The following is a 72,089-nucleotide window of genomic DNA, read 5'->3' as shown; positions in this document are numbered from 1 at the left end:
ACCTTGTTACAAAAGTGTTAATTTCCAAGTTCATTTTGAAATATTCTGATATATGCACTGCTGTTCTACCGTTTGGGCTTTTGAAAGAAATTAATACTTTTATTGAGCAAAGACGCATTAAATTGATCAAAAGTGATAGTAAAGAGATTAAGTTCTTTTGAACTCTGAAAAATGAAACTCTGAAAAATAAGATTACATTTTCAACATTGATAATAATCAGAAATGCTTTTATTGAGCAGCGAATCAGTATACAAAAATATTTCATGTGACCCTCAAGACTGGAGTAATGATGCTGAAAATTCAGCTGCGTATCACAGAAATAAATTACACTTTAACAGATATTCACATAGAAAATAGTTATTCTAAATGGTAGTGTTGTCAAAAATATCGATATTTCGATAAATATTGATACTAAAATATCTGAACGGTACCAATACTACTTTCTCTAAGCATTGATACACCGATACTAGCCGAGCTGTCACGTACACTTCTCTCCAAAGGCGCGTTGATAAACACCACACGTGACCGGAGTGCATGTCTCGTCTCATTCGCGCTGGTTAAACAGCAAAAGTGAATAGAAAGATGGGGAGTGCGGCCCCCCCGTGATCAGCTTTGGTTGATAAAGAACAAAGCAGTTCTCAATGGATGAGCAGTGCACCTGTGTTTGATATACCGTGAACTCTAGTGTGAAGGAGCACAAGTCTTACATACATGCAGAATTGACGCGCTACATGTACGCGCTAAACGATATTCTTTGTTGTATTTTCCTGTTTGTTGTATTTCCCTTGTTTTCCTGTAAAAATAACGGAGTTCCTTAGTAGTGGGCGGAACTAATCTCAAACGGAATCTCATTGGCTGGGGCTCACGTACTGAGCAAATCAGTTTGACCGAACCCAGACAACCAGATTAATATTCATGAATCCATTAGTGTTCTTATTAGTAGAATTCGTATTATTATTATTTGGTTTGATACCTTGAAAAATATCATTATTCGATACCATTTTCGATACCACAGAGAAAAAAAAACTGCCACAATTAAAATTTTTATTTAATTTTTTTTATTTAAAGATAAATATAACAAGTCTATATATATATATATATATATATATATATATATATATATATATATATATATATATATATATATATATATATATATATATAAAATCAAATAAATGCACCCTTGATGAGCAAAATAATATTTTTTTTTTTTGTATTTGTGACCCTGCAGCACAAAAGCAGTCTTAAGTCCCGGGGTATATTTGTACCAATAGCCAAAAATACATTGTATGGGTCAAAATTATAAATTTTAATTTTATGCCAAAAATCATTAGGATATTAAGTAAAGATCATGTTCCATGAAGATATTTTGTACATTTCCTACTGTGAATATATTGAAACTTCATTTTTTATTAGTAATATGCATAGCTAAGAATTCATTTGGACAACTTTAAAGATTTTCTCAATATTTAGTTTTTTTTTTTTTACACCCTCAGATTCCAGATTTTCAAATATTGTGCTCCTCACAAACCATACATCAATGGAAATATTAATCATTCAGCTTTCAGATGATGCATAAAATCTTTGATCTATAACAAATTAAGGAGTCAAAAATCCAAAGCAAGTTACATTGTCTTTGCTTTTGTTAGGTCTTTGTTGATGGCAGAACTTGAGAAGGAAGAAAAGGAAAAAGACTGGTATTATGCTCAGTTACAAAACCTCACCAAAAGGATTGACAGTCTGCCGCTGACTGAGAATGTAAGTATGTACTGTATGCATGTGGCTTTCACTGCATGATCTCTGTATCTTCACACTTCTTCTGCTGCTGTAGTTTTCTCTGCAGACTGATATGACGCGCAGGCAGCTGGAATACGAAGCCCGGCAGATCAGAGCCGCGATGGAGGAGCAGCTGGGCTCGTGTCAGGACATGGAGAAGCGAGCGCAGGTGGGCTGAGATGCTGAAACCTAGAGATTTATGATTTGAAACTGGAACTTCTAAATTCAGAGTGAAACCAAGAGTTTGGTAATGAAGTTTCCATCATGTGTCCTCAGGGCCGCGTGGCTCGGGTACAGCAGATAGAAAAAGACATGCTGAGGATTCAGACACGATTACAGGCCCAAGCAGCCGACGCAGAGGTACTGGATTATTCTGCTGACTATAATACAGTCATGTTTAGATTGAGGGATTGATTTTATATATAACACTCACTCACTCTTAGTTCATCCAAGATTAGGATGAGTTTGTTTCTTCATCAGATTTGGAGAAATGTAGCATTGCATCAATGGACGCTCTGCAGTGAATGGGTGCCGTCAGAATGAGAGTCTGATAAAAACATCACAATAATCCACAGCACTCCAGTCCATCAGTGAACATCTGGAGAAGACAAAAGATGAAACACATCCAGCATTAAGATGATTTTAACTCAAACACATAGAGTCTATAATCCATAATAACACTTCCTCCGGTGAAAAAGTGCATCTGCTGTTGTCTCTCACATCAAAATTAAGCCACAGATTTGTTTAGAGCTGCTTGATCTGTGCAGATTTATCTCCTGATTCACACCACATGAGCTTTTCACTGGAGGAAGCGCTATTATGGATTAAAGTCTGAAGTTAAAAACTTCTTAATGCTGGATTTGTTTCATCTTTTGTCTTCTCCAGATGTTCACTGATGGACTGGAGTGCTGTGGATTATTGTGATGTTTTTATCAGACTCTCATTCTAACGGCACCCATTCACTGCAGAGCATCCATTGATGCAATGCTACATTTCTCCAAATCTGATGAAGAAACAAACTCATCCTGATCTTGAATGGTCTGAGAGTGAGTGAATTATCAGCAAATTTCCATTTTTGGGTGAACGATTCCTTTAATATTTTGCTTCACCAAAAGCTCAGTGTTATGATCTCTATTTAGCCTCGTTCAGACTGTCAGTCCAAACCTGATTTTTGTGCATATCTGATTGGAATCTGATCTAAATGATTGTGTGTCCACACTGTTTATTATTACAACTGTTCAGTTCTGATTTGTGTATCCCGTAGTCCCGTTTTACGTGGCGTGAGAACATGAAAAACTACGCTAAATCCAATCTGAGCGGTCAGACTGAAAAAGATTTCCAGAAAATGGTTTTTGTGTCCACATGAACAAGTGAAAGTCATTTTGTGAAGTCTAGATAATCATATGTTGTCATTATGGAAATTTGTGGTCAGATTGTGCTAGTGCTTGTTCCTCTTCACACATTTAATTCCTTTGCTTTAGAAAGGATGTGATTTCCATCTCCGTATCTATGTATGCTTGCTGCGCTAATTCCAGTCTTTACAGCTTGCATAGAAATGCATAGAAATGGTGCACAGAAAATACATCTGTGCATAAACAGTGAAGTTATAAAAGTTTAATTGAATGAGCATGCTGCATTAATGGATCGTGTTCTGTGAGGCTGAGCGTAGAAAAACAGTAGTGTGACATAGCTTTAGGATGCAGAGAGCTTATTTAGTTATGCTTGCATTTATTACATTTTCATGCATGCATTAGTAGTTTCTTTCATCCGAAGCATGCATGCAAGGTACGTTTTATTGGTTTATTTAAAATTGAAGTCATAAATGAATAAAACAAAACAAAAAGAATAAAATAAAACTATTTAAATAAGTACATAAAAAAATTTAAATATTATAATATATATATTTTCACTTTAAGTTGATGAATCCTATTGGACACTTTTGCACTTCCTCCACAATCCCGCCGGTTGAATGAGAAGCCAATGTAGGTCAGGAAGAGCCTGATGCTGGTGCAGCTTCTGTCCTGAAGCTGAAGACTCATCCTCGCTCTGTATCTCTATGCACTGAATCATCCGCACTTCTCAGAGCTGATTACACAGGTTATCCGTCTCCTGTAGCCTCAGTTATACAGAGTGACTTGCATTGCAGGTGTGATTTGCTCGGTTTACCGTGCTGTTCCTCATATTCCTCCTCGTTGAATCTTCAGGTCAAGCATGATCCTGTGACACAAACCGAAGGAGCTCACGCTGCAGGAGATGCTGGTGCTGGTAATGCGGCCTGCTCACAGGTGAGTACTAGATCTATTTGCAATAGTCTCCCACTAAATCAGACTCATTTTGTTGATGGTCTCATGAACAGAAGTGTCGTCTGGTGTGTCGTCCCTTTTTTTCTGCCGGTGGGTGCCAAGTATTCAGTCCTTTTTTTAAAAGCTCTTTCAATCTGTGCCAAAAGCTTCTGCATGCTTTGAATAATAATGATTTGAATGCAGATGCTAATGGTTTTATTGTTTATCATAGAGCCCTAATTAGAATTCAGAAGGGTTTTTTGGTTTCAGTTGCATTAAGGCCGAATGGTATTTTTCAGATGGATGGTGTGTGCAGAATGTCACTGGATTGGGTGCAACTTTATTTAACTTTAAAAGGGGTTTGATAATGTTTGCTGAAGACTTGCATTTTTTTTTTATTAAAATATTAAATGCATTTAAATGCATTGATTCAATTAGCTGAAGACAACTCCGTTTAACTTTTTTTATTATTATAAAGTATATTGTTTGAAACTACTTTGTATGTTTCTGTCTGCCAGGGCTCAAGTTCTCGGGTCGATCATGACGCCGCCAGTGAGATGAGCAGTGCAGGAAATTACTCCGTTCCACGCCGACTGACCAGCCATTTGGGCACTAAGGTTAACTAATGCTAGATTCTCAATGCTTGAGTCTCAAAATGACTTGCTGTGATGATTGAAGACAAAATGACAGCATGCATCGCTTTAATGAAGTCTGCATATGCTCAGGTGGAAATGGTGTACTCGCTGTTGTCCATGCTGGGCACCCATGATAAAGACGACATGTCTCGCACGCTCCTGGCCATGTCCAGCTCTCAGGACAGCTGCATCGCTATGCGTCAATCCGGCTGTCTGCCGCTGCTTATCCAGCTTCTACACGGCAATGACAAGGACTCTGTGTTGCTTGGAAATTCCCGCGGCAGCAAAGAGGCCCGGGCGAGGGCCAGCGCCGCCCTGCATAACATTATCCACTCGCAGCCCGATGACAAACGCGGCCGGCAAGAGATCCGTGTGCTCCACCTGCTGGAGCAGATCAGGGCTTACTGCGAGACCTGCTGGGAGTGGCAGGAAAGCCATGAGCGCGGCGTGGACCAGGACAAGAACCCAAGTGAGACCCAATATATCTCGCAATGATATATGCAGGCTGTCAGGAATAGTGCAGGGGGTGTGGTATGGTATCCGTGCAGTGCCAGTATTTTTAGTTGTTGTAAATTTGTGAAATAAATAGAAGTTGTTTCATGCATCCTTGTGTTGATTTCACAATTCACTGACAGGGCTTTAAATTGACAATAGTACATTTCTGAAAAATTTAAATGAAATGTTTTCGTTAATTTTGAGTGAATATATAGTAAAATCTGTTCTTTTAATTTCAGCAAAATTTTTGCACATTTAGCTGTTAATAAAGAACATATAGTATTTATTAATATTTTGAATTATCTTTTTTATATATTTAAAATGCATATATTTTTACTTTATATAGTTTTCATTTAAATTTTTGTTAACTTTTTAAAAAAACATTTTACTATTTATTTTTGCTTTCATTTATTTTTAATATTATGAATTTGGTTTTATTTTTATATTTACAGTTTTAGCTTTTGTCATTCTATTTCTATTTTTTACTAGTTAATATTTATTTAATAATTGTATTTTATAATAATGTATTTTAGTTTCAGTCATTGTAGTACTTCATCTTATTTCAGTTAGATTTTTTTTTAAGATGATTTAATTTTTCATTTTTTTTTATTTTTTCATATAATATGTTTTATTTCAGTTAACAACATAAAATATTTAGTCTATATTCATTTTTAGTTCACACTATTATGTATATATTTAGCTTTGAATTTGGCTTTGAATCTGATGCATCTGTATTAGCCATTTAAAACAAACATAACTTAATATAATAACTTAACATAAATAAATAAATAAAAATTAAATTTATGCATTTAGCAGACACTTTTATCCAAAGCGACTTACAGTACATTCAGGCTATCAATTTTTACCTATCATGTGTTTCCGGGGAATCGAACCCCCAACCTTGCGCTTGATATCGCAATGCTCTATCAATTGAGCTACAGGAACACATAACACTGTAATATATTGGCCTATATGTAGTTAATAACAACCCTGTTATGTATATATCACCATAAACTCAGGCACTGATTTTGAAGCATCTGCATTAGCCATTTAAAATAAACTTACAAGTCAACCACAGTAATAAACTGGCCTATATACTGTATCCCTAATATATTGCTGTAGTAAATGCAGTGCCTTTTTATATTATTCCATATAGTACTATATATAACTTTTTTATTAATTTATAAATGCCATTCATTTGAAATGCCCTGGTGGGAAGGAGCTTAAATGCATGATTTAATGGTTGATACATAATTTAAGTATGTGGAGCTGTACAACCTCATTAATGTACTTTTGCTTTCACTGCAGTGCCTTCACCAGTCGAGCATCAGATTTGCCCAGCGGTGTGTGTTCTCATGAAACTTTCCTTTGATGAAGAGCACAGGCACGCCATGAATGAGCTTGGTAGGCTTTCCAAAATTATAAACGAAACTTGTCCTCCTGTTTGTTCTTGTTAGACATTGAAAACCCTAAATTTTATATCTTATTGGCTGATTATATCAATGCATTGTTCATGCAGGTGGCCTTCAGGCGATTGGGGAGCTGCTGCAGGTAGACTGTGAGATTTACGGTCTTACCAGTGATCACTACAGTGTTACACTAAGACGATATGCTGGGATGTCTCTAACTAATTTAACCTTTGGAGATGTAGCCAACAAGGTGTGTTATGTCTCAGCAATATATGGATATATTTCCAATCATTGTTTATTTTTGCATTTAACTGTTACTTTCTTGTTTTGCCAACAGGCTACGCTTTGCTCAATGAAAGGTTGCATGAGGGCCATGGTAGCTCAACTGAAGTCAGAGAGTGAGGACCTACAGCAGGTATAACTGCTTGGAAACTCATGTTATAATTTGCATAGTCATGTATGGCACTGGAAGGAAAGACATTAATCCCAAATGATTGTACTTTAGGTTATTGCCAGTGTTTTGAGGAACCTCTCATGGCGAGCTGATGTGAACAGTAAGAAGATCTTGCGAGAAGTTGGTAGTGTTAGAGCCTTGATGGAGTGTGCCTTAGAGATTCAGAAGGTGAGATTTCGTTATTTCTGTCATCAGAATGCAAACAAGCATTTCAGTCATTAAGGAAACTGTCTGTCTTATTATTTTACAGGAATCCACATTAAAAAGCGTCTTGAGTGCCCTTTGGAACTTATCAGCACATTGCACTGAAAACAAAGCTGATATCTGTGCTGTTCCTGCAGCTTTGGCATTTTTAGTGAGCACTCTAACATACAGAAGCCAAACCAACACCCTTGCCATTATAGAAAGTGGTGGTGGCATCTTGAGAAACGTATCAAGCCTAATTGCCACAAATGAGGAACACAGGTAGAGTATGCTGTATGAAAGCTGAACACACTCACAGATTTTTATTATGTCCACATGTCAGCAAACCTTTTCCTCTTTTGGTTTATTTCAGGCAAATATTAAGGGAAAACAGCTGCCTTCAGACTCTTCTTCAGCACCTTAAATCCCACAGTTTGACGATAGTGAGCAATGCCTGTGGGACGCTGTGGAATCTCTCTGCTCGGAACGCGAAAGATCAAGAGGCATTATGGGATATGGGTGCAGTTAGCATGCTGAAAAACCTCATTCACTCCAAGCACAAGATGATAGCTATGGGAAGTGCTGCTGCTTTGAGAAACCTCATGGCCAATCGGCCTGCCAAGTATAAGGATGCCAACATCATGTCTCCTGGATCCAGTTTACCGTCCCTGCATGTAAGAAAACAGAAAGCACTAATTGAAGAACTAGATGCACAGCACCTCTCTGAAACCTTCGATAACATTGACAACTTGAGCCCGAAAGCCTCCCATAGGGCCAAGCCAAGACATAAGCATAACGTCTACAGCGATTATGATGGTATCTGTCGATCCGATGGCTATAACCCTAATGGAGTCGGTGTTCGTTCACCTTATATGAACACCCCAGTGCTCTCAAGCCCATCATCTCGAGACAACAGAGGAAATGGAGATAGTGTCCGAGTCGAGAGAGACAGAAGTCTAGATCGAGAGCGAAGAGGTTTCCATTCCGATGCTGAGGCTGCCAAGCGAATGGTGCAAATTTCCACGACTGCAGCTCAATTTGCGGTAGTTATGGAGGAAGTGCAGAGCATGCACCTAAGTTTGGATGATAGAACCACAGAAGACCCTCACGTTGGGCAAGACGACATTATCCGATGCCAAACTGCTGTTCATGGTCACCAAAATATATACAGCTACAACAAATCTGACCCTTCAAGAGGACCGTGCCCAATGCCCAAACTGGAGTACAGAGCTTCTAATGACAGTCTGAATAGTGTCAACAGCACTGATGGCTATGGAAAGAGAGGTCAAATGAAGCCCTCAGTGGATACCTATTCAGAAGATGATGAAGGGAAATGCTGTGTCTACAGAAAATATCCTGCAGACCTTGCCCATAAGATACACAATGCAAATCACATGGAAGATGACAATGGAGATCTGGACACACCTATTAACTACAGTTTGAAGTATTCTGATGAACAGCTCAACTCTGGTCGACAAAGCCCAAGCCAGAATGAAAGGTGGGCAAGGCCTAAACTCCTTGAAGATGAAATGAAACGGCCAGATCAGAAACCACCGAGATCGCAAAGCCCAGGATACCATATGTACAGTGAAGCTGGCAGTGAAGGAGAAGATAAACTAAAAAAGTACCAGCCCAGGTTTGTTCAACAGGACCTGCCTGCATTTAAGTCAAGGGGCTCAAATGAACAAATTAACAGTGGGTCAAGTCATGGACTTAACAAAAAGATCTCTCAAACTATTTGCACTGTGGATGACTATGCCGATGACAAACCAACAAACTTCAGTCAGCGTTATTCAAAGGAAGAGCAGCTTGATGAGCAAACTCCAAACTACAGCATGAAATACAATGAGGATCATCATGTAGAACAACCTATTGATTACAGTTTGAAGTACTCGGATGCTTCCTCCAAGAAGGCCATGTTTAGTCATTCAAAGCAATCTTCTACCCAAGGTTCTGGCAAAGATTATTTGAGCCAAGAAACTTCCTCCTCTGTGGCATCTTTAAAGAACCAGGGTAGACAAAAGCAGCTCCACCTTTCTTCTGCTCAAAGCAGAGCAGGACCAACAAGAGCAGTTCAGAAGAACCCAGCATGCAAGGCTCCCACGATAAATCAAGAAACATTACAGACGTATTGTGTGGAGGACACACCCATTTGTTTCTCACGTGGTAGCTCTTTATCATCATTGTCCTCTGAGGAAGATGAAATGGAGAGCTGCAAGCGTAATGTCAACTCAGCCAAAAACTACGCAAATCTACCTATGTCAGAAAAAGAATCCTCTAGTAACATTGCATCTGACCAACGCACAACTGACAGCCAATTGTCAGGCCATTATGTTCGCATAAAGCCTCCACGACATCACATGGGACATGGAGACGCTTCCAGGCATCACAAAACAGTGGAATTTTCATCAGGTGCTAAATCCCCATCTAAAAGTGGTGCCCAAACACCAAAAAGTCCTCCTGAACATTATGTACAAGAGACTCCGCTCATGTTCAGCAGATGCACATCTGTCAGCTCCCTTGACAGTTTTGGGAGTCATTCAATTGCAAGTTCTGTGCAGAGTGAGCCATGCAGTGGGATGGTAAGTGGGATTATCAGTCCAAGTGATCTGCCTGATAGCCCAGGACAAACAATGCCACCAAGTCGCAGCAAGACACCACCACCTCCACCACCCAGATCCACGTCAGTAAAACAAAAAGTTACTGTGCCGCCCCATTCTGAAAAACGTGATTTTGCTCCAAGACATGCAGTTGTAAGTGCTGCTGTACAGAAAGTTCAAGTTTTACCAGATAATGATACCCTTTTACATTTTGCAACAGAAAGCACTCCAGATGGCTTTTCTTGTGCTTCAAGTCTTAGTGCACTAAGTTTAGATGAACCCTTTATTCATAAAGATATTGAGCTGAGGATAATGCCCCCAGTTCATGAGGATGACCATACTAATGAAGCAGAGTTTGAGAAAGAAGACATCCAAGAGCCCAAGGTTCAAGAGAAACCACCATCATCAACTGAACCTGGAAAAGACATCTTGGATGACTCGGATGATGACGACGACATAGAAATTCTAGAGGCCTGTATAAACTCAGCAATGCCAACAAATTCATCAAGAAAAACCAAAAAGCAATCGCCCTCAACCACCTCTAGAATACCCCCACCCTTGGCTCGCAAACCAAGTCAGCTCCCTGTTTATAAATTGTTGCCACCACAAAACAGAGGACAACAGCTGAAACATGTTACCCTAACACACTGTGAAGACATGCCCCGGGTGTACTGTGTGGAGGGAACACCCATTAACTTTTCCACAGCAACATCTCTCAGTGACCTCACAATTGATTCACCCCCAAATGAGATGGTGGGCAATGAAAGTTCAGCTTCCCATGCAGAAGCATCTGGTCAAAGACAAGACACTCTGCCAGAGGGGGAAAGTGCAGAGGCTAAAGATATAGGTTTATCACCTCCCATGCAGTCTCCCTTGGCTGATAACGAAGGGGACGATATTCTTGCAGAGTGTATCAATTCGGCAATGCCCAAAGGCAAAATTCACAAGCCATTTAGAGTGCAGAAGATGCCTGAACAGGCTCAGCATCCATCCACCGCTACTAGCAACCTAGTTCAGCAAGACTTAGAAAAGAAAAAGCCAACTTCTCCTGTAAAACCTATGCCACAAAGCAGTGAGTACAGAGCAAGGATGATCAAACAGCTAGAGGGTCCTAATAGCTTGTCAGAAGCAGCATCATATCCAGATAAAAACAAAGAAATGGAAAAGCAAGAGCCCAAAGAAGTCACAAGAGAGTTTGCGGATAAGCCTTCTAATCCTGGGGTGAGAACACGTCCTGGGTTTGCCTTTGATTCTCCGCATCATTACACACCAATTGAGGGCACTCCTTATTGCTTCTCTCGCAATGATTCACTGAGTTCACTTGACTTTGAGGATGACGATCTTGACTTGTCTAAAGAGAAAGCTGAGCTGCGAAAAGATAAAGAGCAAAGAAAAGTTACCCCTTTGAAGTGCAGTGCAGAACGGCCAGTAAACCCTAATGGAGTATCAGCATTTCAGACAGCTCCAACAAAACCACCTCTAAAACCAAGTTTTCCACAAGCACCCAAAGAACATACAGTAGCAGTGTGCGATGAAAAGCAAAAGTTTTCCATTGAAGACACACCTGTATGTTTTTCAAGAAACTCATCCCTTAGCTCATTAAGTGACATTGATCAAGAAAACAACAACAAAGATTGCTCACACAAAGATGATGCAACTCAGATGGAAGTCCCAAGGCCACAAGCCTCTGGTTATGTGCCAAAGGCCTTTCACGTTGAGGACACCCCTGTGTGCTTCTCTAGAAATAGTTCCCTCAGCTCTCTCAGTATTGATTCTGAAGATGATCTTCTCCAAGAATGCATCAGTTCAGCAATGCCAAAGAAAAAGAAACAGCCACCAAGAAGTAAAACTGAGGAACCAGGGGTTAAGGAAGAAAAAAGCATGTTGGCTGATGGTATTTTAGCAGAGGAACCAGATCTTATATTAGATCTCACAGACACACATAGCCCTATTTCAGAGCAAGCCTTATCACCAGACTCTGAATCATTTGATTGGAAAGCCATTCAAGAGGGTGCCAATTCTATAGTTAGCAGTCTTCATCAGGCTGCAGCATGTCTCTCCAGACAAGGTTCCTCTGATTCGGACTCTATTCTGTCTCTCAAATCGGGCATTTCCATTGGATCGCCTTTCCATCTCCCTTTAAATCAGGAGGACAATAAGCCTGATACAAATAAAGGGCCAAGGATACTAAAACCTGGTGAGAAAGGCACTTTAGAGTCCAAAAAGAAAGAGGAAGAATCTAAGAGTCTGAAAGGAGGAAAGAAAGTTTATAAAAGTCTAATCACAGGAAAGCCCAGACCCAGTCTTGAAAGCATGTCCTTTCAGCACAGACAAGCTCAAGCTCCTGTGATCTCCAGAGGGAGGACAATGATTCATGTTCCTGGTGTGAGGAGTAGCTCTCCTAGCACCAGTCCGGTACCCCAAAAAACCCCTCCACGTGGCCAAATGTCAAAACCACCATCACAAGTACCTGGACCTGGAAACTCTCCAATACCTATGAAAATCCCAGCAAATTCTGAACCTAGTCCTGCCAGGGACGCAGCATCGTCTCAAGGAGGGTCAAGTAAAGTTTCCTCTCAATCTGGGTCTAGAGACTCCACACCTTCTAGACCTGTTCAGCAATCTCTAACAAGGCCTATGCAGTCCCCTGGTCATGCCTCAGTTTCACCTGGTAGGAATGGTTTGAACCAATCCAGCAAATTAACCCAGCTGCCTCGTACTGCATCCCCCAGTGCTGCTTCAACAAAATCTTTTGGATCTGGACGCATGGCTTACACTTCTCCAGGTAGGCAACTGGGCCAGCAAACACCAACAAAGCAGAGTGGTTTGCCAAGAAGTACCAGTGGAATTCCTAGAAGTGAATCTGCCTCAAAAAGTCTAAACCAGTGTGGAGCCTCAGGCCCTTCAAAGAAGGGAGATTTGTCCAGAATGTCATCTACCAAATCCAGTGGGAGTGAGTCTGACCGGTCCGAGAAGCCTGGACTTGTTCGTCAGTCAACATTTATCAAAGAAGCCCCTAGTCCAACACTAAAAAGGAAATTAGAGGAGTCTGCATCTTTTGAGTCTTTGTCACCTTCATCTCCAAGCCAGTCACAGACTCCAGTATCTAGTCCATCTTTACCTGATATGTCACTTAGTCTACCATACCAGGGAAGTGGTTGGAGAAAGTCCCCTCATGGTCAGAACTCTGCAGAGAATGGTAATGGAAAGTCACTGCGAAGGCATGACATCTCCCGATCCCATTCAGAAAGCCCTTCCAGGCTCCCAGTCAACAGGACAGGGACATGGAAAAGGGAGCACAGCAAACATTCATCATCTCTCCCAAGAGTAGGCACTTGGAAAAGAACCGGCAGCAGCTCTTCCATTCTCTCTGCTTCATCTGAGTCCAGTGAGAAGGGAAGAAGTGAGGATGAACAGCAACCCACTAATCCTCCTCAAAAATCAGGTAAAGAGGGTGGCCTGGAACGCAAAGGAACATGGAGGAAAATAAAAGAGAGCGAAAGCTCATATGTACCTTCTATGACATTAGACTTACCAGATCCAAATGGTGATGCTGCTCATTCAATGGGTGCTGCTATGTCCAAGACAGATGATATCTGGGTGAGAATTGAAGACTGTCCCATAAATAATCCAAGGTCTAGTAAATCACCCACAGCAAACACACCTCCCGTTATTGACAGTCAATCAAACAAAGGGCTACCTTGTGACAGGGACTCAAGCGAATCACACTCAAAACAGCCACTAGCAAGTGAAAATGGAGTTATGGGCCACCTTGGTTCAGAAACAAATCTGAATTTACTCAGAAGTAGCGAGTCTCTTGATAAAAAAGTCACAGATATCAAGCCTGCACCAAGTAACCCAAACACTGGCACAGAGGTCCATGAATTCCCAGTTGCTGAACGCACACCTTTTAGCTCAACTAACTCTAGCAAACACAGCTCCCCTAGTGGTGCTGTGGCTGCTAGGGTAAGTCCTTTTAATTACACACCAAGCCCCAGAAAGAGTAGTGACGAAAGCACAACTCCAAGACCATCTCAGATCCCAACACCTATTTCAAGCAATGCTAAAAAGCGAGACACTAAAGGAGACACAACTGAAAGTGGGTCTTACATTGTTACTTCTGTCTAAGTTTGGACTTACTCATAAAGCTTAATGGTGACAACCAAAAAAACACTTATTTCAGACACTCTGGCCTTGTTTATAATTAGTTTTTGTGGAAAAATCTCTGTGGAGGCCACTTCCTTAAAACTTCTTGTTGTTGCACCGTTTTAAGAAACTTATTCTTGCTGGTTGATTGCGGTTTAAGCTAATGTTGGTTTCAAATCCAGAAAAGCAGCAGTAGGGAGGGAAAAATATTTGACAATTTGTACTGTACAGATTTGATTATGTATATATTTAATTTAACCACACATCAGTTTCCTGTATTTACTATGACTTGACAAGAATATTGGCTAATGATGGACCATTTGGGATGCTGTTAAACTTCTGGTGGAATTCAGTACTATTGCATTTAATTTAAATTTATTTTTAGAACAAACCGTAAACCTGTATTAAATCAAATGTTAAACTCATTCTTACTGTTGCATATTGTATGTTACATAATGGATTTTCTCCTTGCATGAACTGATTCATTGGTATAGCATTTCCTATAAAGATAAACATTTCGGTGGACATATGACCTGTACTGATAGCCGTAGTGTAACATTTTACACTCTTGTGTGTGCATTTTTTCAAACTAAGAAATAACCCTCGGAACTGTTGAATGATGCTGATGGTTGACATACATTATATAAAAAAACTTGGTTCCATTTCTCTGCTATTTGTGTATAGTTGTTGCCAGATGAGCCGGGTGTCTTTTCAATGAAACCGTAGTCTTGGAAGGACTGAAGTAATGTTTGAAAATTAAATTATTCATGTAGGTTTTGGTGTTGGTATATTTTTAAAAGCTCATTTGCTTCCCCTTATGTTTAGTACTTAAGCACATAATTATATTTGACTGTTTTGCCAAAACCATGGTGTAAATAATCACATTTTATTTGAGTTCTTTTTTATTTAAATTTTTATCACGCAATAAAGTGGGCAAATCAAATGTTTACAAAATATTTCCAATAAAAAATATTAAATTACACACATGGTATCATTTTTGTGACTTTGGCCTGATTGTTTATTATAAACTTTTCTTTTTTTTACACATCTGGAAAAAAAATATATATTTTTGGGTGGGTGGGGGGATTGTTGTATCCAGTTTTTTTGTTACGCAAAAAAAAAAAAAAAAATAATAATCCAAATAAAATATGCAATCTCAAATTTTTGAGGGGCTTTCTTCTTTTCCCAGAAATGCAGAGGAAAAAACGATCTTATCTTAATTGAGTAAACAAAAATTATACTCTTGGGTGGATTAATGTAAACCAATATCTCATCCAGTTTGGTAAGGCAGATAAACATCTAAATTCCTTTTATGATTCACTTTTAGTCAGCTCTCAAGAATGCAGTACATTCCAACAGTCATTTTGTAAATGCTCGTAGACACAATATGAGACTACTGCCATATATAAATCATTTAGTACATATAGGACCCATTTCATTTGAGGGCTGTCTGGTGGTAGCAGCTATTTTTTACAGCAATGATAAGCAGGCAAATAAGCACTGGTCATGTTATTTTGCAAATTACAAAGTAGTGGATATTCACAGCTTCTTTGTGCTTCTCCGGTTTTGGTTTTGGTTTACCACAATAGGAAACAGAATGTGAGAAACAACTGCAACAGAAGATCAGAACTCCTTCAGTTTGTGCTACAAGAACAGCATTCTTGACGGAATACTGAAAATTATATTTTGGTAAAAAAAAAAGGAATTTTTTCATATGCTTACCCTAAGAGTTCTTTGTAGTTGTTTCATCAAAGCAGTAGGACTTCCTTCCATTTCCTGTGGTTTCGCCTTAAAGTGGTAAGCAGGGCGAAGTTCGCTAGTGAGTACAGAGCAGCTGGTGAGGTGAGTACAAGTTTTGTAAGACACTTTTATTAGATCTGTAAAACTCAAGTGTGACTCAAACCATATCAACAAATACATGACTATTTAGAACCAACTGATATTATATGTTTAATAATATTGAATGTTGTTTGTTCATTTCCTCATTTTGATCTGTATCTGCTAAATGAATTTTTGATTGATATGTTATATTTATAGGATTAACAGAGCACTTTGGACAGCAGCAAGTCAAGCAAAATGAACCAGACATTAACAGACGATGAAATCATTGAATTCGACATTGGATATGATTGTCTGTTGTGTTTCAATGAAAGTATGACAGACCCCGTGTCTTCAGAGGTGAACAATTCCATGAGGACACTTTCTCTGGTCATCTACTTCCTGACGTTTCTCCTCGGAGTTCCTGGAAACATGTTTGTTGTGTACATCGCTGGAATGAAGATGAAGAGGACTGTTAATACAATATGGTTTCTCAATCTAGCGACTGCGGACCTCCTGTGCTGCCTTTCCATACCCTTCAGTGTGGCGGAGAAACTCCTTGATCACCACTGGCCGTATGGATCCATCATGTGTAAGATTCTCCCCTCTGTTATAATCATCAACATGTTTGCCAGCGTTTTCACCTTGAACTTGATTAGTCTGGATCGGTTTACTCAGGTGATCACACCGGTTTGGGCTCAGAATCATCGCAGCCTGTTCATCGCACTACTGTCCTGTGCAATGGCCTGGATCTTAGCTTTGGTGCTCAGTTTGCCCTTTATGATATCAAGACAAACTTTCACTGAGTTTAACATCACGCTCTGCACATTTCATGCTGATGAAGAAGTTGATTCCAGCCTTCCAGCATTTGGAACGTTAAGCATCATCAGATTTGTGTTTGGCTTTTTGGTTCCTCTCATATGCATCACAACATGCTACGGATTCATTGCACGCAAGTTAGGCAGGAGTCATTTTCACTCTGGACGAGCGATTCGCATCATGCTGGCTGTAATTATGGCATTTTTTCTGTGCTGGCTGCCGTATCACATAGTGGATTTGATAATAATGTACGGAGAGCAATCAAGTTCCTTGGTAGCTTTGGCAGTGGATCCCCTGGCTGTCTCTTTGGCGTATTTCAACAGCTGTCTGAACCCCATTCTGTATGTTTTCATGGGGCAGGATTTTAAAAGTAAGGTTAAACTCTCCCTCAGACGTGTTTTTGAAAGAGCTTTCTCTGAGGAGGGAACACAAGTGTCACGATCCACACAGTCACAACAAATGCACTCAGTTTAGAGAAGATATGAGCTTGTTTATACAGTCATTTTTCTATACTAACCTTATGAACTTTTAAACAAAACCCATTACATTTGCTTTAATATTCTATAGAATGCAGTGACATGTAGACATTTTCTTTTTTTAGTGTGAATAACAAATTATGGTGTTTTCTAATTAGACATTATTTGCATTTTTCCAAATACTACTGTGAAAAGTTGTTCCTTTCGTATTTCTTTTAAAAACAGAAACTTAAGATATGCATAAGGGCTTACTTTAGCACTTTTCAATAGGAAGTGTCCACTCTGCTTTTTGTATTTTTTCAGGAAATTATGAAATCCATTAAGTGCATCTAAAATAATCTGTTCTAAGTTTTTTTTTCCTAGTTAACAATGCTCAATTGTTGGTGCATTGTTTTTATTCACTTGTACTTGAATTAATCATGTTGATGACATTTCTTGTGTACAGCTTGCAGTCGGTAATACTGATGCTATTTTTAGGCAGGTGCAGTATTTTGAGGAAGTTAATGGTGTGCCTATTGATGGCGTGTGCTCTAATCATCAATAAAATAGGCTATACATGTACAAAATATTCCGTCTTTAATGCAAAGTTCCAGTGTCTGTATATACAGTAGCCTACATAAACTAGTAAGAATAGCTACTAATGCTTTACTATAACTGTGTGTGTGTGATATAAATCCAGATTTTAATATTTAACTTGTAAAAAAATATTTTATTGCATTGTTTTGTTTAAGTAAGAATTACTGTTATGATCATAAAACATTAATTTAGCCAAAAGATATTCAGTACTATATCCTCCTGGGACCAGGCATAGACTTCTTTCCTCAGTAGAGGACATTATATTTTAGTGAATTTCTCGGAGACTGTACTTGCCACAGTTTGATGTCTGGGTGTCGGCTGTAGAGATCACATTCAGGGCATTTCAGAGATATCATCTGTTTTTGGCCTTTAAATATGGCTTATACAGATGACAGAATAAACATGACAGAATGATCAAATTTAGCACTCTTACGGGAAATGTAATGTTTTTATATAAATCGGACTTATTTTTTTCAAATGTTTGTCGTAAATGAACATGTTAAGGGGTTTCAAATCAGAATATTAATTCTTGTAGTGAAACAAGGCATACTTTTCATGCATGTCTTCTGCAGAGAGCACCAGGACAAACATGTTCATCAGGAATTTTGGGGAAACACAACAAAAAAAATTATAGATTGATATTCTTATGAAAGTGTATTACACTTCCTTTTTTCATTACGGTTTGCCCCAAGAACACATTAATATGCAAATTAGATGCAATGTATGGACACATTGTATAGAATGGGAATACCCATTTATCCACATTTTATGCACAAAAATGATATCTTTCATAACATAGCTGAGAATTATCTATGTTCAAAGTTTAGCTAAAAGTTCGCTTGAAACCTAAAAATGTATTGAATGAAAATCTAAAAATAAATAAAACAGTTTTTGCTTATATACTGTATGCCTTTTCATGACTAATTATTATTATTATTTTATTTTTATTTTTTAAAGAACTTAATGCTGACGTCCTCTTCAAATGACGTGAATAACTGAAACTGTTTTTCTTTATGTATTTATTATGCTCTGAACAATGAAATAAAAATAATAATTCACCAAAAAAAAAGACTTGATTTCGATTAGTCTGTGGTGTCATTTTTGGCCAAATATTTAACAAGGCTTAATTGTAGGCTATAACTGATATTTCAGGTGATACTGCATTTCATTAGCTCTGTACCTGTACTCTACATAATGACAATAAAGTTGAATCTAATCGAACAACGTTGTCTGTCAGATGTTTTATTTTCCAACCTGGTCTCACAGAATTCCGTGAAATGTCCACGGGCCCTTAACTTAAAATCTGTGAAGCCATCACGGAATTGCCCCAAATTCCGTGACGTGGTCACGGATATATCTCCAACACAAGTCAATGACACTGACCTTCCGTGGTCCACACACGGAGACCCGTTTCAATGACGGAGTACAGAACTCATTTGGAAACGCAACATTTGAAGTATTAGTTTCTTTTCCAACATCAAATGCCATAATGACGTTAACCAGACATTTATTGTAGTTATTGCATTGTCCTGTCATCATAAAAATTCAGTTTGTTTCAGTTAGCCTAACCAAAGTCCCGTGATGGCACCACGGACCTCAACAACCTGACCTCACTCACTGGATGTGATTAGGAACTTATAAGCTTTTCGTCGACTCTGTTGCAATGGCATATAATTAACTTGACATTTTTTCTCGTCCTGTCATCATAAAATCCAGTTTGATGGCGTTTTACACACATTTTGGCTATAGTCAGAACTCAAATTTGTGATACGAGCACGGAGTGAGTCTGTGCTGAGATCATGGATAACTCTAACGCAAGTCAATGACACTCATCTTCCGTGGTCCACACAGAGTCGACGAAAAGCTTATAAGTTCCTAATCAAGCCAGAAACATTACAACATCCAGTGAGTGAGGTCAGGTTGTTGAGGTCCGTGGTGCCATCACGGGACTTTGGTTAGGCTAACTGAAACAAACTGAATTTTTATGATGACAGGACAATGCAATAACTACAATAACTGTCTGGTTAACGTCATTATGGCATTTGATGTTGGAAAAGAAACTAATACTTCAAATGTTGCGTTTCCAAATGAGAAAGCACGTCCGTTGAGCGAGTTCTGTACTCCGTCATTGAAACGGGTCTCCGTGTGTGGACCACGGAAGGTCAGTGTCATTGACTTGTGTTGGAGATATATCCGTGGCCACGTCATGGAATTTGGGGCAATTCCGTGATGGCTTCACAGATTTTAAGTTAAGTGCCCGTGGACATTTCACGGAATTCTGTGAGACCAGGTTGTTATTTTCTGACATGGCCTTTGAAATGTCTCCTATCACTCCAGACTCGATCTTCATTCATATTTAAACACAAATCATATATCATGTCATTTTATTTTGTTAGTTTATTTTTTAAGTAGCTTTGTTTTGGTCCTGGTAAACCTTTTGGTATTTATTTTGTGAAAATAACAGATTGTTGTATGAATAGTAGTTTCCTCTACAATCAAGTATAAGTTTAGCTTAAATATGATACTTAGGAAAATTAACCAAGGTTTTACTATAGTAAATCTTTAGTAATCATGTTTATTTTTTTTTGGATTGCCATTTGTATAACCACAGTAACCACAAATACAATGGTTAAACTATGGTTAATTTGTGGCTACCATGGTTTAACTACAATTACCATGTTACCATGTTATTGTTATTATTATACATTTTCATTTATTTATTTTTAGTCTGTGATAGACTTTGACAAAGTATTGACATTATGAGTAAATGCCCGAAAACTCTTATGTTGACTAACTGGACATCCCTGACCACTGTAGAAAATCATGATGACATTTTTCATTCAGGCCTTTGGATTTCACCATTCACCAAACTGTAAGTCGTTTGTGTTACTGCTTCAGACACGAGACTTTAAAAGAACAGAAACATAAAAAGCTTTTTTATGTTTTGCTGACTCTTTTTCTGAAGAAATCCCTTATCTCAGTATTTTCCACTTTAAACATGTTCTTCTTTTTACTACATGTAATAGCGTGTGACTGCTCTGTCAGCAGTAAAAGGTTAAAGTTGATTCATAATGTGTCACCATTTCTTTTAAATCATTTTAAAAACAACTTTGTCATATCTAGTTCATTTAAATGGACTTGCAGTGTAAAAGTAGCAATAAATGCATAATATTTATAAAGGAATTAATAAAATTAAGTTTAAAATGGTGTAAGATTGGGGTTAGTATGTCAGACCACAGAAAATGCCAACTTCCCCAAATTAAAACTATACAAAAATAGTTCTAGTCAACATTGATGGACTTAGGGATTTGATTTTCATCGCTGTTTTATATTGAGACGAATGTGCTTGATCCATTGGTACAGTCTACATAACACAAAATTAGTTTCCTAGCATACAAAAACTAAATTTATTTTCTTTGACCACTTTGTAGAAATCTCATTATGCTCTGTAGTTTCTACTCAATCAAACAGACATGATAAAGTGCCATCCACACCACCAGAGGTCAGGATCTCCTCACTGACGTGGACTTTAATGTGCTTCAATATGATTGGTCAGTTTTTCTAGTCAGCTGAATGTGTTTATCTGTTGCTTAAAGGAATATTTCACTTCCAAAATCTAAATTCTGTCATCATTTACTCATCCTCCACTTGTTCAAAACTGGAAAGAGTTACTTTCTTCTGTTGAACACAGAAGAAAATATCTTGAGAAATGGTGGAATCTTAAGCATTGATTGGAACCATTGACTTCCGTGGTAGGACAAATAATTACTATGGAACTCAATGGTGCCCATCAGCTGTTCGGATATTTTTTGGTTAGGAAGTTAAACTAATTTAGTGCAAAAATAATCTGCATTTAACAGAGATCTGTTAACAGATTTCTGAAGAAATGTTGTTTTGTTACAATGTTAAATACTTAAATAGCAATTATTAATATTATTATTATTATAATCATTTTCGGAGTCAGATGCTAAAGTTTTGAGAAAGTTAATGGTGTGTCTGATAGGATGTTGTCTGCTGACACTTATCTTGTTGTCCATGAATATTCTGTCTATATATACAGTATATACTAATGTGATAGCTACTAATGCTATACTATTACTTTTTGTATGTTAAACATCAATACAGAACTTATTAGTTTTGTTAAGCTATAGATTTCTGTTTTTATGCCACATATCACATGACTGCAGAGCATATCATCTCAAATTGATACTATAGCTAAAGACCAGATAAGTGTATGTTTTAATTTAGAAAGACTTTTTTGTTATAATTATACATTCAAATTGTCTTTTAATTTGGACAAAATCAATATTCATATGATTTGGCCTCTGTGGATACTTGATTTTGATTGGCCAATAGTGTAATCATATTTCATGTCACACTATGTCTTCTCACATAATAAGAATACTTAAACCCACATCAACATTTCATGCAATTTAATTTCATTAATTTATTTTTAAGTAGATTTGCATTGGTGTCCTGATCACCTTTTTGGTATTTATTTTCCAAAAATATTGATTGTACATTGTCCCTTATTTTTGCAAATAATAGACCTGTATTCTACTATTAGGTCTCCAAAAATGGATGTTTTCTCTTCAAACACCAGAAAGTTAATGTTCATAGTGCTGGATAAATAAAATGGAGATTATTATTTTTTCTTTATTTATTGCTTCTTTACTAATCTTAACCTGCTCTATATTCATATATATATACAGCTCCTTTCCTCAAAGAAACAACCATTGCACAAGTTGAGTAAAGGCTCCAAAATAAATAAACCAATTTATTATTTGTACACCAATTCCTAGACAGACACGCTTAACTAGATGTTTTTAATTAGTGTGTTTTAACCATTCATTTAATAGCCGTGATATAATGAATCTAATGAACTTTGTGGGACGAAATGCAGACTAATCACAAGGTCACAACACAAACAATAATTTTTAGTTAGGTTTACTCATTGTGTTTATGTACTCTTTTAGTCATTATAACTCTCATCTTTTACTTTTCTAAATTATTCGTTGTCGTTTATGTTTGTTAAATAGTTACACATCCATGTTACAGATGATGTTAGGCTATCACTCCCGATCCCAATCCGGCGTCTGGTCTACCGTTCACTACCCTGAACTGGTGGCCAACCCATCTCCTTTAACCTGTTCTTTCTTTGCTCTCAGATCCCCATGGACGGTCTCCCATGATTCTCCACTGCTGTCTCCCCCAGTCTAACTTTCCAGAGCTCGGGGCTTCATCCATTCAGTGCCTTGACATATTGTTGTCATACTGCATCCTGTAAATAAACCATCTGCTTTTACTTACCCTCCGCTTGTATCCTGGTTTGTGGCAGAAGACCGGACCATTACAAAAGAACTATATGGATCCCCAGCCACCCGCTCCTGCAGACCTTCTGCAGGAGCTGGGCAACCTTCTCAGTGCAGCACTCACATCTAAATCCACTCCCCTATCTTCCTCTGCCAGAGCCAATCCCATTGCAGTTTGGTGAGCCTCCACGCCTCTAGTCTTGTGCTTACCTCTCCAGGAAACTGACCCCAGCGGAGCAAAATTACAACATAAGGAACAGGGTGTTTGGCTATCAAGCTCACTCTGGATGAAATCGAGGCATTGGCTGGAGGGAGCTAACCACCCATTTACTGTCATTACAGATCATAAAAATCTCGACGACTGAATCCCTGGCAGGCCTGCTGGGCGCTATTATTCACCATATTCAACTTCAAAATCACCTACCACCCTGGAAACCGGATCTGCAAGGCTGATGTACTCTCTCGTCTACACTGCCCTGACACTCCATCTGACCATGAACATATACTCCCTCCAGCCATGATCATCAGCCCCATCATTTGGAGTTTGGACGAGGACATCAGGGTGGCTACAAGGATCCCCCAGTCCCAGCGGCAATCCCTTGTGGGCACAGTCCACTGTATACCGTGCTCTGGACATCCAGGCAGCCAACGGACTCTCTCGCTCCTCCAAGCTCGATACTGGTGACCCAGTATATCCCGATATGTCATCAGGTACATCCAAAGTTGCTCAGTCTGTGCTATGTCTTCCACTCCACGTCAGCTCCCGGCAGGCAAACTTGTACCCCTACCTGTTCCTTGGAGGACTGGTCAGGCCAGAAGGTAACACATGTGTCTTCGTTTTCTAAAGCCTGTTTATTAATTCCCCTGCCAGGATTACCAACTGCCCTGGAAACGGCTGAGCACCTATTCTCCCATGTCTTCCGGAACTTTGTGCTACCTGAGGATATTAGTGCTACCTGAGTCCCCCGTTGGAAGGCAAAAGATCTTTCCCTGACCGGGAATCGGACCCGGGCCATGGCGGCGAGAGCCCCGAATCCTAACCACTAGACCACCAGGGAAGGGCTGGTCAACTTTTTTTGGGGGAGGGAAGTCGTGGCCTAGTGGTTAGAGAGTTTGACTCCTAACCCTAAGGTTGTGGGTTCGAGTCTCGAGCCGGCAGTAACATGACTGAGGTGCCCTTGAGTGCCCACTGAACCCCAAAACTGCTCCCTGGGCGCCGCAGCATAAATGGCTGCCCACTGCCCCGGGTGTGTGTGTGTGCGTGCATGCGTGCGTGCGTGCGTGCGTGCGCGCGCACTTTGGATGGGTTAAATGCAGAGCACAAATTCTGAGTATGAGTCACCATACTTGGCTGAATGTCAGCGATGGTATGGAAGGCCTTCCCCAGACTAACAGCCTGCGTAATGTAGTATTGTATTGGCTGTTTTTTGTAATTTTCTCTCCTTAGAACATCCAGTAAACATGAGTTCTCTTAAAATCTCAAAGGGTTCACAGAGCAGCATTTATTTATTTGACAGTGAAATAACTGAAATAGTGTTTCAGGTTAGCCTAATCCAAAATTATATATGACTGTATACAGTACACTGTTACACTGAACTGAATAAAACAGTTAAAACATTATCCATGTATTATTTTATTTTCAGCAGTTAATAAATGTGGGAAATATTTATTTCATCCCCTGCTGATTTTGTAAGTTTGCCCACTTACCAAGAAATGAAGGGTCTTTAATTTTTACGGTAGGTTTATGTAATGTATAGAAACAGAATACCAACCAAGAAATCCAGAAAAAAACTCACTATATAAAGGTTAGAGATTGATTTTTATTTCAGTGAGTGAAATAAGTATTTGATCCCCAAGCAAAACATGACTTAGTACTTGGTGCAGAAACCCTACAAAGGTAAGACATTTTTATAGTTGGTCACCAGGTTTGCACACATCTCAGGAGGGATTTTGATCCCCTCCTCTTTACAGATCCTTTCTTAATCCTTAAAGTTTCTTGGGTGTAGTTTGGAAACTTGAAGTTTCAGCTCCCTCCAAAGATTTTCTATAGGATTGAGGTCTAGAGACTGGCCAGGCCACTATATAACCTTAATGTGCTTTTTTTTGAGCCACTCCTTTGTTGTCTTGGCTGTATGTTTTGGGTAATTGTCCTGCTGAAAGACCCATCCATGACCCATTTTCAGTGTTCTGGCTGAGGGAAGGAGGTTCTCGTCCAAGATTTTACAATACATGGCCTTGTCCATTTGCTGCTCAATAGCCACGTTTCCACTGCTAGTACTAGTGTGTGCCAGGGCCAGTCACGTTTCCACGGTCACTTCCGGGTCTTGATCGTGCCTCGTTGGGGCTTCCTCCGGGCCAGCTGCCAGGGTTTGGCCCAACGAAAACCTTGTGCCAAAGCGGGCCAGCTGGGGCTAGAGGAATGGTTATGAACAAAGGCGGAGTTTCTCCGCCTCTGGAGAGGGTCAGCACCATGGATCATTTCAGAAAGCTAACAGCTATAACACCAGCATTGAAGACTTTTTAAAATAAGTGGAGCTAAAAGCTCACTTAAAGTCAGCTGCGAGTGTTTGAAATAATTAGATCCAATTCGATGTGGATTATAATCACCATAAAAGACAGAAATATTTATAAGCGATGCAAAAGACTATGCACGCTAGGTATTTAAGTTACCATAGTAAACATGGTAAACTGTGACCGCTTGAAGAAATCAGACGTCAGCATCTTATTCTCTATCACAATCGTGTAGTAACATATTTTATCTGTCATAAGTCTCGTCTCAAGAGTTTAGCTCCATGTTGTCACGGAACAGAGAGAGAGAGAACCCAGGAGTCGAATGGCAGGTTAATCCTCTTTTAATAGAAATAAGGCAAGCCGCAACGAGTACAGAGTACAGGGATAATTCCTGGTCGAAACAATGAAGCCTAAGTGGCTGGTCGAGAAGCCTCTGATCAGCGAGACGGGGTACAGGTGAGGCGGCGGACCCTTGGTTACTCCTCACGGCAGTAAACTGGGCGGAGAACAAGACAGGTAACAAACAGTCCACACAAAACTCTCCAAACGACAAGACTAGACGGGACAGGACTAATGGTCTGTAGGAAAAGCACAAAAACGTCAGAAACATCTGAAGTGGTTAGTAATAATCCAACAGGGAATGGAAAGAGACAGAGCTAGAAATAGAGAGCCTAATGATAGGAGATAGAGAGCAGGTGAGCGGGAGAAAATGAGGAACAGCTGAAGATGATGAGAGTAGAGATAAGTGAGCGCAAAGGAAAAGAAAGAACCAGTAGATGGAGACAAAAATAGAAAAGAGAAAGAACTGGGATCATGACAGTACCCCCTCCTCAACGTGCGCCCCCTGGCGCACCCAAGGAGGAGAACTGGCGGGAGCGGTAAAAGTCGTCAATGAGCGAGCGGTCCAGGACGTCCCGGGCGGGGATCCAGCTCCTCTCCTCCGGGCCATACCCCTCCCAGTCAACGAGAAACTGCCGACCACGCCCTCGGGGACGAACATCAAGGAGTCTACAGACTCGATAGACAGGGGAACCCTCGATGCGGACGGGAGAGGAGAAGGGGACGGGGGGGGGGGGGTGAACTACAGGTTTAAGACAAGAAACATGAAACACAGGGTGGACGCGACGGAGATTAGATGGCGACCTAAGTCTTACCGAGACAGGACTGAGGCCCTAACGACGCGGTATGGTCCAATAAATTTGGGGGCCAATTTACGAGTTTCCAATTTCTAACTGCTCTCCAAGTACGTCTGCAACGTTGGACAAATGTCTGGACCGATGGGACGTTAGACTCGGGGTTAGAGGAGGGGAAGAGGGGAGGTTGGTACCCTAGACAGCATTGAAAAGGCGACAGCTCGGTGGCAGAAAAGGGGGTGGAATTATGAGCGTATTCGGCCCACGGGAGTTGCTCAGACCATAAAGCGGGGTTGCGAAAAGCGAGACTGCGTAAAATGCGTCCAATGGTCTGGTTAGCGTGCTCAGCTTGTCCATTGGTCTGGGGGTGATAACCCGAAGAGAGACTAGCAGAAGCTCCGATGAGGCGACAAAACACCCTCCAGAAAAGGGAGGAGAATTGTGGACCTCTATCGGACACCATATTCTCGGGAAGACCATGAATCTTAAAAATATGCTTGACGACAATCTGGGCGGTCTCTCTAGCGGAGGGGAGTTTAGAAAGCGGGACAAAATGGGCCGCCTTAGAAAAGCGATCGATAACAGTGAGAATTACAGTATTTCCTCCCGAAGGAGGAAGCCCTGTAATAAAATCGAGAGCAATCTGAGCCCAAGGATGCGACGGAACAGGTAAAGGTCTGAGGAGGCCCGCGGGAGGTCTGTTGCTGACCTTAGTCTGAGCGCAAATGGAACAGGATGCTACAAAACGACGAATATCACGTTCTCGAGTGGGCCACCAGAACTTCTGCGAAATCGAGGCGATAGTACCTCTAACACCTGGATGCGCAAACAGTTTAGAGGAGTGACCCCACTGGAGAACAGCGCGACGCGCAGAAGAGGGTACGAACAGTAATCCCCTGGGGCAGAGACGAGGCGTGATAGAATGGGCAAGGGCGCGTCTAACAATTCATTCAATACCCCAGACAGCTGCACCCACCACCAATCCTTGAGGCAGAATCCTCTCATCAGAGGGTACGGATTCGGGAGAGGCAAACTGGCGAGAGAGCGCGTCAGGTTTTTGATCCTTGGAACCGGGGCGGTAGGAAATAGTGAAATGGAAACGCGCAAAGAAAAGAGACCAGCGCGCCTGACGAGCGTTAAGTCTCTTAGCAGAACGGATATATTCAAGGTTACGATGGTCAGTCCAAACTATGAACGGAACTGAAGATCCCTCCAGCCAGTGCCGCCACTCCCCTAATGCAAGACGAATAGCCAAAAGCTCGCGGTTACCCACATCGTAATTACGCTCGGATGGAGACAGGCGGTGTGAAAAGAATGCGCAAGGGTGGATCCTCTCATCAGCAGGTGACCGCTGGGAGAGGATAGCCCCCACTTCCACCTCCGAAGCGTCGACCTCCACGATAAATTGTCTAGACACGTCAGGAGAGATGAGAATAGGCGCGGAAGAAAACAAAAACTTAAGACGCTCAAAAGCCTTCTGCGCAGCCTCACTCCAAACAAAACGGGTCTTTATAGAAGTAAGCGCGGTGAGGGGAGCTACCACCTGACTAAAGTTCAAAATAAATTGGCGATAGAAATTGGCAAAATCTAAGAAACGCTGAAGTGCGACGCGAGAGTCCGGAATAGGCCAGTCCGTGACCGCGCAGACCTAAGCGGGTCCATACTAATCCCCTGAGCGGGGATAACGGAACCGAGGAAAGTGACGGACTGGGCGTGAAAGGTGCATTTCTCGGCCTTGACGAACAACTTGTTCTCCAAAAGTCATTGAAGGACCTGACGAACGTGCAACACATGAACTTGGAGAGAAGGCGAAAAAATTAGGATATCGTCGAGATAAACGAAAACAAAAACATTAAGCATGTCACGGAGAACATCGTTGACTAGAGCCTGAAAAACTGCGGGGGCGTTAACGAGGCCAAAGGGTAAAACCGGGTATTCAAAGTGACCGAGCGGGGTATTAAAGGTGGTCTTCCACTCGTCTCCCTCCTTAATGCAAACAAGATGATAGGCATTGCGGAGGTCTAGTTTTGTGAAGAACTGCGCCCCCTGCAGGATCTCACAGGCTGATGACATAAGTGGCAAGGGATAACGGTTCTTAACAGTTATGTCATTTAAACCTCTGTAATCAATGCAGGGGCGTAAAGAGCCATCCTTCTTCTTCACAAAAAAGAACCCCGCACCAGCAGGAAAGGAAGAGGAGACAATGGTACCTGCGTCCAATGATTCGGAGAGATACTTCTCTAGAGCCACGCGCTCGGGGACTGAGAGGGAGTAAAGTCTACCCCGGGGAGGGGTAGTGCCCGGGAGAAGCTCGATGCTGCAATCATAGGGTTGGTGCGGAGGGAGAGGAGCGGCCCGGGAACGACTGAAAACTGCTCGCAAATCGAAGTACTCCTCTGGAACTCCTGACAAATCACCCGGCTCCTCCTGAAAAACAGAAACAGAAGACACAGGAGGGACAGCAGACATCATACACTTAACATGACAAGAAAGATTCCATGAAAGAATGGAGCCCATAGGCCAGTTAATTTGGGGATTATGCTCAACGAGCCAAGGATGGCCCAAAACAATGGGGGTATTTGGGGAGTGAAAAACCAAAAAAGAAATAGTCTCACGGTGATTGCCGGAAACGGTGAGGCTCAAGGGGGCAGTAGCACGGCGAACCCTGGCGAGAACTCGACCATCCAAGGCAAAGACAGTGGAGGGATCTTGAAGATCGATGAGAGGAATACGTTGCTCAAGAGCCCATGCTTCGTCCACGAAATTCCCCTCAGAACCGGAGTCTAAGAGGGCTTGACAGGAGGTGGAGGAATTGGACCAGCGCAGGTGTACTGGAAAGGTGGTGCATGGGCGTGACGGAGGGTCCAGAGAGGATGCGCTCACCAGTAACCCTCTCTCTACTGGTGAGCTTTGGCTTTTAACTGACAGCCGGTGACAAAGTGCTTGTCAGAGCCACAGTAAAGGCAGAGCCGATTGATGATGCGGCACTGGCACTCGGCAGCCGAGATGCGGATCCCACCAAGCTGCATGGGTTCTGGGACTGCCATCGAAGCGGAGGGAGAACTGGTCCCAGGAGGTAGAAGGAGTGTGGGCTCCGTGTTGCGAGCGCGTCCTCGCAGATCGAAACGCTTCTCAATGCGCAGCGCCAAATCGATGAGGGGATCGAGGCGTGAAGGAGTCTCGCGGGCCAGAACCTCATCCTTGATCTCAGCATTCAGACCCTCGATGAAACGCGCCACGAGTGCGGGATTATTATGACATTTTGGAATATCCGATGAGAGTGATTTCTCTAGTCTTCTTCTACCTGACCTTGATCCTTGGTGTTCCTGGAAATGCCTTTGTCGTGTATGTTGCTGGATTGAAGATGAAGAGGACTGTTAATACAGTAGGGTTTCTGAATCTAGCAATTGCTGACCTCTTGTGCTGCCTTCTCACTCTTTACTATGTGATCGAGAGCAAATTTGATGATTACTGGCCGTACGGATCCACAACGTGCAAGATTTTCCACTTCGTTCTGCACATCACCATGTTTGCCAGTGTTTTCACCTTGAACTTGATTAGTCTGGATCGGTTTACTCTGGTGATCACACCGGTTTGGGCTCAGAATCATCGCAGCTTGTTCATGGCACGACTGTCCTGTGCAGGGGCCTGGATTCTGGCTTTAATTATCAGTCTCCCTTTTATGATGTCAAGAGAGATTTACACAGAAAAAAATGAAACATACTGTGTGCATTATCAAGCTGATTCTGTCCATTTGAAAATGTATAGAAGGTTAAGCATCATCAGATTTGTGTTTGGCTTTTTGGTTCCTCTCATATGCATCACAACATGCTACGGATTTATTGCACGCAAGTTAGGCAGGAGACATTTTCACTCTGGACGAGCATTTCGCATCATGCTGGCTGTAATTGTGGCCTTTTTTCTGTGCTGGCTGCCATATCACATAGTGGATTTGATAATAATATACGGAGATCAATCAAGTTCTTCAGTAGGTTATGCAGTGGATCCCCTGGCTGTCTCTTTGGCGTATTTCAACAGCTGTCTGAACCCTATTCTGTATGTTTTCATGGGGTGGAATTTTAAGAGCAATGTTAAACTTTCTCTAAGACGTGTTTTTGAAAGAGTTTTCTCTGAGGAGGGAACACAAATTACACCGAAACCACCCAGTCACAACAAACCCACTCACTGTAGTGAAGATATGAACTCATTCTGGTTTCTGATCGAATTGTAAAATAATTTCATTATTTCTTTTCAAAAGTCATCAAGTCAAACTCAGCAAGTCATCTAACTTGTAGTCATGATTCCTGTTTTTTTTTTTTCACTCTCTCTATTTTTTTTAACCATAATATTACTGTTTTGTGATAATCTTTTGCAAAAGTTTATCATCAGCATGATCAAATACTGTGCTTTATTATTATAATTTTTTTTGGTTGTAATCATTTTAGAAAAAGATTGTAATATTTCACTAATAGTGTCATGTGGTTTCTACACAGACATTATGAAGAAAATAAAAAATATGAATATGCACAAATTAAAGGTTGCATTTACGAGTATAACAAAAACATTTTATTTTACTTATATTACAGTGATTGTCATTTTATAATTGTGCTGTTATTTTTTCACTGTTTTTTTAACTGCACTGTGTTATGCAGTTATCATATGATAACTTAAAGCAAAGTGCATGTTTACAAAGTTTTTTTTATAAATAAAATAATAATAAAATGCAAAATAGAACAGTTTAAAATTATAATATTTGTAATGTTCATTAAATTAACTTCCTGAGTAATAATTTTTCAAAATCAGTGCTAACAGTTTTTCCACCCAGTAGTTACATTGTGCTAACAGAAGTTTTCTCTAGGACAAGTAGCTAAACTAAAGCATAATGTTTTCAATGCTAAACATTTTAAAAGCTAAATCTATTCAGTTACATCTTTAGACACACACACATTTGCTGACAATTACTAGAAAAACTGTCTCCTTTTAACTACTTCCTCTTTTTCATTACCGTAGGCTATTCAAGTAATATATGTTCGCTCAGCTTCTGTGGGGTGTCCTTGGGTTTAAGTGAATCAAATAATGTGATATTTAGCCCTTCGAATGTGAATTTTACCAGGGAACCCCGCCAAAGAGGTACATACTGTTAGACATTTCAAGGGTGTTGCCAGTAAGGTACTGTAATTAAGATTTACAGTAGCAAACTGTATTTGAGTTTACAGTCGCATACTGTACTTTTTACATTACTGTAAAAAGGTTACTTTTACTTTTTTTTTAACTTTTTTTATATTTACTTTTTAAATTAATGTAAAAAAATCCAGTTTATCAGTATACTACTGTAATTAATTTTAACATATATAATTAGATTTTATAATTTTTATATAGAATTAAATTTATTTTTACATTACATGGGTACTACTGGCATCCAATTAAAACAGACACAATAATTAAAAATATTACATTTACATTTATTCATTTAGCAGATGCTTTTATGCAGAACATTAATACTGTCATATAGGCTAACTTTATAATGAAAGTACTATTGTAAAAATTGATTTTCGTTGACGTTTAGTGTTAACTATGTTTTAATCAAAACATAAAAACATTATTTACCTCGTTTGTATCTGCAAGGCATTTGTTACACATTTTCCCTGTGTGTTAACATCAGTAATTATGGTAGGGGGCTCCCAGAGTTCAGTGTAATGGTCCTGGATGTGTGGCTGCCGACCCTGAGGTCTTCCAGTCAGAAAATCTAACAGCCAGTTGCACAGCGAAGTGTTGAGCCCCAGCTGGACCAGTTTGTTAATGAGCTGTTGAGGGATGAATGTGTTGAATGCTGAACTTAAGTCTATGAACAGCATTCTAACGTATGACTCTTTATTCTCTAGATGTGTGAGTGCTGAGTGGAGGGTAGTGGCGATGGCATCATCGGTCGTATGCTGTATGTTTTTGCAAGGTTAGCATCATCTGAGGTCCTCTGTGGGGTTTGCATCATCTCTTCTCAGGTGTTATGGATCCAGACTGGAGCTTGTGTAAATCATAGTTACATACAGTGGTAAAACAGAGAAACAAATAGAGATATAATTAGCCTAGCTGCTGTTTTAACCAAGTAAAATGAACTAGTTTAATTCAAGCTAAAGAATAAGAATAAGAATAATGCGCTTTTAATCAGATACAACTGCAGTCATATTTGCAGTTACAAATTATGAGGTGCATTATTTGAATGCTTGGCGAAGATATGTGTTTTTAATCTAGATTTAAACAGAGAGAGTGTGTCTGAACCCCGAACATTATCAGAAAGGGTATTCCAGAGTTTGGGAGCCAAATGTGAAAAATCTCTACCTCCACAAGACTACAAAAGATGTGCAGAAGTAATGGTCACACTGATCCAGAAATAGGTCACTTTTATAGTTTTATACTATATAAAGTTTTATAAGAAAAATTTTTCACATTAATTGCATTTAAATTTGCATTTATTATAATGCATTTGGCATGCAGACCTTAAAATCTGTCATCTGTCAATTATTTGGCAAGAAAAAATTAAAAAGAGAAACTTGTTTCTTAGTAATTCCTAGTCAATGTGAAGAGGAGGAACTTGTTGTTTCTTAATAATTGCCAGCAAATGTGTGTCTAAAGATAAGAACATACTGTAAAATAATGTTAACAATTTTTAAACTTTATTTAAATGACACATTTTAAATATTATTTTTAATAAAAAGTCATAAATTCTATAGCAATTCATAATTTGAAAATGACTATCAAGACCTAAATAAAATAAATACTCTTTCCATGGTCTGCCTATTCAGTGGACGTGTTACATCAGGGGTATCAGTGTCAGGGTTTTGTTCCAATCCTGCTCCAACACACAAACCATGTTGTTTTCAAATTAGTCTGAAGGATGTGATTAGCTGGATCAGATGTGTTTAATTAGGGTCAGGGCTTAACTCTGCAGAACTGAGTTTGACAGTGCTGTGTTGCATGAATGACCATTTTCTCCATATTTGCAGAGCATGTATAAAGGGACAGCACGAGCAACTCGCATTCAAGCCGAGCTAGTGACCCGGCCGTTCAGTGGAACAGCGATGTGGCAAGGGGACGTAACGTCTCCGTTCCCTCCTTCAGAGAATGAGGGTTACATACGTAACTGAGACGTTCCCTTTCAGTCGGTCACATTCTACGTTACATCAGAAAGAGACTGACGAATGGGGTCCCTTACAAAACGCCACATGGCTGTCTCCCAGTGACCCGTGTGAGTGATAGCACCCTGTCGTGAGGCCAGCACGAGTGAGGGCCTATATTACACAGAATACACTGGGTAGCATATTCCAGCTGGACGTATGCTAGCAGGCTACCTGAGCGTCTCCGAAGTGTTCCCAAATCAGCTGAACCGACTGGGGGTGGAGTCTCCATTCCCCGGGGCAAGACTGCTGCTGTGAGAGCTCGTCAGCTGCATGATTGAGCCTGCCCGGAATGTGAATGGCACAAAGCAACCTTAGATGCTTCTGACTCCACAAGAGGAGATGGTGAGCGAGTTGCGACATGTGGAGGGAGTGTAGACCACCCTGACGGTTGATGTACGCTATGGTCACAGGGTTGTCCGTACGGATCAGAACGTGCTTGTCCTTCTGCAGGGCCCTGCAGAGCAAGCCGTACTGCTAGCAACTCAAGGCAATTGACATGCCACTGAAGTCAGGGTCCCGTCCAGGAGCCTGACGCAGCATGCCCGTTGCACATGGCACCCCAGCCCATGATGGTCTCTCGGAGCGTGCCCTGTTGCCATGCCCATCTTGGGACACGGCCATGAAGCCAGTCCTGAAGCGGTCTCTTATGGAGTAACCCGAGTGGTATGACTGCCGCTGTGGATGCCTTATGCCCCAGGAGCCTCTGAAACAGTTTCAGTGGAACGCTCTTTTGCTCTCGACTTGTCTCAGGCAATTCAGCAGTGACTGCACGTGCTCATTCGTAAGCCACACGAACATGGTGACCGTGTCTATTTCCATACAGAGAAAAGAGATCCTCTACACAGGGGAGGGCTTGCTCTTTTCCCAGTTGACCTGAATACCCAGTCGGGCGAGGTGTCTGAGCACCAGATCCCTGTGCTCGCACAACCGTTCTTGAGAGTGAGCTAGAATCAGCCAGTCGTCGAGGTAGTTGAGGATACAAAGTCAAAGTCAAAGTCACCTTTATTTATATAGCGCTTTAAACAAAATACATTGAACAGCGGCAAGGAACCGAAACTCCATCGGTGACAGAATGGAGAAAAAAACCTTGGGAGAAACCAGGCTCAGTTGGGGGGCCAGTTCTCCTCTGACCAGACGAAACCAGTAGTTCAATTCCAGACTGCAGCAAAGTCAGATTGTGCAGAAGAATCATCTGTTTCCTGTGGTTGTCACGGCCAGCTCGATATCGACCGTAACATAAAATAGGAGCGCTTGCACAGATTGGTTGACTTGCAAGTTTCTTTATTCAAGTGCCAAAATGATACAATACAAAAGAACATAACATAATGTCTAGGGTTTAAATAAAGAGAAAAATAATAATAGTCCAAATGGTGAGGAATGATAAATAAGGAAAGAAGAGAAAGTTGGAGTAAATGACTTCTCCGGAGGCTGCCAATCCCCCAGGTGAAGTCCTGTCAATGGAATCAGTCTATTCATTTATCCTGTCCACAATCAGTGGAAATCGCTCAGCAGGGCTGTACAATCGACCACACCCTCCTGAAGTCATCACGCCACCAGCAGGCAAGAAAAGGAAGCACGGGGTCGTAACACCTCCCTCCTCAAAAAGATTCGGCAACGAATCTAAAAGAAAACAAAAAGAGAAAAATCAAGCTCCACCCAAAGGACCAAACAATGGAATGTTCTAATTGTCCAAGAAGCATCCTCTACTCCACTTTGTTCAACACCTCTGGGCCCTAGAGATGAAAAAACGAGAAGAGAGAAACATACCACAGACATCTCGATGTTACGCTCGGGAAAGGGTGTCAGCTATAACGTTATCTTTTCCTCTTACATGTTTAATTTCCAAATGGAAAGGTTGTAAAATGAGACTCCATCGCATAAGTCGTTGGTTACGATTTCTCATCTGATTTAAGAAAACCAAAGGGTTATGATCTGTATAAACGATGATTGGCGCAGCAATTGACCCCAAATACACTTCAAAATGTTGTACGGCCAACACCAAGGCGAGGGCTTCCTTCTCAATAGTTGAGTAGACCTGTTGATGCCGATTAAATTTCTTTGAAAAGTAACTAACAGGATGTTGAACCCCGTTCGAATCTTCTTGCAAGAGAACTGCGCCCGCACCGCAAGCACTAGCATCAATTGCAAGACTGAAAGACTTTTCAAAATTCGGGGCGGTCAAAACAGGAGCACGTGCCAGCAAAGCCTTACAATTTTCGAAAGCTTGCTGACATGTCTCAGACCACTGAAAATTTATTTTCGGACTCAATAAATCTGTTAACGGTGAAACTACCCTAGCGAAATTCTCGCAAAAACTCCTATAATATCCCACCATGCCGAGGAATCGGCGTAATTCACGCCGAGTGGTGGGGGTTGGAAAACTACAAACGGCTTCTACCTTAGTCCCGATAGGTTTCACACATCCGTTTCCCACTACCTTACCCAGATACGTAACAGTCGCCTTTCCGAATTCAGACTTAGCAAGGTTGATAGTGAGATTAGCCTCAGCTAAGCGGGAAAATAATTCTTTGATCTGGTTAAGATGCTCAGACCAAGAAGAGCTATACAGGACGACGTCATCAAGATACGCCTCACATCCGGACATTGCATACAGTAGACGGTTTACCAATCGTTGGAAAGTCGCGGGTGCATTACGAACCCCAAAAGGCATTACTGTGTACTGCAGGAAAGCATCAGGCGTAACGAAGGCGGATAACTCTTTGGCGCGAGTAGTCAATGGCACCTGCCAGTACCCCTTTAGAAGGTCAAACTTACTTACGTATCGGGCAGAACCAACATGGTCGACGCAATCGTCAACACGAGGTAAAGGGAAAGAATCTGGTTTTGTCACCGCATTAAGTTTTCGATAATCGGTGCAAAAGCGATATGAGCCATCGGATTTATTTACTAGAACGCAAGGAGAACTCCATGAACTAAAACTGGGTTCAGCCAGGGTATGAGCAAGCAAATAGTTCACTTCTTTCTTTAACAAATCTCGTTTCAGTGGATTAACTCTATAAGCGTTCTGTTTAACAGGACAGGAAGTTCCGACGTCGATGTCATGTTCAATGGCAGAAGTACGACCAGGGACATCAAGGAAAAGAGAAGGAAATGACATCACTAACTCAATGATGTCACTCCTCTCCTTCTCTGTCAAATATGAAAGATGAGAGGACAGGTTAGCAAGGATCTCAGAGTTGTTAAGTCGTCCGTCTACTTTTTCTCGAGAAAGAAGATTCCCATCCTCATCAGCATTCTCTGAAGAATCACCACTTGTACCGCAAGAAAGAGTTGGATTAAAAGAGTCACAAGTGGTTACCACACTAACAGAGACAGAAGGAACAGAAGCTACATAAGATTTCAACAAGTTACTGTGACAAACTTGTACTTTTCTCCTACGGTCAGGAGTATTCAACAGATAATTATTATCTGAAAGGCGTTTAGCGACACTGTAAGGTCCTGTAAACTTTGCTTGAAATGGGTTAGCAGGAAGAGGCAGCAAAGCTAATACCTGATCACCCACCTGAAAATCTCTCAACTTAGCTTTCCTGTCAAAAAGTTGCTGCATTTTTGTTTGAGACTTACTCAGTTTCCTTTTAGCAATAGCTCGTGCCTCATACAGTCTACACCGAAATCCACTCACATAGTCTAAAACGTTTTCAGAAGGCTTAGACGAACGCCACTCATCAGCTAAAACAGCAGTAGGTCCTCGTACTGTATGTCCAAACACTAGCTCATTCGGACTAAAACCAAGGCTCTCCTGGATTACCTCACGTATAGCTAGTAACATCCACGGCAGACCTTCTTCCCAATCCGCATCGAGTTCCACACAATATGACCTTAACAGAGATTTCAAGGTTTGATGGAACCTTTCAAGAGCTCCTTGACTCTGTGGATGATAAGCACTAGAAATATTGTGGCTTACTCTAAGCTGACGCAGGGCTTTGGAGAACTGTTTCGACATGAAATTTGAACCCTGATCAGATTGAATAACTTTGGGAATTCCAAAGGTCGACATGAAATTAGTGAGGGCCTTCAAGACAGACCTTGTAGTGATAGACCTCAATGGATACGCTGCAGGATAACGAGTAGTCTGGCACATAAGAGTGAGAAGATACTGATGACCAGTCTTAGACCGGGGCAAAGGACCAACACAGTCAATGATCAGATGTTCAAAAGGAGTGGAAACAGCAGGAATAGGCTGCAAGGGAGCAACCGGCACTTTCTGATTTGGCTTACTGGTAATCTGACATGTATGACAAGATCGTATATACTTAGCCACATCTCGTTTTACCTTAGGCCAATAAAAGGGTCGCATAACACGATCATATGTTTTCCGTACTCCTGTATGACCAGCAAGTCCTCGATGAGCCAAATTCAACACAGAGTCTCTTACTGTAAGAGGGATTACAATCTGAGTTCTAGGTTCCAGAGAAACATCTTTATGCATGACCTCCGTCCGACAAAGGAGACCATCGTCAAGGAAGTACGAAGAAGAGTGGTGATCAGAACACTTCTTAGACCCTGCTGCAGAAAATAAAGGTTTAAGAGTGTCATCACTCTGCTGGGCTCTTATTAAATCCTCTCGAGAGATCTGTAACAAGGAAATCAGAGAACAGCCACCAACATCAGAGAGATCAGCATTAGTTTTTTCAGGAGTGGACATAACCTCAGATGGATCAACAGATTTACTTCGCAGTACCATAAAATCTTTCTGGTCAGAAGACAGCGAAGCACAGGCCTTCAGGTCTTTCTGTTTAGAGCATTCAGACGCATCAGATTCTGGTTCACCTGTATTAACAGTATAAAAGAAAGTGTCATGAAGGGGAACCTCTACAACTTGATTTTCAGACAACGGTTTAGCCATCGATCGAGTAACTGCACAAGCTGGAAACAAATCAGGGAATTCTTTAGGATTTTCGACAGATTTTCTGGGTATAGATACTATTATGGGCGGAGCTGCCACACTACTCTCTCCCCAAACATTCCCCCCAGCTAAATCATTCCCCAGAATAAACGTAATCCCAGGAACTGGAAGTGCAGAACGGACACCAACTACAACATCACCAGATACAATGGCAGAGGAAAGATGGATTCGGTGCAAAGGCACTTCAACAAACCCCATCTCAAAACCTCGTACTAGTACATAGGTTCCAGTCGCAGTTTCAGGAGTTAAAGGCAAAATTCCTTCTAGAAGGAACGATTGGGCAGAAGACGCACGGGTACAGTTTCGTTCGACCCAGGCAATGACACGGTTCCTTCAGTGACAAAAGGGGTATAATCAGAGGAAGTTACACACCGATTGAAAACAGTTTTACCACCTGGAATAGGTAACGGGTGATCTCTCTCATCACGAGTATCATCAATGAATGGCAAAGCAGCAACTAAAGCAACAGGTTTCGACAGTCTTTCTTTCTTCTTAAGAACAACACAGTCAGATATTTTATGGCCAGGCTTCTTACAATAATAGCAAACTATGTCTCGTGAGAGTACAGGCTTACTAGAATGATCAGAAACTGTCGCCTTAACGTTCCTACTCATCACAGGAGACTTAGTCTTCGCTTGAGAGCAAAACTTAGACTTACTCATGTCATTCTTAAAACTGACCGAACTAAATGACCCCCGATGGGTTAACACAAATTCATCGGCCATGATAGCAGCTTCAGAAAGTTTATTCACTTTGTGTTCAGTGATATGTATAGCTACAGCGTGAGGAACACAATGTTTAAACTCCTCCAAGAGCACCAATTCTCTTAACTGTTCTTTAGTGGTAACTTTCATGGAAGTACACCAACGATCAAATAAATTCTCCTTTTCTCTTGCAAATTCAACATAAGTGCAATCATCAATTTTATTCAAATTCCTAAATTTTTGGCGATATGCCTCAGGCACGAGTTCATACGCATGTAACACAGCAGATTTTACAGTATCATACTCACCACTCTGTTCCAGTGTGAGAGCAGAATAGACTTCCTGTGCTTTACCTGTGAAAACACACTGTAATAACAAGGTCCAAAACCTTTTCGGCCATTTTAAAGACAAGGCAACTCGTTCGAAATGATAGAAATATTTTTCTATTTCCCTCTCAGAAAATGGCGGAACTAATCTTACATTTCTATGAACATCAAACACAGGTTCGTGTAATTCACTCGGCTGACGCCGTTCAACGAGAGGCACATCAGCTCGCAAAGCTTCTGCTTGTTTTACTGACCACTCCAACTCCAACTTCTTTAACTGAAATGCTCTTTCATCCCGTTCTCTCTCCAACTCAAGTTCCAGTCTTCGCACAGCTAACTGCTGTTCTCTCTCTTCCGCTCTCTCTTTCACAGCGCGTTCTCTTTCTACCGATCTCTCTTTCGCAGCACGATCCTCACGCTCAGCGCGGAGTTTCGCTGCCTCTAAATACAACTGTTTCTCTTGCAATGACATCTCTAGGAATTTTATCTCACTTTCACTGTCAACTTCACAAGGAGTAGACACAAACGATTCACTAGGAGCAGTAAACTTAGTGCTTACCTCTAAAACTCCTCTGTCAACAAGTGATCGCTTCAAAGTAGTCACAAGTGTTTCCTTCAGCCGCTTATCCTGAGTAGTGAGATCGATACTGAAGCGTTCGGCGATGTGCACCAGTTGCTCCTTTGTACAACTCTCAAGTAAGGTTTCTGAGGGACAAGCGAAGAAATCTTCGAGCACCGAAGACATTTTGTTAGTAAATACACTTAAGCTACAACAAAAAAACAACAACCAGATCACACGCGTGAGACGCTGTTTACCCGAAATACAACTCCCATAAGCCCCTGCTTCAAAGAGGAACTACGTCAGTGTATTACGTAACCTACTCATTCACAAAAATTCCGAAGACTAGCTACAAGTCGAAAACACATTGTAGGTACGAAAAGAAGAACGCACTATACACACACGAGCGCAATTACTTACCAATTTTTGTAGAATGGATTCACTTTTATAAACTGAGAAACTCCAGCTCCTATCTACGAAAACACTAACTAATTTCTACCTAGTCTTCAAAGGTGTACCGGGCTCGGGGCGGCATTAAACGCTGAACTCCGTAACGATCAGTTAAACTGAAAGTCCGAAAGCGTACCCCCTACAGAGAGTTAAATCTCCACCCAGGATAACCCTCAAAAACAAGAAAGACAAAATAATAAACAAAACAACAAACAGTGTTCCGTCGGAAGGATTGTATACACAACCCAGCTGGATACACTCTGACTAACCGGAGTTCTCATTCATAAAGGTAACCATTCACAAAAAAATAATCACATTACTCACCAAAGGATCGCGGACGAGACCCCAATTTATGTCACGGCCAGCTCGATATCGACCGTAACATAAAATAGGAGCGCTTGCACAGATTGGTTGACTTGCAAGTTTCTTTATTCAAGTGCCAAAATGATACAATACAAAAGAACATAACATAATGTCTAGGGTTTAAATAAAGAGAAAAATAATAATAGTCCAAATGGTGAGGAATGATAAATAAGGAAAGAAGAGAAAGTTGGAGTAAATGACTTCTCCGGAGGCTGCCAATCCCCCAGGTGAAGTCCTGCCAATGGAATCAGTCTATTCATTTATCCTGTCCACAATCAGTGGAAATCGCTCAGCAGGGCTGTACAATCGACCACACCCTCCTGAAGTCATCACGCCACCAGCAGGCAAGAAAAGGAAGCACGGGGTCGTAACAGTGGTCTTGTCCTGGTGCTCCTCTGAGACAAGGTCTTTACAGGGGATCTGTATCTGGGGCTCTAGCTGTCCTGGTCTCCACTGTCTTTCAGGGATGTAGAGGTCCTTTCTAGGTGCTGATCCACCATCTGGTCTGGATACGTGCTGGATCCGGGTGACTGCAGTGACCCTCTGATCTGGACACAGACTGGATCTGGTGGCTACGGTGACCTCGGAACAAGAGAGAAACAGACAAATATTAGCGTAGATGCCATTCTTCTAATGATGTAGCAAGTACATAGGGTGTTATGGGAAGTGTTTCCGGTTCTGGTTTACCTAATTAATGCAGCCTAAAAATCCTTTAACGGTTTTGGATAATAAAAGCATATTAGTATGTTATGTGTATGCCAGGTTAAAGAGATGGGTCTTTAATCTAGATTTAAACTGCAAGAGTGTGTCTGCCTCCCGAACAATGTTAGGTAGGTTATTCCAGAGTTTGGGCGCCAAATAGGAAAAGGATCTGCCGCCTGCAGTTGATTTTGATATTCTAGGTATTATCAAATTGCCTGAGTTTTGAGAACGTAGCGGACGTAGAGGATTATAAAGTAAAAGGAGCTCATTCAAATACTGAGGTGCTAAACCATTCAGGGCTTTGTAAGTAATAAGCAATATTTTAAAATCTATGCGATGCTTGATAGGGAGCCAGTGCAGTGTTGACAGGACCGGGCTAATATGGTCATACTTCCTGGTTCTAGTAAGAACTCTTGCTGCTGCATTTTGGACTAGCTGTAGTTTGTTTACTAAGCGTGCAGAACAACCACCCAATAAAGCATTACAATAATCTAACCTTGAGGTCATAAATGCATGGATTAACATTTCTGCATTTGACATTGAGAGCATAGGCCGTAATTTAGATATATTTTTGAGATGGAAAAATTCAGTTTTACAAATGCTAGAAACGTGGCTTTCTAAGGAAATATTGCGATCAAATAGCACACCTAGGTTCCTAACTGATGACGAAGAATTGACAGAGCAACCATCAAGTCTTAGACAGTGTTCTAGGTTATTACAAGCAGAGTTATTAGGTCCTATAATTAACACCTCTGTTTTTTCAGAATTTAGCAGTAAGAAATTACTCGTCATCTAGTTTTTTATATCGACTACGCAATCCATTAGTTTTTCAAATTGGTGTGTTTCACCGGGCTGCAAAGAAATATAGAGCTGAGTATCATCAGCATAACAGTGAAAGCTAACACCATGTTTCCTGATGATATCTCCCAAGGGTAACATATAAAGCGTGAAGAGTAGCGGCCCTAGTACTGAGCCTTGAGGTACTCCATACTGCACTTGTGATCGATAGGATACATCTTCATTCACTGCTACGAACTGATGGCGGTCATATAAGTACGATATAAACCATGCTAATGCACGTCCACTGATGCCAACAAAGTGTTCAAGTCTATGCAAAAGAATGTTGTGGTCAATTGTGTCAAACGCAGCACTAAGATCCAATAAAACTAATAGAGAGATACACCCACGATCAGATGATAAGAGCAGATCATTTGTAACTCTAAGGAGAGCAGTCTCAGTACTATGATACGGTCTAAATCCTGACTGGAAATCCTCACATATACCATTTTTCTCTAAGAAGGAATATAATTGTGAGGATACCACCTTTTCTAATATCTTGGACAGAAAAGGGAGATTCGAGATTGGTCTATAATTAACTAGTTCTTTGGGGTCAAGTTGTGGTTTTTTGATGAGAGGCTTAATAACAGCCAGTTTGAAGGTTTTGGGGACATATCCTAATGACAATGAGGAATTAATAATAGTCAGAAGAGGATCTATGACTTCTGGAAGCACCTCTTTTAGGAGCTTAGATGGTAAAGGGTCTAACAAACATGTTGTTGGTTTAGATGATTTAACAAGTTTATACAATTCTTCCTCTCCTATAGTAGAGAATGAGTGGAACTGTTCCTCAGGGGGTCTATAGTGCACTGTCTGATGTGATACTGTAGCTGACGGCTGAATGGTTGCAATTTTATCTCTAATAGTATCGATTTTAGAAGTAAAGTAATTCATAAAGTCATTACTGCTGTGGTGTTGGGAAATGTCAAAACTTGTTGAGGCTTTATTTTTCGTTAATTTAGCCACTGTATTGAATAAATACCTGGGGTTATGTTTGTTTTCTTCTAAAAGAGAAGAAAAGTAATCGGATCTAGCAGTTTTTAATGCTTTTCTGTAGGATATGTTACTTTCCCGCCAAGCAATACGAAATACCTCTAGTTTTGTTTTCCTCCAGCTGCGTTCCATTTTTCGGGCTGCTCTCTTTAGGGTGCGAGTATGCTCATTATACCATGGTGTCAAACTGTTTTCCTTAACCTTCCTTAAGCGTAAAGGAGCAACTTTAAAGTGCTAGAAAAGAGAGAGGCCATAGTTTCTGTTACATCATCAAGTTGTTCTGAGGTTTTGGATATGCTAAGGAATTTGGATACATCAGGAAGATAACTTAAAAAGCAGTCTTTTGTGTTAGAAGTGATGGTTCTTCCATACTTGTAACAAGAAGTAGAATTTACAATTTTGGCTATATGAATTTTGCAAAGAACTAAATAATGGTCTGAGATATCATCACTTGGCTGAATAATTTCAACACCATCAACATCAATTCCATGTGACAGTATTAAATCTAGAGTATGATTTCGACAATGAGTAGGTCCTGAAACGTGTTGTCTAACACCAATAGAGTTCAGAATGTCTATAAATGCTGATCCCAATGCATCGTTTTCATTATCAACATGGATATTAAAATCACCAACTATTAAAACTTTATCTGCAGCCAGAACTAACTCGGATGTAAAATCACCAAACTCTTTAATAAAGTCTGTATGGTGCCCTGGTGGCCTGTATACAGTAGCCAGTACAAACATAACAGGGGATTTATCATTAACATTTGTTTCTCTGGATAATGTTATATGAAGCACCATTACTTCAAATGAGTTATACTTGTAGCCTGCCCTCTGAGAAATCCTGAAAACGTTGTTATAAATTGAAGCAACACCTCCACCTTTGCCTTTTAGACGTGGCTCATGTTTATAACAGTAATCTTGGGGGGTGGACTCATTTAAAATAATGTAATCATCAGGTTTTAGCCAGGTTTCTGTCAAACAGAGCACATCTATATTATGATCAGTGATCATATTATTTACAAAAAGTGTTTTCGTAGAAAGGGATCTGATATTAAATAAGCCAAGCTTTATCATTTGTTTATCCATATTGCTTCTGTTTTTTATTTGTTGAACCTCAATTAAATTGTTAATCTTAACTTGGTTTGGACGTTTTTTGTATTTTCTAGTTCGGGGAACAGACACAGTCTCTATAGTGTGATATCTAGGTGAAAAAGTCTCTATGTGCTGAGAATTAACTGACCTCTGTGACGGGAGGCAGCTAGCAGACGGTCGGTTTAGCCAGTCTGTCTGCTTCCTGACCTGGGCCCCAGTTAGTCAAGTATAAACACTAAGACTATTTGCCATATTTCTAGAGAGAAGAGTGGCGCCACCCCAGGAGGGATGAAGCCCATCTCTTTTAAACAAGTCAGGTCTGCCCCAAAAGCTCGTCCAATTGTCTATGAAACCTATGTTATTCTGTGGTCACCACTTAGACATCCAGCCATTGAGTAATGACAATCTGCTATGCATCTCATTACCACGGTAAGCAGGGAGGGGACCAGAGCATATTACAGTGTCTGACATCGTGCTTGCAAGTTCACACACCTCTTTAATGTTATTTTTAGTGATCTCCGACTGGCGAAGTCGAACATCATTAGCGCCGGCATGAATAACAATCTTACTGTATTTATGTTTAGCATTAGCCAGCACTTTTAAATTTGCCAAGATGTCAGGCGCTCTGGCTCCCGGTAAACATTTGACTATGGTGGCTGGTGTCTCTATATTCACGTTCCGTACAATAGAATCACCAATAACTAGAGCACTTTCATCAGGTTTCTCAGTGGGTGCATCACTGAGTGGGGAGAACCTGTTTAATGTTTTGATCGGAACAGAAGAGCGGTGTTTTGACCCACGACTACGCTGCCTCACCGTCACCCAGTTGCCCTGCTCCAGGGGCTCTGTTTCCGGAAACGAACAATGTACAGGAATCCCTGAGCTAGACGCATCCAAAGCCGTATCTAGAGCCCTAACATTCTTACTGTCCTCAATTAAAGTTTGGATGCGTGTCTCTAATTCTGAAATCTTCTCTGTCAGCCTAACTATTTCCCTGCATTTATCACATGTGAATCCCTCATCAGCGACAGAGATAGATAAACTGTACATGTGGCAAGAGGTGCAAGTAACAATGACGGGAGAAGCCATTACTCACCGTGCTTGATGAAATATTCTTACTGCGGTTGTTTGATGAACTTGTGAAAAACTGGAGCGAGGGAGAGGAGAAAAGAAAACAGCGATAGGTTCGAATGAAAGTGCTAATGACAAGCTAACGAGTGCTAACGCTTTGCAGGTGTACTGCACTGACGGATATAAAATAAAAGTGAACGATCAAAGTTAATCAGATAAGATTGATCGATAATATCAGAAATATGGTGTGAATTAAGTTATATTTTACCACTTTAAAAAACAGAGAGTGATAGTAAGATAAAGATTCTAGAGAAAAAATAAAATAAAAACAGCTACACTGAGCTACAATTTGCTACAGAAGGCCAACAGGAAGTAGAGAAAACACTGTCCAACAGCGACACCCGCAGGCAGGAGTCAACAAAGGAGAAAACAAAGTGACAGGGTCAACAATAATACAGACATCTTGTTCCCTGAGAGGAGCCAGGGCTCCCGCCACGACCTTCGTAAAGACGCGGGGAGACAGGGCCAACCCGAATGGGAGAACCTTGTACTGAAATGCCTGCCCCTCGAAAGCAAACCGAAGAAATGCATTCAAAAATGCACTTGGGCATTATCATCCGGAACGGGAGTCTGTGCAGAGCTCGGTTCAAGGCACGCAAGTCCAGGATTGGCCGTAACCCACCTGTCTTCTTGGGTACTATGAAGTAAGGGCTGAAAAAGCCGGACTTAATGTCGGCTGGAGGGACCGGCTCTATCGCGCCTTCTGCCAGCAGGGTCGCGACCTCCGCACGCGTGATAGAGGCATCTTTGCCCACCATCATCGCGCGGACACCCCGAAACCTGGGGGGACGCCGGGGAAACTGAATCATGTAGCCGAACCTGAGCGTACGGATGAGCCAGCGGGAAGGCCTGGGAAGCTCTAGCCAGGCTCCCAGAAACCAAACCAGCAGGATCATCGTCCTGAGTGCGGGCAATCGTCTGACTCCAAGTAGCAAAGAGGGCATGAGAAGGCAAAGCGTTCTCGAGGCTGGCTTTGCATGGAAACTGGCAAGGGGAGAGGGGAACGAGGGCGGCGAGGAAGCACCTCGCCAACTGTCGTTCGTGGTCTCTCGGGACCCGGAGGTATAGGAAACAGCTCTTTTAGTGAAGGATTGGGTACTACTGGCCTCAGGGTACTGTAGCCGGGGTGAAGGCTGCTGCTGTGGCCGAGAGGGAGTGGAGGAAGCCGCAGGGGTGTGCCCTCTCACTCCCTCATGTCTGCCAGGTTCAGCCAAAGGTGGTGCTTCTGGACCAAGAAGAGGAGCTAGAACGGGGTGTGGCAGAGGGGACTCTATACCTCTTAAGGTAATCGAGTCCCGATCTCAACGCTCAATCCCCACAATGAGAACATGAGCCATTCACAAATGCAGTCTCAGCATGCTGGAAGCCCAGACACGTGACACAGCCGTCACGAGGAGCGATGTATCGACCGCACTCAGAAACAGACGGGCGAAATGACATCTTAAAAAAGACGCAAATTAACCCATTACTCTTTTGTGAAAGGAAAAAAGCTTTTTCAGAGGTGTTGAAGCGCTCAGGGGAATGTGGGAGCTGTCGCAGGAAACCCAGTCGAACCACTGAATCGCGCCGTCACACCAACACCAGTGACTCTTGCTTGTAGCACTCCGGTGAAGCAGCAACGATGTGCTCGGCTCCGAAGCGAAAGCTTGAATGCGAGTTGCTCGGGCTGCTCCTTGTATACCCGCTCTGGGGTTTTGTGCACAGGCCTATTGTGTGATGATGGATTTGTAATTAAGAATTTTCATTGGACTTTAATTTAGCTATGTTTTATTTGGCTGATGATATTCACCCTTGCTGTGCTGTTTAGATGACAAAGTAATATATATATATAAAAATTATAAATGCAACACTTTTGTTTTTGCTCCCATTTTTAATGAACTGAACTGAAAGATCTTAATCTTTTTCTATGAAGACAAAAGGTCTATTTCTCTTAAATATTCGTTCTCAAATCTGTCTAAATCTGTGTTAGTGAGCATTTCTTCTTTGCCGAGATAATCTATCCACCTCACAGGTGTGTCATCAAGATGCTGATTAGCATGATTATTACACAGGTGTGCCTTAGTCTGGCAATAATAAAAGGCCACTCAAAAATGTACCGTTTAACTGTCATTATCTGGTGTGACCACCATTTTCCTCATACAGTGCAACACATGTTCTTCATATAAAGTTGATCAGATTGTTGATTGTGGCCTGTGGAATGTTGGTACACTGCTCTTGAATGGCTGTGTGAAGTTGCTGGATATTGGCAGGAACTGGAACACGCTGTCATATACACCGATCCAGAGCATCCCAAACATGCTCAATGGGTGACATGTCCGGTGAGTATGCTGGCCACGCAAGAACTGAAACTTTTCTGAAGACAATCGGTTCCATTCAGAGGCTCATTCATATAAAAACTTTAATTAGTGAGAATGAGAAATGCGTGAAAAAATATAGCCTACGTATATTGACAAGGAAAGTCCACTGATGAGTTTCCAGTGTAAGCCTACATTTAATTTGAGTCATTTTAACTTAGGGCTGTCAATTGTTTTAAATATTTACTTGTGAATAATCACACGATTATCATTTGTTAACTCATGAATAATCTCAATTTATTTGCATGTTTTTATCTGTTGTAAATGTACCTTAAATTAATACTTTTCCCCTGGTTTCACAGACAAGGCTTAGGTTAGTCTCAGACTAAAATGCATGTATGAGCTGTCTCAACTGAAAATATCTTGCTTTGACATATCTTAAAATATATCAGTGTCATTGTTCTGTGTCAAGGTGCATACCTGTAATGTTTTCTTCTAAGGTATTTTTGTAAAATTTACTTTAATATATTAATTTAACTAAGGCCTAGTCCTGGCTTAAGCTAAGAGCTGTTTGTGAAACTGGCATTCAATTTTTTTTTAAACTCTAATCAACATGGGCATCGACAAATATGGATGCGTTATGCAATATACTGTATGTTGAGCAATTTACTTTATTTCCACACGACAGGGCAGCTCACTTCTTATAAACATGCAAAATGTACATTTATTATTACCTTTGTTTGCCTCTCTGTGCCACATACTGTATTTTGATGTAGCTAAATCTTCAAAACTATTTGCATTGAAATTTTGTTGTTTCTGTTGTCAGACAACGTGATGACTATGAAATGTTGATTGAAACACGACCCATTAAGACTATATATGTTTTATTTGGCTGATGATATTTACTCTCGCTGTGCTGTTTAGATGACACAGTAATATATATATATATATATATATATACTGAAAAAAATTATAAATGCAACACTTTTGTTTTGTCTCCCATTTTAATGAACTGAACTGAAAGATCTTAGTCTTTTTCTATGAAGACAAAAGGTCTATTTCTCTTAAATATTTATTCACAAATCTGTCTAAATCTGTGTTAGTGAGCACTTCTTCTTTGCCGAGATAATCTATCCACCTCACAGGTGTGTCATCAAGATGCTGATGACCCATTAAGACTATATAAGCAGCTCTCGCTTTCAATATGTTCATCTGCACAAAAATCCTGATTTATAATTGTGCCGTTTTCTGATAAAATCAAATAGGCTACACATAAGACAAAGACAATAGCTGTGCTGTGATTTTGGCTATACTTGCATGTAAAATTAGAGAAGCAACATATCTGTGTTTTAACTGAAAGCGCAGCTTCTTTCACCCACTCGCTGAACAGAGCAGACGCAGAGAGAGAAGTGTGCATGTCCACTGGTAAAGAGAGCATTTGAACAATATCTTGAGGTGTGGTTGTGAGACCAGGCCGTTAAAATTTATTGGAGAAATAATACACTCCTGAAGTGGTAATGTGGCCTTGACGCTGGAGCCTATAAATAGAACAATCTTTTTCCATATTCTCAAAACAAATTAAGACGTTTGATTTTTATTGACTGAATGCAAGAGCTTATTGCGATAGAAAACATTGTAATAGTTTCCATTGATTATGAAATATTATTATATAAAAAAATAATATGCTTCACTGCAGATTATTTTTTCACTAAATGAGAGATTCTTAACTTCCTGACCAAAAAAAAAAAAAAAAAAAAAGGACTAGATGCTTTCTGCCAAAATGTATGTAAGGTATTTGTGCCATGTTGTCTGCACAGCCCTATATTAAGTTTTGGTTTTAAAATAAAAAAAATTTTTAGAGACTTGACAAGATTATTTGATCATTATGAAAATTTCACAATGTGCATTTGTTTTCATGAACAAAAACACGTCTTAAAGAAAGTTACCTTGTACTTTTAAAATCCTACCGTATGAAAACACACTTCTGGCAATGAGAAAAGAAACAAAACACTTACAAACTGCTGTCCTCTCCTTCAATATAAATGATCAACCAGTTGCGATTTAGTATTTTGCTTGATTCTATCTGAGTATAATAAGCAGATAAAGTTGGATATATGCATTAGAGTTGTCAGTTGATGTTAGTAATTCATTTTGCATTGTTATTGTGGATTATGAAATCTGCAGTTTCATTTTAAATTTCATTTAGGATTTCAACAGTGTTTGCAGTTTCAGTGGGAGATTTTCAAGCATTAACATTTTTAAATTTGACCAAATCTCTGCTGCAATTTTCAAAACAAATAAAAATGATTTCTCCTGACATCATCATTGGTAAATAGATAGCTACTTGTGAGGGATGAAATGTCTTAAAGGAGTAGTTCACTTCCAGAATGAAAGTTCTGTCATTTACTCACCCTCCAAATCTGTCTGTGTTTCTTTCTTCTGTTGAACACAAAAGAAGATATTTTGAAAAATGTCTGTATCTGATCAGTTGATGGTTCGGATTGAAGGATTGGTGATGGATGATGATTGGTTGATGGATGATTGGTGCCCATTAACAGTTGGGAGACTAGCATATATCAAGATATCTTCTTTTGTGTTCAACAGAAGAAAGAAACTCTTACCAGTTTTAAACAAGTTTAGGATGAGTAAATGATGAGAGAATTTTCTCTTTGGAAGTGAACTGTTCCTTTAAGCAACAGAGAAACACATTCAGCTGACTAGAATAACTGACCATTCATACTGATGCACATTAAAGTCCACATCACTGAGGAGATCCTGACCTCTGGTGGTGTGGATGGCACTGTATCATGTGCCAATAATAATATTATTCATTATAAACACTGTTTGTTTGTGATGAAGTGTCTGCCATTCATTTGTTGTATGTGAGCGCTGTCATGATGCGTTGGCTTAAACATATTGATTGATTGATTGAAGTCTTTATTTCGAACATGAGAGAAGAATATGTAAAATAAAATACAAAAATGTTTAAAGCATTTTTTTTTTTTTTTTTTTTTAAATAAAAGAAAAAAAAAGAGAAAAAATAACACCAGATAAGCCGTAACAAATTACAATTTTTTTTTTCCTGTTTAAACATACTTCTATCTCACATAGAAGTATGTTTACACAGTACTGTATATCTTCTAACATATACAGTACATGTGTCACCCCGGACACTACATGTATTCTTTATATTAATAAGTATATTGATAATGTCACTTTTTTTACAAGTTGCATTGTCTGGAGATTTTTACGTTTTTTTCAGTGCCCAATTTCTGTTTGATTTATTATAAAGGTGCAAATTATAATCTATATCAAATAAAAACATTTACACACATGTAGATTTAATTTAGTTACATACAGTTTGAGTAAACAGGAATATATTCTGTGAAAATATGTTTGTTTATTTACTTATGTGAAGTACAGTAAAAAAGGAGCATTAATTATGTAAATGTTTCAAAATATATTTACATTTATAGATATCTACTATATTTACATATACATAAATGTAATATGATACAAAATATTAGAAATTAATATTTGTACATATATTAAATTTTTTTATATTTAAAACATATGATATCTAAATGTATTTACATATAAAGGAAATAAATATATGAGAATATGTCCGATTCAAAATATTTACATATGTTTATTATATGTGAAAATATTTAAAAGTCAAATATTTAAATATATTTTAAAATATATTTAAAAATATATTTACAACACCTACAGACTGCAATGATAGAGCTTGGAATATCCAGGAGAATTTTTAATATAACTACGATACGATTCTTCCGAAAGAAGAAAGTCATATACACCTATATGCCTTGAGGCGGAGTAAAACATCCTAATTTTCATTTTTGGGTGAACTAACCCTTTAATGAACGTGTATTAGATCTCAGGTCCTGCAACTGGTAACTCCTGCACTAAACCTAGAAAATTAAATAGTCTAGAGAGAGATATGCTACACCACCTGTCAAAATCTTTGATTGATGGCTTTGACCTTTTGACCCCTGCTCCACCAGACCACCCACGTGGCTGTGACTTTTTGACCTTTACCCCTCCCCCACCAGCATGGCTTTAAACTTTCAATGGTTGCAGCTGTTGTTACGACATGTAATATGAGATCTGTTTGTAAAAAATCATGGTTATATGTCATCAGCCATGAAATTACTCAATATTTACCAAATCTCTCTCTCTTACTTTTCTTTTAAATGAAAATAAATTATGTAATCTCACATGATATAAAACAAAGCAAAACCTTTACACTAGTTAATAGAACCATTTATATTTACATTATATTAATGATTTTTATACAGTATCATCCCCTAAACCTAACATTACAGTAAACATTCTATAGATCATGTGGTAACAAACATTTTACTAAAGCAAAGCAAATTATTTGTCATACATTTTAATCATGCATTCAACATTTACTTATGTTTATTGATCTTATAAAAAAACATTTTGAACTCATTTTAATTTTAGTTTTTCACTAACCAGGCATAAATGCTGCTTTCATAAAATCACAGACAAAAAATGTACATTCATTTAGTTCACATATTTTTATAGCCCTGTTCGTGCTGAATACAGTACATTCAGACTTTAGCCATTAATACGTTTTAAGAGACTAAAAAATATTTCCAGTGCCCCAAAACCTACTCAGACTCCAGGGGGTTAAAGAATATGGAAATAAATTATTATATATGACATCATGTTACTATCATGCTACTAAAGCAATTAATTAATTAAAAAAAAGTATTCAACATTTAAGTTTATCAAGCTTATAAAACACACCAATCTCTTCTTTTAAAAATGATATTAATGCATAAAATATGATTATACATAACATACTATATAAAATAAACATTTCTGACAATAAATATAAAAGACTGCTTAGACTGCTAAGAGAATGAAATGTCCCCAAAATAAAATAATACAATAAAAATAAATAAAATAAAAATGTTGAATCATAAACAAAATCCCACAGGTCCTCGTAGGGGTATTCTCCTGTTTGTGAAACTGAGGGCATCGAGGGATAAATAATTTCAAAACATAACATTAATGTAAAGTTCAAATAAACAGTACCTCTACTACATCTGACGTCTGGTGATTCTTAAATTTCAACAAAATTATAATTTATATTTCATATAATATTTATATTTTATATAAAATTACATCATATTACATCTATTATTATATTAGATTAGATTTATTACGCATTAAATACTTTAGATTCTTTAAAGTTCTTTTTTTAGCATGATCTTCAAAGTTTTAAGTCAAGTCAAGTCACCTTTATTTATATAGCGCTTTAAACAAAATACATTGCGTCAAAGCAACTGAACAACATTCATTAGGAAAACGGTGTCAATAATGAAAAAATGATAGTTAAAGGCAGTTCATCATTGAATTCAGTTATGTCATCTCTGTTCAGTTAAATAGTGCCTGTGCATTTATTTGCAATCAAGTCAACGATATCGCTGTAAATGGAGTGACCCCAACTATGCAAGCCAGAGGCGACAGCGGCAAGGAACCGAAACTCCATCGGTGACAGAATGGAGAAAAAAACCTTGGGAGAAACCAGGCTCAGTTGGGGGCCAGTTCTCCTCTGACCAGACGAAACCAGTAGTTCAATTCCAGGCTGCAGCAAAGTCAGATTGTGCAGAAGAATCATCTGTTTCCTGTGGTCTTGTCCTGGTGCTCCTTTGAGACAAGGTCTTTACAGGGGATCTGTATCTGGGGCTCTAGTTGTCCTGGTCTCCGCTGTCTTTCAGGGATGTAGAGGTCCTTTCTAGGTGCTGATCCAGCATCTGGTCTGGATACGTACTGGATCCGGGTGACTGCAGTGACCCTCTTATCTGAATACAGACTGGATCTGGTGGCTAGGGTGACCTCGGAATAAGAGAGAAACAAACTAATATTAACGTAGATGCCATTCTTCTAATGATGTAGCAAGTACATCGGGTGTTATGGGAAGTGTTTCCGGTTCCGGTTTACCTAAATAATGCAGCCTAAATATCCTTTAACGGATTTGGATATTAAAAGCATATTAGTATGTTATGTGTAAGCCAGGTTAAAGAGATGGGTCTTTAATCTAGATTTAAACTGCAAGAGTGTGTCTGCCTCCCGAACAATGTTAGGTAGGTTATTCCAGAGTTTAGGCGCCAAATAGGAAAAGGATCTGCCGCCTGCAGTTGATTTTGATATTCTAGGTATTATCAAATTGCCTGAGTTTTGAGAACGTAGCGGACGTAGAGGATTATAATGTAAAAGGAGCTCATTCAAATACTGAGGTGCTAAACCATTCAGGGCTTTATGAGTAATAAGCAATATTTTAAAATCTATACGATGCTTGATAGGGAGCCAGTGCAGTGTTGACAGGACCGGGCTAATATGGTCATACTTCCTGGTTCTAGTAAGAACTCTTGCTGCTGCATTTTGGACTAGCTGTAGTTTGTTTACTAAGCGTGCAGAACAACCACCCAATAAAGCATTACAATAATCTAACCTTGAGGTCATAAATGCATGGATTAACATTTCTGCATTTGACATTGAGAGCATAGGCCGTAATTTAGATATATCTAGAAACGTGGCTTTCTAAGGAAAGATTGCGATCAAATAGCACACCTAGGTTCCTAACTGATGACGAAGAATTGACAGAGCAACCATCAAGTCTTAGACAGTGTTCTAGGTTATTACAAGCAGAGTTTTTAGGTCCTATAATTAACACCTCTGTTTTTTCCGAATTTAGCAATAAGAAATTACTCGTCATACAGTTTTTTATATCGACTATGCATTCCAATAGTTTTTCAAATTGGTGTGTTTCACCGGTCCGCGAAGAAATATAGAGCTGAGTATCATTAGAATAACAGTGAAAGCTAACACTTTCCTGATGATATCTCCCAAAGGTAACATATAAAGCATGAAGAGTAGCGGCCCTAGTACTGAGCCTTGAGGTACTCCGTACTGCACTCTTCATTCACTGCTACGAACTGATGACGGTCATATAAGTACGATTTAAATCATGCTAATGCACTTCCATTAATGCCAACAAAGTGTTCAAGTCTATGCAAAAGAATGTTGTGGTCAATTGTGTCAAATGCAGCACCAAGATCCAAGAGAACTAATAGAGAGCTACAACCACGATCAGATGATAAGAGCAGGTCATTTGTATCTCTAAGGAGAGCAGTCTCAGTACTATGATACGGTCTAAATCCTGACTGGAAATCCTCACATATACCATTTTTTCTCTAAGAAGGAATATAATTGTGAGGATACCACCTTTTCTAGTATCTTGGACGGAAAAGGGAGATTCGAGATTGGTCTATAATTAACTAGTTCTTTGGGGTCAAGTTGTGGTTTTTTGATGAGAGGCTTAATAACAGCCAGTTTTAAGGTTTTGGGGACATATCCTAATGACAATGAGGAATTAATAATAGTCAGAAGAGGATCTATGACTTCTGGAAGCACCTCTTTTAGGAGCTTAGATGGTATAGGGTCTAACATACATGTTGTTGGTTTAGATGATTTAACAAGTTTATACAAATCTTCCTCTCCTATGGTAGAGAATGAGTGGAACTGTTCCTCAGGGGGTCTATAGTGCACTGTCTGATGCGATACTGTAGCTGACGGCTGAATGGTTAAAATTTTATCTCTAACAGTATCAATTTTAGAAGTAAAGTAGTTCATAAAGTCATTACTTCTGTGATGTTGGGAAATGTCAAAACTTGTTGAGGCTTTATTTTTCATTAATTTAGCCACTGTATTGAATAAATACCTGGGGTTATGTTTGTTTTCTTCTAAAAGAGAAGAAAAGTAATCGGATCTAGCAGTTTTTAATGTTTTTCTGTAGGATAGGTTACTTTCCCGCCAAGCAATACGAAATACCTCTAGTTTTGTTTTCCTCCAGCTGCGCTCCATTTTTCGGGCTGCTCTCTTTAGGGTGTGAGTATGCTCATTATACCATGGTGTCATACTGGTTTCCTTAACCTTCCTTAAGCTTAAAGGAGCAACTGTATTTAAAGTGCTAGAAAAGAGAGAGTCCATAGTTTCTCTTACATCATCAAGTTGTTCTGAGGTTTTGGATATGCTAAGGAATTCGGATACATCAGGAAGATAACTTAAAAAGCAGTCTTTTGTGGTAGAAGTGATGGTTCTTCCATACTTGTAACAAGTAGAATTAAAAATTTTGGCTATATGAAGTTTGCACAAAACTAAATAATGATCTGAGATATCATCACTTGGCTTCATAATTTCAACACTATCAACATCAATACTCTCTCTCTCTCTCTCTCTCTCTCTCTTTCTATCTCACACACACACACACACACACACACACACGCATACACACACACACAAGTAAAACATGTTGCCAAAGTCTTTCTGTATGTTTAAAAATAAAACAAAAAATATTTATTTTGCATTAAACTTATGCGGAGGAGCTTGCTTGTTTGTCACAGCACAGACATGGCTGTGAAGTTTACTGTAGATGAAGTTAAAGGGTTAGTTCACCCAAATATTAAAATTATGTCATTAATGACTCACCCTCATGTCGTTCCAAACCCGTAAGACCTCCGTTTATCTTAGGAACACAGTTTAAGATATTTTCTATTTAGTCTGAGAGCTTTCTCAGAGCAGAAAATACATTTTGCAGGGCCTCTGTTTAGCTGTTACAAAATACATCTATTTAAAAGCAAAAAAGTTTCATTTACTATAAGATTGCTTTACAGTAGTAGTGTAATGAAAGTAAACATTCCTTAAAGTTTATCGCTGTATTTGACTGTATCTGCATCCTTCTATTTATGTTGTATACTGTAAGAGTCATTAGGTGCATTTATATGGACACTTTTTGCTTCCATCGGAATGAATTCATTCTGATTGACGAATCCGAACGTAGTGTTTACATGAACGCTAAATAAAGTGATCGGGTTGATATGCGTGATATTTACATGTCACAAGCTTCTGATCGGATTTACTCTTTTGACATGCGCTCACTGCATGAATATACAGAGTTTCCTGCTGCTGTTTTAAAAAGCACACGTGATATTTATCTACTTCGGGTCCTAATTAGTCGACGACCAGCACATGAAATGTTGTGCTACTTAACTTTACTTTAGCAAAAAAAAAAAAAAAAAAACTAGTAAAAGTGCCTCTTCCCGCACTCAAAACTAGACGTCTGTTAATGAGAGTCTTAAACGAGGACTGGTGGGACGTGGTCGTGTTCCACTTCACATACGCTGAGTGAAAGGGGAGATTTATAATGACAGGACACTTATTTATGACATTTTATTCACCAGGAAGAAAACCTTGTTCCGCGCGTCAAACGTCATTACGCTATTTCTACGTCACTGTGCATGTGCAGTACTTTCCAGTTTCGGTTTTCAATCCGATCAAGTGTTTACATGTCCTCTCACTTGGATTACAAAAGGGATAAACCACCCCTTACAATCCGATCGAAATTTTAGTCGGATCGAGCCAATTCAGTTCGATTGACGTGTTTACATGTGACATTTTTATTCTGATTGTGCTTCTAGTCCTATTACGATCGGATTAGAAGGGTCCATGTAAACGCAGCTATTGACTAGCAAAAGGATTTCCTATTTCCCAAAAGGTTTTCATACGTGTTTTGAATTGATCTCACTATGTTCTCTAGGCAGTGAAGCATTGTGTGTGTTTGGTTTGTGTGTCATCTGTGGCCAAAGTTTTAGTCTGACAAAAGAGAACATGTTTTTGACTAAACTGTTTGATTTTGACCTGGAAGTTTGACGTTTGTACAAGTTGGTGTGTAGTTTTGAGATTGTGTTTATAGTTGTGAGAAAATATTGAATTGTTTCATGAACTGTGCGTTAGCAATTGATACAAACTGTAATGCATTTTTAATGCCACAGAACATTGCAAAACTCACAGATGGAAGTCAAAAAGCCATACAACATCACACATTACATATCTCAACACTTCACTGCAATCAAACACACACGCATGCAACACCTCAAACATTGTTTAAACAACATATTCCACTTTAAACCTCACACACCACAAATATAAAAAAGCATGTAGGTGTGTTTCAGTTGAAAGTGTAAAACTGCACAAAAATAAATAAATAATATGCTAGATTTACCATACTATACTTAATGCATAATTTTTTGCAACCCTTTTCTTAAGTATTTGCATTTATTCATTTAGCTGACGCTTTTATCCAAAGCAACTTATAATTGCTATATATGTCAGAGGTCACATGCCTCTGGAGCAACTAGAGGTTAAGAGTCTTGCTCAGGGACACATTGGTGTCACACAGTGGATTTGAACCCGGGTCTCTCACACAAAAGGCATGCGTCTTATCCACTGCGCCAACACACCATGTGAAGTAAATTTCACATGGAATTTTAAGCAGTGTATCTGAAAATCTTTAGTCTGCAATACTTAAATATTGAGTATCCCAATGAACAAATTTATTATTAGATGAAATTTTATAAAATTTAAACTCATTTAAATTGATCATTTTAAGTTTTTGTATTTAACAAATTCCTAGGTACTGCTCAATACTTAAATTAGTTATATATTACAATGAGTGGAAGACATGAGACAACTGGTGAATATTAATATTAAACTTATTTGTTTTTTTACAAATGCAATTTATAATCTCTTAAAACATTTTTAAGTTTTAATGACAATACAGATACAGTGAAAATACAGATTACTGAACAGCAAGTATCAACATGCTTTTTATATTTGTGGTGCTGTGTGTGTGTGGTTTAAAGTGGAATATGTTATTTAGACAATGTTTGACGTGTTGCCTGCGTGTGTGTTTGATTGCAGTGAAGTGTTGAGATATGTAATGTGTGATGTTGTATGCTTTTTTTTTTTTTTTTGCTAACACGAAACAATTCACCATTTTCTCACAACTAAACACAATCTCAAAACTACAAACTAACTTGTACAAACGTCAAACTTCCAGGTCAAAATCAAACAGTTTAGTCAAAAACATGTTCTCTTTGGTCAGACTCAAACTTTGGCCACAGATAACACACAAACCAAACACACACACTGTTTCACTGCCTAGAGAACATAGTGAGATCAATTCAAAACACTTATGAAAACCTTTTGGGAAATATGAATCCTTTTGCTAGTCAATGACTCTTACAGTATACGACATAAATAGAAGGATGCAGATACAGTCAAATACAGCAATAACTTTAAGGAAGGTTTACTTTATCTTACGATCTTACAATAAATGAAAAGCACTACATAAAAAGCTTGTTTATCTGCTCAACACATTTGATCTCTTACACAAGCAGCTTCCTCACCACTTCTCCATCAGACATAACAGGACTCTTTATTTGTGATGAAAATGGCAGCATTGATTTGGATAAAAGGGGTTTAAAAATATGAAAATCTCCCAGTGATTCACATTGTTAAAAGCCATTCAAACTCAAATCACCAGCACACTATTTTTGCATAAAGAATTTAAAATTTAGGATGAAACATTGCAGGTTTAATAACCTAAAATGAAGATTGTTATACATAGACTCACATAAAGCGATACTATATAGAAAATATAAAATTAATGGATTATTTATATCATCACACAATGTAAACTATCCTTGTCCAGCTCTCTATAAATACATATTAAATTAAATATTAGATTAAAAACAATAATATATTATAAATTAACCGTATACATTTCTTTACCTTAAAAATGTTAAATATTGGTTGACTTCATTTCTGCATATTTACATGTTAAATTGCTATTTAAATAGCTGTTTTAGCCTTAGACATTTAGTATTTTTTCAATTTATGAATTCCAGATTAACCAACTTTACAGAGTTGGTAATGATGTTTCACAGCTCGACCATGTTTGAAATGTTGCTGACGCATGATGAAGTAACAAAATTGAGGAAGTGGCATAAAGTCTTGAACATTAGAGAAGAAAACATTTACCGGAATAATTGTGAATCGAATCACCACAACGTGAGTCATGATTACTTACCTAAAGTTATTTATATTATTTTTTTGTACTTTTAAGTAATGCTACAATAGAATGTTGCATGTTTGCAATCATAATTCAGCCTCATTGATAATAGAAATACATTGATCATATAATTATTGAGCTATAAAAGTTATGTACTCTTTAAATATGATTTATGATATTACAGGATAAACCAGGCACTTCAGCTCCATCACTGCAATGGAGGATTATTATTTCATTTTGGATTATCCGATGAGAGTGATTTCTCTGGTCTTCTTCTACCTGACCTTGATCCTTGGTGTTCCTGGAAATGCCTTTGTCGTGTATGTTGCTGGATTGAAGATGAAGAGGACTGTTAATACAGTAGGGTTTCTGAATCTAGCGATTGCTGACTTCTTCTGCTGCCTTTCCACTCTTTACTATGTGATCGAGAGCGATTTTGTTGATTACTGGCCGTACGGATCCACAACGTGCAAGATTTTCCACTTCGTTATGCTCATCACCATGTTTGCCAGCGTTTTCACCTTGAACTTGATTAGTCTGGATCGGTTTACTCTGGTGATCACACCGGTTTGGGCTCAGAATCATCGCAGCTTGTTCATGGCACGACTGTCCTGTGCAGGGGCCTGGATTCTGGCTTTAATTATCAGTCTGCCTTTTATGATGTCAAGAGAGATTTACACAGAAAATAATGAAACATACTGCGTGCATTATCAAGTTGATGAAGAGCATTCTGAAAGGTATAGAAGGTTAAGCGTCATCAGATTTGTGTTTGGCTTTTTGGTTCCTCTCATGTGCATCACAACATGCTACGGATTCATCGCACGCAAGTTAGGCAGGAGACATTTTCACTCTGGGCGAGCGTTTCGCGTCATGCTGGCTGTAATTGTGACATTTTTTCTGTGCTGGCTGCCGTATCACATAGTGGATTTGATAATAATGTACGGAGATCAATCAAGTTACTTTGTGGCTTTGGCAGTGGATCCCCTGGCTGTCTCTTTGGCGTATTTCAACAGCTGTCTGAACCCCATTCTGTATGTTTTCATGGGGCAGGATTTTAAGAGCACTGTTAAACTTTCTCTAAGACGTGTTTTTGAAAGAGCCTTCTCTGAGGAGGGAACACAAATGACACGAACCACCCAGTCACAGCAAACCCACTCACTGTAGTGAAGACATGACCTCAGCAAGTCATCTAACTTGTATTCATGATTCCTGTTTTTTTTTCACTCTCTCCATGTTTATATACAGTATATATATATGTGTGTGTGTGTGTGTGTGTGTGTGTGTGTTTTGTGATGATCTGTTGCCAAAGTTTAACATCAACATTCTGGAATACTATGTTTTACCATAATTTTTTTTTTTTTTTTTGGTTGTAATCATTTTAGAAAAAGCTTGTAATATTTCACTAATAGTGGCATTTGGTTTCTTACGCAGATGTTATGAAGAAAAAAATATGAATATACATAAATGAAAGGTTGCAATTGTGAGTATAACAAAAACATTTTATTTTACTTATATTACAGTGATTGTCATTTTATAATGGTGCTGTTATTTTTTCACTTTTGTTTTTTGCAGTTATCATATGATAAAAGGGCAAAAAGGTCAAAGCCATGCTGGTAGCGGAGGGATAAAGGTCAAAAGGTCACAGACATTTTTATAGGTGGTGTAGCATATCTCTCTCTCTTAGTTAATAGGATCTCATAAATGCATAATATTTATTTAAAAATAAGCAAAATGCTCTTTAAAATAGTTTTAGGTGGGGGGTTTGGCATGTCACACCACAGCAGCTTCCCAAAAGCATTAAAATGATCCAAAAATATAGTTCTCATCAGCCAGGAAAGTTAGAGACTTGTCATCGCTCTTTTACAGAATCGAGTTGTTTAACTTTGCTCAAATAAAAGAAGTGTACATAAACAATCTTCTATTGACTGTCAAAAGTGTTTCATCCATTGGTATGCCATTACTTCGCATATAGAAAATAACATTTATTTTTATTGACCACATTGTGTACAAATCTTACCATTATGCTTTGTAATTTCTACTCCTCACCCCTTCTGCTCCATCAGACATAACAGGACTCTTTATTTGTGATGAAAATGGCAGCAATGATTTGGATAAAGGGTTTAAAAATAAGAAACTCTCCTAATGACTCACATTGTTAAAGCCATTCAAACTCAAATCACCAGCAAAATATTTTTGCAGAAAGAATTTAAAATTCAAAATGAAACATTGCAGATTTAATAACCCGCAATAACATAAAATGGAAACTGTTATACATATACTCACATAAAGCAATATGTAACGCTTAGCCAGCAGAGGGAGCTCTCACCTCTGCACTGATTGTTTATGCTCCCTCTGCTTGCTCTATGGTTACTTCCTGTTTGGCAGCCATATAAGCATGGCCATGTCAAACAGAACTTGCAAAGTATTGTTTTCCTGATGTGTACTCTACCAAGTGTTTTTCCTGCCATTGTCTTGTTTTATGCCATTATCTTGTTTTCTTTTGTTACTTTGGATTGCCCATTTGGATTTTGTTGGATCTTGGACCATTGCCTTGTGTTTTGTGAATGTTTTGCTGCCAGCCCTGACCATTGCATGTTTCTGGATTACGATTCTATTTTTCCCTTGGATATTCCTGTTTGCTGTTGTGTGGACCTTGCCTGTTTTGTCCACGGTGTGTTTTAATAAAAGCTTGCACTTGGATCTACAACACTTGTCTGAATCCTGCCGTTACACAATACTATATAGAAAATATAAATTAATGGATCATTTATATCATCACCCAATGTAAACTATCATTGTCCAGCTCTCTATAGTATAAATACATATTAAATACAATATTAAATTACAAACAATAATATATTATAAATTAACCTTATACATTTCTTGACCTTTGTAAAAAAAAAAAGTGCTTTTGTAGCTCTTCACCATATAGAACTATTTATCTGCTCAGGGTACTGACCCATCAAAAACTGTCCGATTAGAGACGAAACGAAGATGCACTTGTTTTATTAAGACTAACCCATTTATTGTCACCATTCATCAGACTGTTTGGTCATGGCTGTGGTTTATCTACAAAATGAAACAGTGACATAAACATGAATATACATAATATACATGATAATAGTACAAATATTATAAACTGGCTATAACACAGTACAATAGATTAAGCTTAATTAAACATGAACATTGTTACAAAAACACATGTAGAATACAAGGCAGGCTGTAATTCTTGTCTTATAAGCAGCTTACAGCTGTAACTTGACACCTTATTAGAGCCGTGCTGCTTGTGAAGCACCACTCTGTCTGAGCTACGAGAGCGCATGCGCTTAGAAAGTTATGTTTATATCAGTATACCCATTAGATATAAAGAAATGCAGCAAACCCCATTTCAAAAGGGAATTTAACTTGTACTAATAACAACAAATGTTACTCTAGCACTTACCAGATGTTTATAAACATAAACAACAGGGTTACAATGTTTACAATGTTACACACTAATTACGAATGCACGCATACACAAATTGATATCATTACCTCACAGACATAATAACTTTTATACAAAGGTGAATAAATCTCTCATCGACTATATAATTAGCGATTCAAACTTAATTTTGCATTCACGCACAACACTTTGTCCAGAAGGCAATGTTTAAACAGTCCAAAAACAATGATGTTGCAGAAACTTAAGCGACCCCATATCCCACTGCAGTGAACAGTCTCTTGTGAGGGCTGGGGAGATCACGTGGTCAAGGTTTCTGGATGCTGATTGGCTCAGGTGAAGTGGTCTGTGTATGTATGTGTCTCAACATATAGAAGGAGAGATTTAAGACAGAGGTTAGAATAATAAAACCCCATAGCCTTTTTTTACAGCCGCCCCCATAAGGATACAAAAAGGCATATTTTATTGGTTGAATTTAAAATTACTTTAATCAGGAATAGCAGGTAATTGTATAAGGCGTGCGACTGGTCTATTGTAAGCTTTTTCTCCCGCCTGAACTTTGGCTATCCTCACTCTGGTGTCAGCACCAGGGTATACTTCTGACACCTTCCCCATGGGCTAGAGAGCTCTGGGTAGCTGCCAGTCAATGATCAGCACCGTAGTGGCAACCTGGATGTCTGGAGTATCCTTTTGCCATTTTTGATGACCTTGAAGACCAGGGAGGTAGAATTTTACATAATGTCTCCAAAATTGGTCCTCAAGGATTTGGCTGTGATGCCATTGACGCAGACTGATCAGTTCCGACTGTGGTTATACTGTCAGGGGGAGTGATGCATCTGGCTGCCCCATTAGGAGACAATTTGGAGTAATAGGGTCAGGATCGGAAGCATTACATGATGTATATCCCAGTGGTTTGGAGTTCAAAATTCCCTCAATCTCTGCCAGCACGGTTTGTAGGACCTTGAAGGTTACTGATTGAGTTCCTAGAGTAACCTTCAGAGCGTTTTTCAAAGAGCGAATTTCTCGCTCCCAACAGCTTCCAAAGTGTGGTGAATTAGGTGGATTGAATTGGAATTTGATCTGATGTTTGGCTAATTTTCTCTGCAGATCTGGGCCAAGAGCTGTAAAAGCTTCCCATAGCCCTTTCTCACCTCCTTTGAAGTTCGTGCCTTGGTCTGACAAAAGCTTATGGGGTTTCCTCGTCTAGCCATGAAACGCCTGAGGGCCATAAGGAAGGAGTCAGTTTCCAGACTGTGGAGGATGTCAATGTATACTGCTCTGGTGGTGATCCAGTAGGATAGGGTGCATGTTGTCAGGCTCCAGGTAGGGACTATGTCGTAAACGTCCACCGACTCTGATTAACTGGGATTCTCCATCGAGTTCTGGGGCTAGTGCTCTTAGTCAGCTGTTCCACACAATTGGTTTACCACCCCTCAGTTTCTCTAAGCTTGATGGAAAACATTCCTGCTGTGCTTGCTGCAAAACATTAATCTCAGCTCTTCTGTAGTCACGGGCTGTGGGATCACTATCAGTAGACCCTTGAAGAGCTGTGGATTCGATTAGCTCCTCGAGAGTCTTAAACTGACTGAAATCAGAATATGTGAAGCACACTAGAGAGCAGATACCAACCTTACAAAGTTCATTACTGTCTAGTTCCTTTGAACTGGGGCATTCAGGTCACAGATCGGATGAAATTTTCAGGAAGAGTGGTCCTCGGTACCAGTGACTTTCCGGGCGGAGCTCACAAAGACTCCTTCCACGAGTGATGTCATCAGCTGGATTGCTTGCGGAGGGTACATACTGGCAGCTGTTTTTCTCTGTGAGATCCTGGATCTCTGCGACTCAAATCCCCACAAATATTTTGAACTGGCATGAGTTGGATTGTAAACATGTGCGGACAGTGGTGGAGTCAGTCCACAAGATCGTTTGGCATATGGGTAGGTTCAATTCGGTTTGGAGTACTTGAGCTTAAGCTCCAGTCAATGCAGCACATAATTCCAGTCGGGGAACAGATTGTTGTTTCCTTGATGCTACACGAGATCTGGCTGTTAGGAAAGCCACCTCTGTTTGCCCATGCTGGTCCTCTGTTCGAAGATATGCCACAGAGCCATATGCACGTTCGGAGGCATCACAGAAAACTCCGGGCTGGCTATGATCAAGGGCATGTTTCTGGAGTGCAAAGACAGTGCAGCAGGGGCTGCAGGTGGTGCCAAAAGGAAGGACCTGCCTTTCATACACACTATATAGTTCCTGTGCATTAAGATCTCTCCAGAGGAAGCGCAAGAGTGTTTTGTCTTCTGGGAGCAGTCTAACTTGGTGGAACATCCCCTTGGCTGTAGCTGCTGACTGCCACTGAATGTTCCCTGAATCCAAGTATCACAGCAAGTAGAGATGGCTCCAACACTGGTCCTGGGAGCAGAAGCTCATTCAGGTTTTGTCCATGATATTGGAACGAGCAGTTGAAAACTATCCTGTCTTTCCCATTGTGCTGTGTAGCATGTAGCACACTACTGATTGCTACACCTAGTAATGATGTTCAGTATGGACCAGTTGTATCAGAAGAAAGGAATGTCTGCTGGAGAGAGGATATGATGCTACCGGTGAGTGAAAAGTCAACACAGATTAATTCTGATTCATATAGGAGTTTATGTTGATAAAATAAATTTTCTATTTGTAGTTTGTTTCAAGTAGAAGGATCACAAATTAACAGTTAATTGATAGTACCTGAATAGTTGTCATCATTTTTCTGTTGTCTCTTATAGGACCGAAGATTTAACAGTTCAACAGCCTCAGTACAATTTGATGTTTCGCACACTTCACACAATGTGTCAAAATAAATTCTCAAAAAACAATACTGTGTCTGTTTCTTTCAAAACAATTACCTATAGTAAATTCTTCAACAAGACATTACATTCAATGACCCAAATATGCAATTGTATGTTCAATTTAACTAAAAATGCAGAAAATAAATGTAGATTACACTTCTCCTTTTGAACTCGACAGTATATTCAGCGATATTAATTGAAAAATGTAATTCTCCTACCAGTTGATGATTTTGGATCACAGTTCTAAGATCCATGGGCAGCTCGCCATTTGTGCACATGTAATCGCGTATGGACCCAGATGATTCCACACCAAAGGATTACATTTGGCACAAAACAGGAAACTCTCGCAGGAGATCAAGTTCAAAGAAAGTATCACAAAAAAAAACCAGCCAATAGGGCTGTCACGATAACAAATTTTGCTGGACGATAAATTGTCCAAGAAATTATCGCAGTAAATGATAATATTGTCGTTCTAAGACCAGTTTCAACTAATATAATGATAATGGCATAATAACGCAGGTACACCTTTTCAATGATCAGTAAAATTTTATGTTATAGCAGATTCAGAGCAAGAAATACCAACATGTTGACTTTGTGTGGCTTATATTATGTTATATTATGTTTATATGTGTAACGATTAAAACTCCATGATCACGGGAATAAGGAGGCGGGAACCGGCGGACAATCAAATATAAACTTTAATTACAAAATAAAGACAAAACAGCGCGTCAGCCCCTCACTGACGACTGACGCGCACAAATAAATCCAAACACAAACTAAAACCCAGGCCTGGTCCTTTCTCGTCCGTCACTGTCGTCGCTCCGATTTTATATCCCCCCATCTCCTCCGTGGGACTCGAGACTGGTGGGTTGAGCAGGTGTCGCTCATTTCCAATCACTCCACCGGCCTCGCTCCTGTTCCCACGTCTCTTGGCCCCGCCCCACTCGTCACAATATGCCAGTTAGAGATGCTCATATTGACCGTTTAACCGTTAACCGAAAGTAAACATTTTGACCAATGAAGAGGCCGTTCACATATCACGTCTTTATTTATGCTCAAGTTCGTTATTTCAAATGCGGTATGCGCGCTCATAATGGAAGTTTCGCACTCGCATGCGCGTCCGCACCGCTATGAGTTAAAAACAACAGCTTTTCAGAATGACATAAACACACCAGTTCATGTGAAAAGAACCGACTCAATCAGCTTCCTTCGGGGTGAAATGGCGTACACACAAATACTGCAGAGTTTTTTTTACTTTTCTTCGTAAATAAATCTTGTAGCAGTGTTACAGCAAGGGTTTTTCGATGGTGGAAATCCATTACTGAAATGTCCTTGTTTTAACGGAGATCGCTGCTGATGGATGCTTAGCAACAACAGACGCCTCAGGAGCGCAACTGGAAAGAAGGAGAAAACAACGTGCGTGGTGTGTGTGCGTATTAAACATACTGGCACTAATAAATCACTGTTTCTCGTCTCATGACACATTTAGCACTTTTACATGTGGTAGCTTTTGCCCAGACGTACTAATTAGCTTGGCTCGCGCGATATGCACGTGGCCTATTCAAAATTGCCTTATAAAAAATAATTTCAGAATGATATAAGATAAACATATTAAAATTCACTCACCAAAGCAGAATAAGATGATAAATTATCACAAGGAATATTAATGACAGGGCTTCAACACTCTGGGATCCGCTCCATCTATACTCCTTCGATTTTCACTTCTCTCTCTTTCTCTTGCGGATGACAATATTTCAGGCTGTCACATTAACTCTGAAAGTTCCACTTTTCAAGTGTACTCATTCACATTTTCTCATTGGGTCAATGTTAAATGCAGGGAGTTTCTGTAGAAATACTCTGTGCTGCTGTCTAATATGATCTTGTCTCTCTCTCTCTCTCTGCTCAAAAACAGCAGCGCCCGTGCAGCCTGTGTGTGGGACCTATGAATGCACTGCTAACATTGGCTGTTAGGAAAGTCAGTCACTGAAGTAAGAACAGCGGTTGGACAAAACAGTTTTGTCCCTTTTTCCTTTTCTTAGCTTTCTTCAACTTAATTTTAAAATAATTTTTAATCTTCTAACTGGTAACCTGGTTACCCGGGTTACAGCTGCACCATGTGGTCTGGGATGTACCAGGAGCCAGATGTGTCTGTCACAGCATCTTGAGGTAAAATTAACATAACCTGCTTGTACCAGTTTTGCAATCTCTGTGGTATAAGCAGTTGCTTGCTGTGGATTTCTGGCCAGTTTCCTTTCAGTGGCCCTCAGCTGTGATAAGATGGCTTCTTTAGATGTTTTTTGTTCAGGCAAGTCCTTGACACGCAGGAGAGGGGTTGAATATCGTTTGAAACACTACACTTCAACCCTTATTGTCTTCCTTTCCAGAATTTCCAACGCCTCTTGGTCCTGTTTGGATCTGATGCACATCTTTTCGTTACACCAGGGTAGTAAGTCCATCTGCCATAATTTCTCTACTTGCCTATAGAGATCAGCTTCCGGGAATGAGACTGAAGTGAAGAGACACTGTTGTTTAGTCATGTTCTTCCGTAATTGTTGAATCAGACCCTGTGATGTCCAGCCAAGACGTGTCTTTATGGCAGCTGATCCCCCTAGAGGCCCTAGCCTAACTGGTTCCACAGGAGTGATTAGATGGAGATAATCAGATCCAGTGAGCAGCACAGGACAGACCACATCAAAGTCATGCAGTGGAAGTCCTTTAAGGTGCTGATATCTCTCCCTCAGAGTCTTCACTGGGTGTGAATGTTCTGCTAAGCTTAGCTGTTGAGCAGTGAAAGCACCTTTGATGTGATACCTTTTAGTCGGCTGAGCAATTGGTGAGATCACAAATGAGACTGCTGCTCCTCGGAGAACTTGTAGCTGCTGCCTGATATTTCTGAGTGGGCGATCTTCAGGCTGACCTTTGAGGCCCAACTGCTGAGCTGCACTGTGGAGGAGGATAGTTCTCTCTGATCCATCATCCTGGATTGTGTATGCATTCAACCTTCTCTTGCCATTTCTGAGAATTACTTTACTGATTTTAAAGGAGTCATACCCTCGTATTACCTTGGATACCTACTGCTGTATTATAGTCTTTGAGGCCCTTCTAAAAAAGAAAAGTGGAAAAAAAATAAACACAGAGCTCCTCAGACCCTTATCTCTGTAGGCATTATTGTCTCGCGAGATCTGATGCGATATTTTGGCTGTCGTGGACGGTCATTATAATAATGCAAATGAGGGGCACGTTGATTGGTTGCAGGAAGGAGGGGGGTTGACACCTCAGGTAACGCTTTAGCATATCATTACAAACTGACATCATGGCGCAAGTTGTGAATGAACGCGACCGGCTTCCCGGCCAGTGTATAAGTATGAGGAGCCGTTTAGGGTTTAAATCTAACTTCATTCACGCACACATATGAAACACGCTTGCATATATACTAAGTACTAGTCACACATACATGTATATGAACTATCTACGCACATAAAGTTACTCATATGAGACGCGAGCACAGCACACACACACAAATATAAGACGTGAGCGCACACACACACACAAACTAGACGGGGCCTCATGTAAGCGTTAGGCAATAAATAAACAATAACCGAATTCATGATGATCTCAGTTATTTGTTTTTTGCAAAGTACGTTAGCAGCCATTCCCCATACCTCGAAGCTAATACTCCCGCCAGAGTTGTGCCTGGACGCGTTCATTGAACGATAATTCATGAACTCGTTCATGTTTTGGACTGAACTGAACGTACCGCATTACTGCCTGATGAACGTTACTGTGAACTCGTTCATTCTGGTGTCTGTGAACGCCACGCTCTCTCAGTTTAACTTTGTTCAGTAGGATGCCAGATTTCTATAAAGCCTTACAGGCGAAAACCCACCTAAAACCCACCGTAAACCGGCCTTAATATGTAGCGGAAAAAACACCCAATCTGGCAACGCCAGACTCTCCTGTTCAAACTCGTTCATCAAAATGAACAAATCTTTTTCGAGTCATTTCGTTCATTTAAAGGGCTTTAAATGTTACTATTAACTGGCAAATTCCCCAAACACATCAACCTACGCAATCTTGATCATATTCTGAGTTAAGAAATCATTATAATGCAGTCAAAAGTCCGTTTTTGCAGTCCGTTTACAGGGAACATAAATAATTACTTCACCTCCAGTCTTTCGTTGACAGACGCAACAGCATACAATAGCCGCATTAGCAGTTATGCTGTTTGTTACACACAGTAGAGCAATAAAAACACAGTCTTACCGTTTCAATTGCAGGCAATTTTGTTGGAATGGCGCTTTTCCCGAGCTTCGATGCCAACTTCGCCTGATATTGCCCCAAATTTATGAAGGATTTCGGCGTACAATGTTTAGCACAAACACGTAACGATAAGCCAGTGGGAAGGGTTGAAGGAACCGTGTCATTAAAAATGAATTTAATCCACTGGTCTCTGATAGCTAGGTCCGTTCTTGGTAGAGAAACACATTTACATGTTGATTCTGGCAGTCAACCACAGAGCAACTCACGTGTGCACTAGTTCCAGCGTCTTTCTCGACTGAATATGAGGGGGAGAGGGGAAGGGCGAGCTTCCTGCTGCGGTGTCCATATATGGTATATCCTGCCGCGTCTTGACGTCAAGACGGGGAAGAAATCAAAATCTCGTATTTGAGTGCGCGTGCACGTGGGCTATTTTACAAACCCTGTTGTAAACAAACGCTTCACTTTTAAATATCGGCTTCCCGGCCAGTGTATAATCGTTAGGCAATCATAACATACATTGATTCTCGTGGAAAAGTGAAAATTGTGGGTCATGACTCCTTTAAGTAGAACTTTCCTGCTTGTAGGTGGTTTATGAATCAGGAGAATCTCATGGTACTGAATACACAGCTGTTGGTATAAGCAGTTTCATCTTAAACAAGCTTTGGATTCTCTGGCTTTCCAGCACTGATGTTATGCAGAGCCATAAGTTGTCGACTGCTGCACTGTCTGCAGCGCATCCTCAGGCTACACTCTGCAGACTTATGAGTTCTGCCACAACGACAGCATCTATTGTTGTCTTTGACCCAGCTTTGTTTTTGGTCCTTAGTAAGCTGTTTGAAGTTGCTGCAGTTGTTGAGGGAAAGCTTACTGTTGTCACAGTAGGGGCAGTAGGGTCTCTGAGAACCCCTAGATGGTGGAGTAGATGGTGTAGACTCAGAAATCGCCTTCTCAGTACCCAGAAAAATTGTGGTGCTTTTAGTGGCTGGCTTTGAGTCTCTGAAAGTCTCTCTTGTTCGTGTCGAGGGCCCTCTGCACTGATTGCTTATGAACCTTGTCGTGTCCTCTTGAAGAGTAGGGATGGGTACATGATGTGGATGGGTACATGATGTATAACTCTGCAATGCGCTGGAGCGCCGGTTGATGTGGCTGGCTATACTGTTGGTCTAAAGCAGTCATTGTCCTTGTGTAAGGATTTTGAGAATGGCACTACAAGTCAGCGATTAGTAAAGCCTCCTCTAACTTCAGATGGTCCATTAGTATCTGAAACTTGAACCTTTCCATCACATTAGCTGGGAGGACATTCTCCTGAGCAATTTTACGCCTCGAGAACTCTCTTGGGTTGGGATGTATGAAGTCAAGGATCATAGGAGTTGGACCTCGATACATCAGTTCTTCGTCAGGCGGAGGTCATGGA

General features: G+C 39.9%; 4 protein-coding genes across 6 annotated transcripts in view; all 4 read left to right on the top strand.

Moving 5' to 3' along the window:
- The window catches only part of LOC132132177 (adenomatous polyposis coli protein-like), a 38,680-nt gene extending 23,718 nt beyond the window's left edge, over positions 1–14,962 (top strand). For all 3 annotated transcript variants that reach the window (XM_059544485.1, XM_059544487.1, XM_059544486.1), the window contains 12 exons: positions 1,650–1,758; positions 1,832–1,945; positions 2,053–2,136; positions 3,981–4,061; positions 4,577–4,675; positions 4,784–5,162; positions 6,497–6,592; positions 6,708–6,847; positions 6,935–7,012; positions 7,103–7,219; positions 7,302–7,516; positions 7,608–14,962. In XM_059544485.1, coding sequence (XP_059400468.1) covers positions 1,650–1,758; positions 1,832–1,945; positions 2,053–2,136; positions 3,981–4,061; positions 4,577–4,675; positions 4,784–5,162; positions 6,497–6,592; positions 6,708–6,847; positions 6,935–7,012; positions 7,103–7,219; positions 7,302–7,516; positions 7,608–13,962 — 7,867 coding nt within the window. In that variant the 3' untranslated portion in view covers positions 13,963–14,962. The remainder of the gene's footprint in view (positions 1–1,649; positions 1,759–1,831; positions 1,946–2,052; positions 2,137–3,980; positions 4,062–4,576; positions 4,676–4,783; positions 5,163–6,496; positions 6,593–6,707; positions 6,848–6,934; positions 7,013–7,102; positions 7,220–7,301; positions 7,517–7,607) is intronic.
- A 329-nt stretch (positions 14,963–15,291) lies between these two features.
- Positions 15,292–18,023, top strand: LOC132132250 (C3a anaphylatoxin chemotactic receptor-like). The gene is made up of 2 exons (XM_059544602.1): positions 15,292–15,822; positions 16,018–18,023. Exon 2 carries the CDS (start codon positions 16,057–16,059, stop codon positions 17,089–17,091), a length of 1,035 nt encoding a protein of 344 aa, XP_059400585.1. The 5' UTR covers positions 15,292–15,822; positions 16,018–16,056; the 3' UTR covers positions 17,092–18,023.
- An 11,876-nt stretch (positions 18,024–29,899) lies between these two features.
- On the top strand, positions 29,900–30,934 carry LOC132132833 (C3a anaphylatoxin chemotactic receptor-like). Its single transcript, XM_059545362.1, has one exon. The coding sequence runs from the start codon at positions 29,900–29,902 to the stop codon at positions 30,854–30,856; it is 957 nt and encodes a 318-aa protein (XP_059401345.1). The 3' UTR covers positions 30,857–30,934.
- A 29,466-nt stretch (positions 30,935–60,400) lies between these two features.
- Positions 60,401–61,315, top strand: LOC132132701 (C3a anaphylatoxin chemotactic receptor-like). The gene has a single exon (XM_059545182.1). It carries the CDS (start codon positions 60,401–60,403, stop codon positions 61,313–61,315), a length of 915 nt encoding a protein of 304 aa, XP_059401165.1.
- Positions 61,316–72,089: the final 10,774 nt, after the last annotated feature.

Source organism: Carassius carassius, chromosome 49 (genome assembly GCF_963082965.1).
Source record: "Carassius carassius chromosome 49, fCarCar2.1, whole genome shotgun sequence".
Lineage (NCBI taxonomy): Eukaryota > Metazoa > Chordata > Actinopteri > Cypriniformes > Cyprinidae > Carassius > Carassius carassius.
This window is presented reverse-complemented; position numbering and strand designations above follow the sequence as displayed.

Excerpts from the sequence above, each read along its gene's own strand:
- LOC132132250 (XM_059544602.1), top strand. The coding sequence starts at position 16,057 with ATGAACCAGACATTAACAGACGATGAAATCATTGAATTCGACATTGGA.
- LOC132132833 (XM_059545362.1), top strand. The coding sequence starts at position 29,900 with ATGAGAGTGATTTCTCTAGTCTTCTTCTACCTGACCTTGATCCTTGGT.
- LOC132132701 (XM_059545182.1), top strand. The coding sequence starts at position 60,401 with ATGAGAGTGATTTCTCTGGTCTTCTTCTACCTGACCTTGATCCTTGGT.